General features: G+C 49.3%; 2 protein-coding genes across 8 annotated transcripts in view; one reads left to right on the top strand and one right to left on the bottom strand.

Moving 5' to 3' along the window:
• Positions 1-16,199, bottom strand: part of ABLIM3 (actin binding LIM protein family member 3) — a 105,276-nt gene extending 89,077 nt beyond the window's left edge. For 6 of the 7 annotated variants that reach the window (XM_029912946.1, XM_029912947.1, XM_029912948.1 and 3 more), the window contains exon 1: positions 15,551-15,918. In XM_029912946.1, coding sequence (XP_029768806.1) covers positions 15,551-15,563 — 13 coding nt within the window. In that variant the 5' untranslated portion in view covers positions 15,564-15,918. Of the gene's footprint in view, positions 1-15,550; positions 15,919-16,097 lie in introns of those variants that run through there. The other variant, XM_026658044.2, reaches the window with a different exon arrangement.
• Positions 16,200-36,846: 20,647 nt separating this feature from the next.
• SH3TC2 (SH3 domain and tetratricopeptide repeats 2) lies at positions 36,847-60,502 on the top strand. The gene is made up of 18 exons (XM_026658054.1): positions 36,847-36,914; positions 38,131-38,250; positions 39,759-39,863; positions 40,682-40,827; positions 41,892-41,997; positions 42,627-42,770; positions 42,906-43,107; positions 43,896-43,969; positions 44,923-45,118; positions 47,939-48,075; positions 49,580-49,621; positions 49,724-51,433; positions 51,564-51,744; positions 54,196-54,346; positions 56,529-56,651; positions 57,440-57,590; positions 58,305-58,501; positions 58,723-60,502. Exons 1-18 carry the CDS (start codon positions 36,860-36,862, stop codon positions 58,912-58,914), a joined length of 4,032 nt encoding a protein of 1,343 aa, XP_026513839.1. The 5' UTR covers positions 36,847-36,859; the 3' UTR covers positions 58,915-60,502.
• Positions 60,503-70,741: the final 10,239 nt, after the last annotated feature.

The raw sequence follows: 70,741 nt of genomic DNA, 5'->3' as shown, positions 1-70,741 counted from the left end.
TTGCAAAGGCAGCAGCATCATACAGGGTAAGGCAGAAAAACTCGTATTGTGGGGAGCACGGGTAGGGCTCTCCCTTCACCTTGTTGCCTTAGCAAAGCACTGCTATCTCTCTACCCAGTGGCACTGTTTCCTACCCATGGGCAACGTGAGCTAACCATATGAAAACAGATCCAAGAGAAGCGCTTTCCTGAGTAAGAGAGCAGAAGAAATCAGGAGAAATAGGTGAAACAAGGAAATGAGGGAAGAAAAAGAGGAAGGGCTGTGTTGCAGGCCTGAAATATGCCCAGTACAACTTACCCTTAATAGTGGATATTGGTTCAATGTTCCTCTTGGCCATAGCTTTATTAATGATCAAGGCCTTGAGCAAAGGCTGGAGCTGTTAACCTGACTTCTCCCTCCAAATTGCAGCCCAAAGAGCCAACAGGAGCTGGATCACAACCCTCAAAAGCAGCAGCCCCCTTAACTGCAACTGAAAAGCTAATCAAATTTGCAGGAAACTAGAGGACTTAGCAATCTAGTGGAAAGGCTAGATGCAGGTAGTAACGGACTCTACTCCCTTTACAAGGGTATGGAGGATAACGGAAAGGGAGCATGCTCTTTGGCAAAGAGCTCAATAGAAAAGACCTCAGGCACACTCCAAGCTAGCTTTGGTTTGTTCTCAGACCCCAGCCCAAGCTTTCAGCTCTCAGAGCATTCTGGGAAATGGCATGCAAATGAACACCATCCTTTTAGAAGAGAGGCTAATGCATGTGTTATTCCTGACACCCGTGTTTTACTGCAGTCGGTTGGGTAACATTAGCTCTTTTCCAGTTCAGCCTCCGTGTCTCCCAATTATTTGGGTAACTGATGTGGAAAGAAATACAAAGCGAGCCAAAGACAGCGCGGGAACAACGACCTGCACTTGATGGGCTGGCAAGGTTGACAGAAGAATCCTGTTAGCAATGACCTCACTTCTGTTCCCAGCATTGGGAAGAGGCTGAAAGTGCTTCCCAACAACCTGTACAAAACGCGGCTCAGCCCGCCTGGCTTCTGGCAGGCAGCTCTGCAAAGTTTTAATTGATGGGGGGCACAAGCAGGGACCTGGGAAGGATGAGGTTGGAAAACACACCAATACAGACCCTTACCACTACAACATGCAAGAGATTGTGCTATATAGCAGCCTTGCCAAATTCTTCTCACCTAGTAGGAGCACAATTTTTTAAATGGGCAAATGAAATATCTTCCCGTTTTTCATTATCAACCATGGCACAAGGCTGGCAAGTAGATTTTGTGCCAGGGCTGGTAAGTTCCCATGGTAATTTTGCAGGCCTGCTGTTGTCTATGTATTTCTTCTAATGGTTCATAAAATATACAGTAGCCAGCTGAGTAGCCGGCATCAAAATCACCCGATTGGGTGGTGCTATCAATGTGTGTTAACAGTCATTAGCTCTGGCACCTGCACCTGCTGCAATGCGGGCTGACAAAGAGCTCTTGGCAGAAATTACCCAAGATCCCTGCCCCTCCTCCCCATAAACTCGCATGGTAATTCACACATGTCCCTGCTGCACTGCATGGAAGTGTAAAATATCACACAGATTAAAAAAAAAAAAAAAAAAACTTGACAAGTGTTTCAATGGTAACTTCATCATATTTCAAATATAGAGAGGGGTGCCTGTGGCTTGAAATAGATTGTGTCACTGCCACACCACGTGTGATACCGTGTTACAGGTGCCACCGTGCCCTGACAGCCACAATGTTCAGATCTGGATTCCAGCTTACACAGAGTCTGGAGGGGTTGTGACTGGGGAGGTTTGGTTTGGGCCCAGGTTTTAGACGTTTGTTAATTTCAAAGAGAAGGGGGAATAAACCAAACCAAACGAAAATGCAGAACACACAGCACAGGCTTGGACTTTCCTAGCTGCCTACAGGATCTGGAGATTCTCCAAGTCACCTAAGGGATTTGAATGCCCAATTCCCAAAAATCTCAGCCTAAGTCATCTCAGCCGTAGCAGCTGTTTGGAGACAGATGCACTTTGTAATCTTCCACCAGTGAGGGTGAGATTGCCTAAACCACAGATCATCAGGGCAAAGTGGCAAAACTGGCTCTGGAACTTTTCTCTTGGGTACCAGGAAGGAATGTTCTATTTAAAAATACAAAAGAAAATGGAAATTACCAGGCAAATGGATGGGGAGCCCTTCTCTGATGGGCTGCAGGACTTGGCTGCTTTGCCACGTTCCTCTGAACATCGACGTGTGGAGGAGCGCACGGAGCAGCCGACAAAACCCCCAGAACAGCTGAGTCCTGCAGCTCTGCCAGTGCAAACTGGCAGACAGTGGAAACCCAACAGCCCCTAAACTGCAAAGAATTACTGCACAAGACCCAGATTCTATATGGATGTTTTTGCTTTTAGCCCTTATTCCGCCTGTAAAAGCCGCCGAGTTCCATGTGGGAACGGCCACGTCTGTGGAGGGGTTGCTTCCCCCTGCACCTGTGTGCTGAGAACTTGCCTCATTAGCTCTCTGGTAAGTATGTGGAGCCAGAGAGGGGTCTCCGTTCTGGGATTTGTGGGTGAGAAATGAAAACAGTTTCTCTCACACTCGCCTAATGATTTCCCCTGCAGCTCAGGGAGCGACAGTCACAGAGGGCACCAGGGGAAGCGAGACCAAGCAAGGTTCAGTCAGATATTTTTAAAGTGACAACTTGTCTTGCAGGAGCAGCGAGAGTGCTTTTAACAGAAGCCGTCTGGGCTGGTGGTGAGCCGACGCCTCTCCTGAGCAATGTCAGCTAGCACATATCAGAGCTGGACTTTTGATAGGGTTCCCAGTCACAGCTCAGCAGCACTATGTGACAGCATTCCCCCAGTGTAATCACTCACATGCCTTTCCCTGAAGTCTTTCCATTACCTCCCAGCCCAGTTTCCTCTTCTTTCCTTATTAGGGATCCACCCCACCCACCCATCTCTTTCTCTTGCCACTGTTGGCTATTTGAAAAATGCCATAAAAGCTTTTGACTGGTAACATCCTCCGGGGAGCTGGGGTTTGGTATATATAGCCCAGCACAAGCAGACCTCACTATCAGGGCCGGCTTAAGGCCGATTCCCCCAATTCCCCCGAATCGGGCCCCGCGCCCTAAGGAAGAGCGCCTAACTGAGGCGCCTTTTTAATTTTTTTACTTACCTGGCGGCGGTCCGGGTCTTCGGCGGCGGGTCCGTCAGTGCCGCGGAAGACCCGAAGCGAGTGAAGGACCCGCCACCGAAGTGCCGCCGAAGACCCGGACCGCCACCGGGTATTAGAATCGGGCCCCGCACTTCCTAAAGCCGGCCCTGCTCACTATATACCTAATCGTATAGACAGGTGACCAGCCTGTGATAGCGAGAGAGAGGTGGGACTCAGCATTCCCAGATAAGCCCTCTGCTTGACATGCAAGCCATTCCCCTAACCCACTCCAGCAAAGATGCTAACATACATCTTACCTGGTCCTTACAGGGATTCACAGTAGCTGCTTATCTGTGGCCAGATGTGTTCACACCCCCTCGTGCCAGACTGAAGAGCTGACCAGTCCTAAGCTGCAATCGCCCTCTCACCATTCCTCCCCAGGACACATGGTGGGTCTTGGCAATGTATGCAAGTCACATGCAATAGGCTAGGGTGTGATGTTTGGTAGCAGTGTCCCCATAAACAAGGGCTGGTTGATGAGACCAGTGGAAACAGTCCATAAATCCTCATCCTGCTAATCTACAGAGCCAAGGAAGGAACAAAGGAAGCTGGCCGCACTTAGCTTTGGGTCTAGTTTCCACCATTCTGCACCTAAGCGAAGGGAAGAGCTCTGTCTGTCGTAGTCCCAGTAAATCCTTTGGGGTGTAACACACAAGTGCGCCCATCCTGCAGAGACATTCTATCCGGCGTCAGTGAGAAGCTATGTTGCATTTGTTATGCCTACACATCCATAACCTATTCAATGGTCTGTATTGCCACAGGTCACAACTCAAGGGGTGAACAAGGAGGTGGTCATATTACATTGAACAAACTCCTATCTCCTCCATGAACAGAGCAAAGACCTCCAGAAGCTCCTGCCAATAAAATGGAGATGCCCTGTTTTTTAAACTGGACCACTAGTCTAGGGACATCATCTGTGGGAGGACCAGAACTGTAGGAAGGTCTGAGTTCAAGGATGCTGGCTGCTGTATTAAGACTGAGTGAAGATGGCACAATGCACACAATGAGAGAGAAGAAAGTAAGAGTCAGATTACTTGGGATGAAGCATGGATTCTGAATGTCATTGAGAGGAATGAGTATTTTGAATAGCCTGTTGCTAAAGCTGACCAAAACAAGCTGGAGATAGGAAGAGACAGACCATGAAGGCATCTCCCCAGCTTCAGAGAAATCACCACTCTCTGTTTCTCACTCTTTCCTCAATCTATTATTCCAAAGTGAACTGGTCATCTTCCCAATAATAAAGCTACTCAATGACTGACCAGGAAAAGAGTCCAGCAAGACAACTGAAGTGCATGACAAAGCAACCTCTGTGCCTGGATTGCACGGGCCCCTCCCTATAATAGCTTTCTAGACCATCGATTGATTAAAGTTAGTGGAACATTGATAAATCTGTTACGGTGGCAGAAGGTTCCCTGTTGCAATCCATCTGTCTCCCTTTGCTAGCTATGTGTTTGCAAGCTGACCTAGCCACAGGAAGGATGCCTCAGCTGTTCCTGGTTGGGATTACACCATGCATAACCTGATAGGTGTCCTGCCGTGTGCTAATGTGATGACACAGTGTCACTGTCAGGACGTGCAGGAGTTCTTTTCCAGCCTATCACATTATCAAAAGTTGGGCATGTCTGGAAACGAGCTCAGTTCTAGAAGAGCCCCAACCAGATCACATCACTTTCAGAGGACACTTTTGTGACCTGAATATTTATAGCACGTAAGAGACTAAAAAGAACTCATCTCATTTTGCCCTACCTTCTTCATTCTCTAAGGACGCCAAAGCTGATAGCTAGTAATGAAATATGAAAGGACAACCCCACACTCCCTCCCACTCCCAAAGCGTGGAGATACTAGAAGGAGAGAAAGGGGAGCAGTCTGGAATTCTATGGGTGTTGTCATATTGGTAGAGAGGCCAAATAGAATCCATGAGAGAAACTAAGGAAGTCTGCGCTCTTTCCCACGAGGGGCTGCTTTGATACTAGGAGAGAGAAAATGTAGAGCAGACAACAGCTGCCATGAGGGAAGGGAAGAGATTACACCGTTACCTGGAGCACTGCCTGGCAGGGAGTTCCTGTGACAGAAGCAGTGTTGAGAGCACTTGGAGTCTGTTAATTTTTTTTTTTTTTTTTTTAAAACAGTGAGGGTGATCAGCTATTGGAACAAACTAGAAATAGAAGTGGTGGATTCCCATCTCCTGATGCCTTCAAATCAAGACAGGATGCTCTTTGCCAACTGCAATGCAGGGGTAACTTTCCTTAAATTCTATGGCCTGTGTTATGCAGGAAGTTAGGCTAAATGATCAAATGGTCTCATCTGTCCTTCAACTCTGTAAATCTAGGAGCTCAGTGATCCTCCCATGAAAGAACTGCAGTGTGAGGGTCCAAGCCCCAGACAAGAGATCTCCACTCCAACTAAACTACACAGCAGGTCTATCCCCCTGGACATGCTCTGAGTGCAGGAGGCTTTGGGATGACAAATGCTTCCTGGTCTGTATAGGAGGTTGCTGCTAGCTCTTCCAGCCATCTTCTCACTGCACCAGGCAGAAAGATCCAAGCCCCCAACAGCAGCGGGGAGCAGGCGCAGGATTCAGACATGGTCTTCTGCTTTTGGGGAAGGAGAGGATTAATTGGTCAGACTCACCTACGGGAGAGGGTGGGAATTGGCTACACAGAGCAGCCCAGCTCTAGAGAATACCAAACAACAGTATTTCACTAAAGCTCTGTCACATCACCCAGTGGCTCAACGGAGGCTCAGCAGCTGCTGGAGAACAGCTCAGTCTGGCAGCATAATTCTTCTGCAGGATCCCCACCTGATCACAGCGCCCTGGGGGAGACCAGTGTGTCACACGTTCCCTTCTAACAGGCTTTACCTGGGGGCTCCGACGGATCGGGACGTACTCCCAGGGTCTGGTAAGAACAGAGATGGGTGATTGGTTCTTCTTTTTGGCCAATAGTAAATTCGCTGAAAAAGGCATTTTGACATGTTTCAGCTGAAACTTCCCCCAACCCCCATACAAAAGTCTCCAAAACGTCAAAGGGAACCATTACAAAAAGGTCAAACCAGAATGATGTTTCCTCAAGGAAAGGGCGACTCGATTTGCCGTTTCATTTCACAGCGTTGTTTTGAGTCAACGTTCGAAACATTTCGTTCCAACTCAAAGCGACCAATTTTTTTTTGTTTCGTCAAGAAACTGCAACTGTATTTTTTTACCCCATTTCCCCCCCCCCCCCAGCACTCAGTTAAAAGGGAGTGTCCGAGCTCCATCAGTGAAATAGGCTGAATGACGGTGCCTGCATGTGACTCGCCATTTAGCATCTCTCTGTCTGAAAGCCCAGCAGCTACACCCTACCACGGGGCCTCTGCTTGAGCCATTTTCCCCACTCTCCCAGGCAGGGCTGCAGGAGCCAGGCTGCAGCCCATCTCAGCTCTCCCCACACTCACCTCATCATTCCTTGGGTAGATTCTGAATAGTGCATGGCAACGACAATCTGTTTATTACTTCATGGCCCACCGCAGAGACAAGGAAAAACTACTAGCACTTCAGAAAAATTCCATCATTAGCCATAGCGATGGCTACTTAGGCTTGGGGGATTATTATGGTGGGGAAGTACATTCTGTCATTTCGAATGGCGTAGAATAGGCTGGGGCACTGAGAACAGATGGTTGGATCATGATCCACCCACCTATCTGGAAGGCAGAGTTCCAGTCACACGGGGAAGGGAGAAATGAAATCTCTTCCTTAGCAAACTCGCCTTCTCCACCCTACTCTTTGCTCTAGATGGCTGACAAAGCCTGCATTGCAATGCTCCTCTCGCAATCAGAGTTGGACAAGAGCCTCCTGACTGACAGGTGACTGGCCGGAGACAAGTGTCATGCTCTCTTCCCATCCTCCTCTTGCCCTCCTGGTTAAAAGTGTCAGTATGGGAAAGTCCTTGACCAGGGCTTGAAACTCAATCCCACTCCTCCTCCCTCCAGCCTGCCCCCTTCCCTCTTCTCAGAATCCATACTTCACTGCGAACAGCTGCGTCCAGGAGATTCCAGCAATGAAAACTGACGTGTGCCAATAAGTGCCTCTGAACAAAGAGAAGAAGCCACCAACCCCAATTGGTTCCTAAACCTCTTTAAACATCCTCCCAGCCCTGAAGTCTGTCCTGAGACCTAGATCAAAATGGCCAAAAGGTTTCCTAGCCCTACATCATGTAGCCCAAGTGAAAGAGGAGTCAGAAGAACTGCAAACGCACATGGCGGGAATGCTGCACAGGGCACGGCTAACGTGCCTTTCATAGTCAGGGATTCTGCCGGCATGTTTATAATGGTGCAGTCTTTGGTACTGAGTCCAGAGGACCATACTCTTTGGAAAAGCTTGTCCTGGATCTTGTCTGGTGTAAGCTCTTCATGGCAGGGGGTGTGTGTGTGTGTAAGTTAGATACAAGGATTTTCTCCAATGATAATGGACCAAATTAAAGCTCTTTCCCAGGCAAGTCTCCCACTTGCCTAAGTAAGGAACAGGATGTACCCTAGTAATAATAAGGCTGGCCTGGCAACCCATTGCCCCTTAGCAGCACTTCATGGAGCCCCATTTCTTGTCCTGGGCTGAGATATTAGCAGGGAACCACAGAACTCTATAGGGTGATTCAAAAACCTTCACAGCATCTAATTCCCTATTGCTTCTTAGAGTCAGTACTGCAGAATCCTATTCATTTAATCCCTATTCTCTCTGGTGGGCCTTCTCCAGACGGGCCTGGATTCATTTCTGTAGGACTTTTCTATAAGGGCCCATATTCAGTTCTACTGTGGGACTTTTCCCTACGAGCCCATAGGACGCCCCGTCCCATTCTCTCCAACCAAAAGAATGGGCCTGGCAAAGTGGGAGAAGGGTAAAATAGGGATAACAGAAAAATGAGGGCAGCTTAGGGCTCAGAGGGGAGCCAGGGTGGCTGGAGGAGAGGGAAAGGACACACCAGACAAAGCAACAGCTACAGTTAGCGCTTGTTCATTTCCAATCACATGCCCCTGCCTCTTCTTGTCACTTCCCAACCCATGACAAATGGCAGGATGGTTGATATTGATGAAGCTTTTAAGTGAGCAAGACCAGACAGGGAAAATGCCAGTATGAACTATGCCCTGTCAAACACCCGAACCACCAGCAAGTGTAATGGCCCCCAGTGCCTGAGCTCCCAGAGAAATTTGATTAGTTCTGTACTGTTATTCTTCAGACAGCCCTTCTCCAGAGAGCAACGTGCAGCCAGTGGGGCTGTGTATCACAGCACTTACAAGCTTTCCAAAACTTCCAGAGATTTATGGTGCAACGGTGAATACAAAAGGCAGAGAGGGTGGAAGCAGACAGGCTGGCTTTTGTTCACCATGTTATCATCATTGTAAGAAGCAAAGATCACCTCCCTTGCTGCTGCATCCTCCGCGCTGGCCATGCCTTCAACTTGCCAGGGAGCAGCTTGCACGCTGCCTTGGTGGGATTGGATTAGCAGCAGCAACCAGAATTCCATCAGGACGCTGCCTCCCGCGGGGGTGGCAACGTCACACTCTGCACCTGTTCATGAAGCAACCCCCCCACATCTTGCCTTGTTTGCTGCCCTGCCAGCAGCACTCTTCCCCTCTCTCGTGAGGTGCTGATTTAGTTTAGTCTAAAAATATCTAATTAGATGTTCCAAGCACTTCATTAGGGGTCCGTCATGATAGGACTGCAGGCTCTAGCAGGAACTTGGTGGGCTTGTTTCCACTCCCTCGCCGGATCGGAGGGAGAAATGGCAGGCACCACGCTGCCTACCCATTGATAAGAGGACAATCTATCATTAGCCCAGCCTGCTGGCATCACAAATAGAATTATCTGGCTAAACTGATCTCAGCTCTATCATTAGCAAACTCGCTATTTATTTGGTGAGAGCCTGTCGGGCACTCAGAATAATTCAGTTGCTGCAATTGACTTTACCGCCTGCTTTTCATGGGCCTTTCTTCAAGGCTGGTTAAGATGGCTTATGTTTTCCCCACCCTCCGAGACGCATCCCGCCATGAAAGATGGCTTGGAAGGAAGCTTGAGAAGAGCGGTGAAACCTTACGGGATGGAAATTTGCACATGACCACGAGGGTAGACAGTAGCTGACTGGGATCAAAATCCCCTGGGCTGGCACCATGTGCAAAACATTAATAAAAGACACCTCTTTTGGAATGTGCACTAGCAGGAGTTAGAGGGCTACTTGTTGCCAGGGAGATTGTGAGAAAGGAGTCTAGGTTGCATATTAACTAATGGGAGATAGAGGTGGGTGGAGACTCCTGTGACACTACAGACTGTGTCGACATTTGAGCTGGGAGGTGCGATTCCCAGCTCACATGGATGTACCCGCGCTAGTTCTGCTCAAACTAGCACCCAAAGATAGTGTGGCCGGGTAGCACAGGCATCTGCCCAGCCTTCCCCCCCCCCCCCCCCGCCCCGATACACACTCGGGCAGCCCAAGATGCCACCTTGCGCTGCCGCACCCCCCTTGCTAGTTGTAGGCGCCAGCTGGAGCAGAGCTAGTGCAGGTACATCCGTGAGAGCTGGGAATCACTCCTCCCCACTCCAGTGTAGACTGCCCATAGTTTCAATACCCCCACGCCATGGAACTCACTGCTGGAATGTTCTCTGTATGTGTCTGGATGCTAGATACCAGATGTGTCGATCAAAGGTAGTTCTTTACTTCCAAGGCTCTATATAGATCTGCCTCCATCTCTGCTCTCCTTTCCCATTATTACTGTCACCTCTTGCTGCCTGCAGTCCACTCAAGCTGCTCTCCTTAATGCCCCCTTTTGCAGCTTTCCCCCATGCCACCCCTCTTTCTTGGAATTTCCTCTCTCCTGGTGCATCACTTGATCTCCTGCACATTCGTCCGCCAGGTCAATGGACTTTGAAAGACCTTCCCTTTCCCTATGGCACGTGAGGTTTCCTGAGGTGCTGCCTTGTGTGATGGAACTAAGTCCTGGTGGGTTTGGGGAAGAAGGGGCAGCAATGTGGTTCCTCTGGATTAGCTTGGCTCAGAGGCAGAACCTGGGTGTCAGTGAGGTCCCCGACTCTTAACTGCTCCTTCTCAGAGTGGCTGGCTGAGGCAAAAGGAGATTGAAGGATTTGCTCAAGGTCATGCTGTGAGTCAGTGGCTCAGCCAGCATAGACCCTCCTAGATCTTTGCTCTGACCCCTAAACCACACAGAGTCTGGTATTTGATGCAATCCAGGTTCAGAGCACAAGCTGGGTTCAATACGCACTAATGGATGTTAGCTTGGGTTTAATCTCCTCTAGGAGGATTTTCACTTGGGTCTTTGTTCAAAATAGAAACAGGCCACAATGGTGCTTTGTCATGAATTAACTGCTCAAGTCAGAGCTGCCACAAGTGGAACAAACACTCATACTAGGAAGCTGTGGCATGACATTGCAACATTTTCATCTCCATGTCATATGAGGCTACGTCCTCTCACCACCAGTGCCACCACTTCACCGGGCTGAAATACACTTGAGGCTCAGTAACCAGGGTACAGAGATGGTTGGGGACTGAGCTGTAGACACCTTCACCGCTGTTTAGTTGGGAACCCCAGAAAAGGCTGAAGGTGTGTTTCCCGCTGGTGCTACTGCATTCAACTGCAAGGGTCAAACCCTGGTTCCACTGAAGTCAGTAACAGAACTCTCAGTGATCTCCCTGGGACCAGGATCTGGTCTCTTGGCCCCAGAGAGCTGGCCTGAAAGACAAGCTGTAAGAATTTCAGCTCAAGTGTATTCTGCCTGGAATGGCCAAGGTGCTACTGGCTTTGGAAACCAAGCCCACAGCACAAACTTAAAGCACTGAAAGCGGTCTGAGATTTTCAAAGCTGCCTAAGGGATTTAGACACACAGCTGCCATTAATTTCACTGGGAAATGTGTGTCTAAATTCCCTGGAGAGCTGGGCAATATTAGACCTTGGGCCTTCAGTCAGCAGAAAGACGAGGCCTTTCCAGCATGGCTGCCCACAGGAATGGGTGGTTGTCTCCTGCTGACTTCCCTCCACCCACATAGTCCTGGGAGTAAGCATAGACTGTCTGTAAGCTAGGAACGCATTTATGGCCCGTAACCTGTCGAGATTTTAGAAGCTGCACCGAGTGAGCCCTTTTTGGCAACAGTTTGCATCAAGCGATCCAGCTTCAATAGAAGTGCTCAGAGGCATTGATGTTCCTATTTATAACCCTATGAAACCATTTGTAACCAATTAGTGGTGCTGGCTAGAGTAAGAGGTATAAATAGCTGAACAAATGTAAATATTAACACTGCAGTCTTTGATCCAGCCCTCTGAACTTTCAGTGTGTCCCCCGTGAACCCAGCCCACTTAGGAAAGAACAAAGACCCTTTCCACACGTTACAGCAGTCTCTGACTCCAGCGTCTCTCTCTGCCCTCCAGCGTCAGGTCACATTTGTAACGGAGCTCTGGGTCCTTCATATCAGGGCAGCTTTCCCATGCTGGGCTGTTTCCCCTTGGAGGTGGGACGGGGGAGGCAGAGTGGGGTGTACAGTGCCTCTAAAATCAGGTTCTATTTCAAGGCGAAACTCCTCCATCCCCACCCCCGTCACTGACTGGCATTTCGAGAAGGCTGTGTACAATTCCATGCGGTTAGTGTGGACACGTACCCGTGTGGCCAAGGTCAGATGTATGGACGGAGCATGGACTATCCTGCGCTGAACTCGCTGGAGACCCCCACAACGGCCATGCACAACAGGATGAGTTAGGGAGAGTGCAGCTGGCCTCAACTCTGAATTTCCTACCTCTTGTTGGTTTCAGGCAGGATCTTAATGTTTTTAGAATGCACGGTTTAGAAATGAGGGAGGGGGAGTCGTAGGAAATCATGGGCCACTTCCGAATGGGTGTAAATTGCCGTAGTTTCACTGAAGTCAATGGAGCTATGCTGATTTTCACCAGCTGAGGTTCTGGGCTGGCCCCATGTTTGGGCTGCATGGAGTGATCTATTATTATTTGTATTCTCTGTAGCACCCAGGAGCCCGTCATGGACCAGGCCACACCGTGCTAGGCGCTGTACAAACACAGAACAAAGACAGTCCCTCCCCAAACAGCTTCCAATCTAAGTACAAGACAATAGATAGATACCGACAGACAGGGGAGTACAAGGAAACGCGAGACAATATTGGTCAGCACGGTAGGCAGTGGTCTCAGCACACCAGCAGCGTGACCATTGTCAAGTTTTTTGTTGGCCTCATGGCAAAGGAGAGTTATGAGGACGGTTTTGAAAGAGGACAATGAGTTAGAGATATCGCAGTGTCCTGCCTCATCAGAGAGACCCCATTTGGCTCCTGATCCTGCTCTGACTCCCTAGGCTAGGGGTGTGCTGCACTGCCCCGTGCAAGACTTGGGTTCTATTACCATGCACTGCTCTGGGAGTGACCCAGCTCTGACGCCAAATCCTGGCTCTTCCCTTCAGGCCAACAGGCACTGGAAACACTTTGGGAGTACTTCTACATGGTCAGTCAGGAAGGAGAGGGGGGGTTGATGGGGCGGTGGGGGGCAGTCAGGGGCAGGGGTTCTGGAGGCAGTCAGGAATTAGAGGAGGGGTTGAATCGGGCAGTGGGGGGTTCCGAAGGCGGTCAGGGGACAGGGAGAAGGGGTGGTTGGATGGGGCAGGTGTCTCGGGGGGCGGGCAGTCAGGAATGAGAGGAGGGGTTGGATCGGGAAGCAGGGGGCAGTCAGGGGCAGGGGTCCCCAGGGGGGCAGTCAGGAAGGAAGGGGGGGTTGGATGGGGCGGCGGGGGGCAGTCAGGGGCAGGGATTCTGGAGGTGGGCAGGGGACAGGGAGAAGGGGTGGTTGGATGGAGCAGGAGTCCCGCCCCCCCATCAGGGACCAAGAAGCAGGAGGGATCGGATGGGGGCGGGGCCAGGCCATGCCTGGCTGTTTGGGGAGGAGGCGCCTCCGCTAACTGGCCCTCCGTACAATTTTGGAAACCCGATGCGGCCCTCAGGCCAAAAAGTTTGCCCGCCCCATCTTAAGGGCTAAGCTGAGAAGGGAGGGAAGACACCAGGGCCAGGTTCCTTTTCTCCCCTGCGGGATTGTGAAATTTGATGGAAGCTCAAGCAATGGTCAGTATCCACATGGCTGGGTTATGCAGTAGCCTAAGGAGTGGTATTGTTTGCTGTATTACTCCCCTCCCAGGCATGCAGTATTCAACACCCCCAGAGCTTAGACAGGAAGTATTTACCAAGGGGAATGTCCCTTCTTTTCTGCCCTCTCCTCACACCTCTTAAACTAACAGATTTAGTGGTACACAAGTTGTCTTCTTCCCCACACATCCCTGTCACTTCCAGCCCTGTACACACCCCGATAATGGACTCATGTGTACACAGGCTAGTTGTGAGGTTCATAGCAGACTGTAGGCTCTTTGGGGAAGAGATGGTCTCTTCCTTTGTGTGCAGCGCCTGGCACAGCACAGCAGGGGCCTGATCCTGGTGTGGGCCTCTCAGTGCTACCATAAGAAACAGCAGCACTGAGGCAATGGATGCACTAAGTAGATAGGCTTGTAGAACTCTTTTGTGCCCAGTTCAGGGGCTCATAATCCTTTGGTGAGGATAGAAAAGAATTACATTTCCAAACTTTCATTAACCATAATAATTATATCACATTAACAGCCAGATAATAACACAACCACATAAGCCCCTTTCATCCAATGATCACAAAGCAATTTACAAAGAGTGTCATTATCCCAGCTTCATCCTGCAAATGGGGAAACTGAGGCACAGCAAGGTGATGTGCCCAAGGTCACACAGAAGGTCAGTGGCAGAATCAGGAATACTCCCAGGCTCCTGACTCCTGGTCCCCTGCTCTAGTCACTTGATCATGCTGCCTCTCATATGGCACATTTCTCTCACCAGTCGCCAACAGGCTAATTCTGCTATTTGGGTTTGACTGGCCCCTCTGCACACGTGGGAGCTTAGTGGCGCAATTGGATCTTTAAGAAATGCTGGTTCCACAAACAGTGATTATCAGCACCCAAGCTGGTGGCTAAAAGCTGGAAGTAAATAATCAGGAGGAATTATTATGCATTTGTCAACAATCTTTTCAGGGCAAAAATCCTTTCCCAGTCTCTCCTGCCTGAATCCAGCCCCTTTGTGTTCTCAGCTGATCACCCTAATCCCCGAAATCCAGCAAGCAAAGAAGTACAATCCCCATCTCTCCAGACCATTTATTCACCAGCCCTGGAGTTTATCAACTAGCAAGAGACAGAGGGTGAGTACATCTACCCAGTGTCTGAGGAAGGATTTGATCCCTATTGTCTCCTCTGTGAGCATTCCAATCTCTCTCCCCCCCCATAACATGTAGGCAGCCCATGTTCCAGGTGAGGTGTGGCTCCCACAGAGGGCACCTGGAAAGTTTACTTGTCTATGACACAGTCCAACAAATCTGGGATCACCTGTTCTGTCGGCTGGAGCTTGCCAAGGAATTTTTCCTCGCACTTTGCCTTGGAGCTACTCCACCCCCCGGTATTGAGAAACCCAGGACTGGCAGGCCCAGGACTGTGATGGAGCATACAAGTCACTGAGCTGCCGTTCTCTGTCAGTGGGAGTTCAGTTCTTCACGCACATAACCTTTAGAACTAAAAATCAACCAGGGGGGAGACCAGCAGACCAACCCTCAGATGGTATTTTGCATTGATTGATTTGGGTACTGGCTGGCTTGGGTGCATTTATTAAGGGTATTGGCCAAAGTTCTGCTAACAAGCTAGATAATAACAACAACAATAAAAGAGAAGAGAAATAGATAACTTGCAAGCACCCATTAATCCCTCAAGACTCTGAAATCTGAACCATCCAGACTGGCAGTATGTGCCTGTAGTGATCTCATGCAGCACATTAGCTAGCTGTGCTCTGCTCATTTAGCAATTCATACGTAGCGTGTGTCTGTGTCTCACACACATACAATAGATACCCACTAACCTGGATAAGGGAGGGGACATCATTCCTGGATCGCTCTTCATTCTGATCAAACTCTGCCCACCTATCAGATCCAGGTCTATTTATACATAGGTGGTGGTACAAGCAAGTCTATTGCACATCAGTGTGTGTGTGTGACTGCACAGATCTTTCAAACCATGTTGCATGTAGACAATATATTCCATGCACTGCTGTCCAAAAAGTCTTTAAAGGAGGTGGACATGGGGCTTGAGCACATTAGTCATAACAAAGAAAGCCTAAGAAAATCACTCCTTGTCTTGCAGGCCATCAAAAAGGAAGACCCCCCCCCACTAGGATAGTCCACCCTGATGTGACATTTTCCTTCCTATTCCTCTCAGCCTGACCCCATGCAAAATAAGCCCCTGTTCCCATAGCAAAGGAAGAGCTGTACTTACTGCTAGTGCTCATGCTGCGGGTCCTGCTCTGTCCTTCTCATTCAACAAAGCTGCTCTGTCAATCCTTTCTCTTTTATAGGAGTGGGGTTTTTCCTTTTCTTCCTAGGAAAAATATTTCCCTGTGATTGCCATCTAATTCATGCCCAGGTGTCTCCTGCGTCCCACGCTATTTTCTCCCCAGGCTCCTGCCTTTGCTCTTAATTTTGAGCAGGCAGATCATCAAGTCAGGGGTGGGGATAAAAAGAAGCAGGGAGCCTGAGAATAAACCAGGGCAGGGTGTTCCTCCGTCTCTCGCTCTCCTCCCAGCAACAGATCCGCCGTGTGAAGCAGCACACAGAGGCAGCTGACTGACTCCTGCTCAGGGCTGACTTCTATGGAGGGGGCTGTCATGCAATGCAGACCAATTCCAGCTAAAGCGCTTCTTACAGCTCAGGGGGGTGTGGACCACAGAAAGGGGAGGGGGACCTGCACAGAGCTTGCTCGCCCCCCACCCCAGTTATCATATAGCTATTGAATCTATCCGAGGGGAACCCCACCTAGCGCTCACCTCCTCTCAGGCAAGTTTGTCAGCAGAAGCCTCTTTCAAGTGCAGCTGGAGGAGGGCAGGGCTGGGGTTGAGGCTGCAAATTGTGATGAAAAGGAAGAGAAGAGAGAGAGGAAATTAGCCACATTGGGCAGGGTTTGCTTGGCTTGATCTTGCTGGTGGCGAAGGGGCTGTTCGGGCTGCCCTCTGCTGGCTGAAATGCGCCGGTGCTTGTTGCATGCAATGCATCGACTTTGCAAAGTGAAGGAAGCAGGCAAGCAGGCAGGTGTATCCATTTGCAATTTTGCAAATCCCTCCCCCTCACTCATCCGATGGGTTCTCCAACTTCCACCTTTCCCTATCATCACGGTCCCACCATATTTACAGCCGGGGGGGCTGACTGGGAGACCCTTAAAGTTTCTTCTTCAGTAGGCTTGGCAGAATAGGATTTGTATTTGTTTATCATTTCCATGGAGAATATCAGTGTTTATTTTTAAGCATTTTTTCCCATTTTGATTGATTTAAATTGTCACCGTTGTGCAAACTGATGGGTTTTAGGCATTTTTTTATTTTGCTCGATTTAATTTTTTACAGTGTGGGAAATTATGGGGAGTCAGACATGGATTATTTAATAACAGGAGACGATTTCAAAACGTTCAAGCTTTATAATTGTTAAAACACAAATTGTCAACACCGCATGTCAAGCTATACAATGTAAGTGTCCTTAAATCAGACTCTATGTTTTTAAGCAGCATTTTTCTTACTTTGCCAATTTCAGTTATAATTGCTCGAAATATTTTTTCCTGGGTTTGTGTGTGTAGGGTGAAATCGATCTTTACCGACATTTACTGATAAAAATTGAATCCTACCAAGCCTAATCGTAAGTGGCCAGAGGAGTCACTATTGGCCATCTCCATCAGTATGTGAGCATACGACCTTTAGTGCCTGTATCTCCCACCTGTCATTCCGTAGGAAGGCGGCTTCTCCATTTTGGCACCTATAAAAACACCTGGTATTATCTCCCTTGCCCCATAGTAAGTGATCCATCCCAGAAATGCTGCTTAGTGAACTGAGGCTATAGAAAATACTATTTTATGCTAAAAGAAACCCCTCTCTTGTGTTAAGATTCTCACTAAGAGTTTTCTGGTGTCCTGGTCCCTCTGGCTTCAGTGGAAGGTTTGCTGGATTAAGGACCTCGGGATTTGACCTTTGGTTGCAGGTCTTTTCCCGACACCATGTCCCACATTTGGAAATCAGGAGCTCTGCTGACATCAGTACGTCAGGGAATGATTTGGAAGAGGGCTCTAGGGGAACTGGAGGAATGTGTATATCACACCTGGCTGTCCAGATGGAAAGAATGCTCTTCCCTGGGAATCAGTGAGGAGCTGTCTTTGCAGGTATCAGATCAGGATTCCGGAAAGGACTTCAAAGTCATTCACTCTTTGTTTTGTTAGTAACTCTGTACCTACCGGAGTAAAGCATCACCCACCGGAGCTGCTGATGGGGTTCAGTCAGCAACAGTTTATGAACTGAGACTTGCTCGGTGGCAGTCCCACCTGAGGAGACTCTGAGTAGCTCAGACAGGGTTCAAAGCAGCAAGCAATGATCTCATCTCTAATGAAAGGGATTTCTTTATGCAGCATGACAAGCTTTGCATCTCTCCCAGCTCCTTTGGCTGCACTGCCTGCCACGCAGGCAGGGCCATTTTTCTGTTTGATTTGAGGAAGCAGATGTTTCTGGTGATGTGTAGCAGGTTGTGTGAATTACACGTGCACCTTTGGTTGTACTGTAAACCAACTGATGAAATCCTCTATGTGTCTATTTCATTTGTGTATCATAGGAGCAGTCTGCTCATTTCCATAGAGGGAGGGGGGTTCAGGACACTCGAACTGAGGTTGGAAATTGATGTAGGAGAGAGGGGATTAATTTAAAACAAGAAAGCAATCTAGTTAGTAAACCAGGAGTCTATCACCACTCTGCTCACTTTGCCTGTATGTTGTATACCTGTCCCCCTGTCCCTTGTCAGTCTTTGAACTTGTAGTAATGCCTATAGTTAACATTTCCTTTATAAGAGTCTGTTTTCAGTTGCTTATAACTTTGCCAAACGAGGTTGAAATTTTCAATGTCAGGTGTCTGGCTTGGGCTGATTTTTGGAGGCGATGGGAGGGAGGAGTTTCAGCAAAAATGGCTCACCTGTTTATGAGAATGATGTTAGGGGAAAATACATTGCTTGAAACTTGGCAAGCGAGTCACCCTTGGGCCAGAGAAGTGTGTATTGCTGTCCTTATGAAAATCCACCATGATATGTCTGAGGCTAGGTCTACACTACCCGCCTGAATCGGCGGGTAGAAATCGATCTCTCGGGGATCGAATTATCGCGTCTCGTCGGGACGTGACAATCGATCCCCGAATCGAAGCTCTTACTCCACCAGCGGAGGTGGGAGTAAGCGCCGTCGACTGGGAGCCGCGGAGGTCGATTTTGCCGCCGTCCTCACAGCGGGGTAAGTCGGCTCCAATACGTCGAATTCAGCTACGCTATTCGCGTAGCTGAATTTGCGTATCTTAAATCGACCCCCCCCGTAGTGAAGACCTGCCCTTAATGACATGCCTCTGAAAATCACTATTTGCACATGCATATTTAGAGGTTTGTTAGAGGCTGGCAACTAAATTCTCCAAATGTTCCATTTGTACTGAGCATGCTCCACCAGGGCAGAGGGGCTGAGTAGGACTTTTCCTGCAATTGCTTCTCCCACCAACTGGAGGCTGTTGTGTCAGGTAGGGGAGATTGTCTCTCTTGTGCTCTCAGTGGAACCAGGAAAAGGAGGATATAATCGAATCTATTATGGTGTTATAGGTTTAGCCAGTAGGTGGTACCCTATGTAACATACCTTGACCTTGCAACAGCCATTCCTGGCAATGCAATGATAGTGAGCATATCTGGTGTGTCTCTCTGGGAAGGCAGCTCGGTAGCCAGTCCATATTAAGTACAGAAGCCTGCCCTGCTAGTAGCAGTCCTGCAACCTGTACAAGGTGTACATGACAGAGGAAGCTGGCAGCCTGAATCAAATGTAGAAGGAGGGAGGGAGGGGCAAGGGTGGGTGGAATAGGAGCAGTCTGGATAGGAACGGGGCACAATAGTCCATAGCCACTCGAGAGCATTGCTTTCCACAAACTGGAATAGAGTCCAGGTTTCCTGAGTCCCAACTTTCCTCTGCTAACAGCAAATATTTGGGAAACCCATTAGCAAAAGGGGTGTCTTATCTCCCTCTAGTGACCGGTCCATATAGAGGATAACTGCTACCACTGACTCCCTTTGCTCAAGTGGTAGATGTCTGTGCTCTGGAGCTAAAGGTCCTGCTGCTGCTGACCGAAGAGGAGCACCAATATAATTCCACATAATGGAATTGCTGTTTTTTCAGTTTGCTTTTTTTTTTAAATACTGAGTTTTTTATCTGTAATTTCCTATATTAAAGGAACCTTACGGTTGCTAAGCCAAGCACTGAAATATTAGGAAATGCCAGGAATTAGATTGCCTGTGCCACCTTGTGCCTAAGCGTTATGGTACAATGTTTAATTACACGATCAAACACATTTTTTCCTCCACAAGACTCCTGCCGCACTCAGTGCACAGCATGGATGGTGCTAAGAGATGAATCGGGGTTGTGTAGTCAATGAAGCTGGCTGTCCTGGCTTCATTTGGGGCAGAAGTTGGGAAGTGTGTAGTGAACGAGGCAGAGGACCGCAGGAAAGGACAGGGCGGTCTTGTGGTTTAGGCTGTTGAATGCGCCCCGGAGAACTGAATTCTACCCCTGCCTCTGCCACAGAGTTCCGGTGTGACGCTGGTCAAATCTTTTAAACCCAACTTTTCACAAGTGGCCACTGCTTGTGTTCCTCATTTTTTTTGGTGCCTGACTTGAGACCCTGTGGTCTGATTTACAGAAGTCCTGAGCAATCAGCTGTAAGTGAAATAAATGTGAGCTGTGCTCTGGACATGCAATGTGCTATGAAAATACTACATACTCTGAGGCTCTAGCTGTCTCAGGTTGGACTCCCAAAACTACTAGACACTTAATAAATTTTGGCCTTAATCTTTCTGTGCCTCAGTTCCCTACCTGTGAAATGGGGATAATAGCACCCCCTCATCTTACAGGGTTGCTATGAAGATAAATCCATTCATGTCTGTAAAGCACCCAGATCCTACAGTGCTAATTGCTATAGGAAAGCCAGGGAGGAAATTAATAACCAAGTATTCAGTGCAGTATTTGATGGTATGCAGTAAACATGACATTGGGCCACACGTTGAATGATAGGGATAAAAAGAAATATTGAATAACTACCCATTCAGTGAGCACCATCCACCTGGTGCACTAAATGAGGCAGGGGCCCTTTGGAACAAATTGTATTTGGTCATGTAATTAAAGACTGTATCATACTGTAGATACACAAGAGGGCTGAATGAAGGCTGCACAGGTAGCTTTAATTCTGGCATTTCCTAACGTCTGAATGCTTGACTTGGCAACCTTAACGTCCCTTTTCACATAGCTTTGTTTTGTATATAGCTGTGGTGAGAGAAAGGGGGCAGCTGCCAGAGTGTTTTCCACAAGGGCCCCTCAGCTTTGGAACTGTCTCCCTCACCCCTTCCATACTAGCCCACGTCTATTGCCTTTCAGGATACACTGCAAGGCCTGGGCCGTTTGCGTTCCCTAGTGGTGTGGGAGTGGGAAGGCTTTTGGTGGGAGATACATGTTTTGCTGCTGCGTTGTCATAGGTTGTTGGGAAGGGGCAAGGGTGCCAGGAGTTGTCGGGGACAGGAACTCCTTAATAGAAGTGTGTGCAAGTCTAAACACCATCAATCTGAGGCCCTTGGTGACATCTGTGCAGCCCCATTGCCTTCAGTGCAGGAGTGAACTAAATTGCTAAGGAGAAAAGTCCTGACCTGTTAGAATTTAATGCAGAAACTCTGGTTGTAAGTCAGTTGGAAAACGAGTGATGTCCTGATGTTGCTCTCTAGTGTATGTCCAGAGTCACTGCCTGTGAAGTATTCAAGATGTAACTGAGATCAGAAACTGGCCCTTGGAGTCCATAGATAAGCTGGCAATCAGGACAAAGGGGGGTAAATGTCTGAGATGCTCTGGTTTAGTGGAGAGGCCAGGAGCATAGGCAGCTAGGGTAGAAGTGGACAGAACATTCAGTACTTCAGCCAGCATAAATCCCTACTTCCAACTGCAGCACCCACAAGTCATTTGCCAGTGGTTGGGCTCTGTTCCAGTCTACGCAGCCACATAACAGCCCTTCCCGGCATTTCCCAGTGCCGAGAGGAGGAGACACAGAGAGACAGGGGCAGATGTTCCCCGGGCTGAGTGCATTACAATGATAATCAAATGATAGGTTCTTTTCAAGCAAACTCACATTTTCAGACATTAATTTTAGCACTGTCCAACTGTTTAGGGGGAAAACAACGACTCAAACTGTCTGGAATGGTTGTGGGCTGGCCCTGCTCCAAGCAACGCTGGAGTGCAGTTTTGCTCAGCTCTTTATGAGCATCCTGCAACACAGATGATACATATGTGGCTAAAGGGACAGTGCTTCTGAAGCGATTTGCCTCCATGCATGGAATTCAAATCACAGAAGGAGCTAGAGGGCTTTTGAAATTGACTAGCTGCCTTACCACCCAATAAACATGCCAACATCCCAGCATAAACATTCCCATGAAAGGATGGAAGTGTTCCCTAAAGAGGAAATCAGAAGAGTGGGCACCAGGACAGCCGGGGAGACCTGCCTTGCCATGTGAGAATTTCTGTCCCTCCACTTCTCCCTATCTAAGCTGTGGATAATAATACAGACCCACCCAACAGGGGAATTGGGAGGCTTAATTAGATGGGTGACTTTAATACGGTTGCCTGGGGGGAAACTGAGAGCACAAAGCCGCAAATAATTCACCTCTCAGTGTCTAGTTTTCATCAACCTTTCTGGTAGAGTTAATAGCCTTGCCCTGGACCAATCCCTAGGGTTGCCCACTGCATGATCAGCATTTCAGAAGGGCCAGGCTGAGAGCTCAGATAAGTCCCTGAGAAAGGAATAAACCCGTTACAGGGACAAATAGCCACTTGTGCTGAATAGGGAGAATGGTACAGACAATTAACCATGCTAAAGACTAGGGGCTAAGTCACTCCTGGGGTAACTGCACTGAACCCAATGGAGTGGCACCGCGGATTCACAGGAGGCCCTACAGTTGTTGAACCAAGACATTTCTGGAGTCCTGCTCCAAACGCTCTGACAGCACAGGCTTCTGGGAGCAGTGTCGCTCCCAGGAGCAGCAGAATGCTGGGACCTGCTTTGAGGCTAGGACTCCCTAGTAGTTCCATAGGGCTTGATACTATAGGTCAGACACTCTGGGCTTGAGTTTTCACTACTTGTGTGTGTGCAACTTACACATGCATGTACCTGTAGGTTCATGACACCTACACCTACACCACACCACAGTCTAAGTGGACAATTTACTGTGCAAAAAGATGTGCATGTGCAAAGTTACCCACAGTGCCTTGTGAAAGCCAGGCTCTGAAGCAGAACAGTTGTGGGGTCGGATTGATCGTCTGATGTAAAGCAGCATCAGGGAACTGAAGTCAGTGGGGCTCTGCTGATTTATAGCAGCTGAGGTTCTGCCCGCTGAAGTATCTGACCTGCTTTCAAGAGTCCTGCTGTGTACCAGGCCATTAAGGTCACAGAAGTTGACTTTGGTTTTTCGTTTTCCCTTTCAACTTTCCCTGCAGCAATGAGGATTGATTGAAAGAGCAAGCACCCTCCCACCACCCATGAGGTCAGGATCCCAATACGTGATCAATGGATGGTCCTACCAACCATGAGAGTTTCTTGTAAAACAACCTCAGAGCTTCCTCCCTTCATGGAGGCTTGTTGGCTCTTCTCCCTCAACTTTCCCAGACCCCCCTAGGGGATAACACAGTAAGAGCAATTTAGCCTGGGCAAACATTTCTTCTGTCTTGTTGCTGGAATGGCTTTATCACAGGTCGGTGTTTTTCCTTCTGTTCCTCACATTGTTTCACTGGGAAACTCAAACTCAAAGTGGTTCCTGCAATTCTGGGGGTGAAAATCAGTTCTGAATGTGAGGAACAACAAGCACTAGCCAAGTGTGGGACTGGCAGGCACTGCATGCGCTTTCCTCCCCTCCCACCAGCTCTGCCAACCTCAGTAGTGGCCTGCCCATCCCCCCTGCTATTCTAGTCCTTCCTTTTCCTCCTCATCTCTTATACTCCCAGTCAGTGCACCTCAGTCCTGATCTGCAGCCTCCGCGCCTCCTGTTGATCTAGTTCAGGTACTCCCACAGATCTGTCAATAACCCTCAATCATGACTCACAATATCCTCTCTTATTCCCAATTTAGGCACCTTGTGACACTGTTTGATAGTTCTGGGATATGGGCATAATCATATGTAGGCAGCAAGACTAAACTCATTTACTCTTTTGTTTTAAGGCAAGAGTTGAACTCAGGCCTCCCGAGCTGAATGGCCAGTGCAGGAGAATTAAGATCATTGCATTTCAGTTGCTGGACAGAATTATGTAGTCAGCAAAATCAAATTTCCTTCTAGAATTCCAGTAACTTGACCTGAGCGATTCATGTACAAAGAATACTTTATTCAGCTAATGTTGCCTCTTTTTCTGCCAGAGGAATGACCACAAATGTATGGTGATTTTGTCAAAATGATTGGTTAGTCAAAATCATTCAATGATTTGTTTTCATAAATTTCCTTTTCCAGGTGGTTTGATATTCTAAATTTGAAATCTGAGCTGTGTCTCTTAGATGTGATTGGTCGTATAAGTCATGTGGTATTGTTTATGCTCTCTGATTGACTGAGCATAACTCTTAACATCACATTTTTTGGTGTTAATGCGCACAGAGAAATCAAACTTAATATTTCATTCTTGTTATTATTTGAGCATGAGATTTAAAATTCACTTAACACTATTAAACTTCAACTACATTAAGTTGCAATTTTTTTTGGAAAATTTTAGTCCAAAGATGGACAAAATTGGAAATTTTTGTAAAAACAGGTTTTTGTCAAAAATGTCCATTTTTTGGATTAGACTGAAAAATGAGATGTTTTGTTTGTTTTGATTTTAAGTTTAGCATTTTTCTCCCCTGCCACTCCTTCCACCTATAGTGCAATAGCAAAAAATTTTTAAAAAGGGGTAAAAAGGGGAGGCAGGCATGGGGGAAAGGTAAATGGAGGGGGGAAGGGAGAAAAAAAGAAAGAAAAAGTAGGCATTTTGAAAATGAACATTTTTGATAATTTCATAAAAAATTTCCTATAAAAATTGTTCCTGTTTGAAACCCACAGGATGAAAATGAATGATATTTCTGGCAATATTTCTTCCAAATTTTTGACAAAATTTGAACAAATCTTTGCAGAAAAATCTGGTGCAGTGTTTGCCTATTGTGTTACCAGCCTGCAGTGCCTTTAAAGCAGAGACATAAAAACAACAGACCCTGGGGAAAGGAGTTGGACTTTTACTGGTCACTCTTACATCATGGCACGGAAAATGATTTTTGGGAGTTACCAGCAAACGCTTTCTAGTACGTGTTTGCAGCAGGCATCACCTAGTTGAACTGGGACATCCACTAAGGACAAATGTTCTCTGAGTCTAGGCCAGTGCCTCTCAACTTTTCCAGACTACTGTCTCCCTTTCAGGAGTCTGATTTGTCTTGCACACCCCAAGTTTCACCTCACTTAAACTACTTGCTTACAAAATCAGACCTAAACTTACAAAAGTGTCACAGTACACTGTTACTGAACAATGGTTTACTTTCTCATTTTTGCCATATAATTATAAAATAAATCAATTGGAATATAAATATTGTACTTAGATTTCAGTGTATAGTCTATAGAGCAGTATAAACAAATCATTGTTTATATGAAATGTTAGTTTGTACTGAGTTTGCTAGTGTTTTATGTAGCCTGTTGTAAAACTAGGTAAATATCTAGCTGAGTTGATGTATCCCATGGAAGACCCATACACATACCCCTGGTTGAGAACCACTGCTCTAGGGGCTAATCAGAGACCAAAATCATTTCACTTGGGCCACGGCCAGGTGCCCGGAGATAAAAGCTGAGGATGCTATTTCACTATGTCACAAGACTTTCCCTGAATTTGACTCTTTTTTTTTTGTTTTGTTTTCATTTTTTCTTACAGCTGCAAGGATCTGAACGTCCTGACCCTAATCTCACAGTATTTCCCCCTCTGACACGTATATCACGAAGTACAAAGCTGTTTACTGGGAGGGCTGTGGCTGGCTGGTTAACTGGTTAACTGGACTTAGTGTATTATTACAACTCTTGTTTGGACTTGGAATGATCACAGTGAGGGAACGGGTCTTCATTATTAAAGCAAAGGAATGTGAGCTGGGGCTCCTGGGTTCTGGTCCTGACTCTCACTGATTGGCTGTGTGATCTTGGGCAAGTCCCTCTGCCTCTCAGTGGCTGTTCCCCTAGATCTAGCTGAATTCCTGTGTGTGAAGCACGGCAAGATCCTTGGTAGGAAGGCAATAGAGAAGGGCAGTGGATTAGATTGCTATCTGGAATCTCACTATGAGCAGAAATTTGAAATAGGGTTGCCAACCCTCCAGGATTGTCCTGGAGTCTCCAGGAATTAAAGATTAAAAAATTGTCATCTGACGAAATGTCCAGGAATACATCCAACTCTAGTTGGCAACCCTAGTTTGAAAGTATGTGGTCCCCTCTCCATTCCAGAAACGCCAATCTCTCCCTGTGGGTAGCTGTGTGTCTCTGCGGTAGCTGCACACTGTCAGCTCATAGTCAGAGCCCTGGCTCATCCTTGGGGCAGGCCTTGTTCTGTATTGTGCTGCACTCTGCTTTTCCCTCTTGTGGTCCAGGCCAGCCCCCAGCCCAGCTCTAACATGCTAATTTCTATGGTCTCTGGGGATGCCGCGTAAGAGGCATGTAGCCAAGTGCTATCCTGACTTGGTCTCTGCTGAGACCTGAGATGTTTCTGGCACAGTAGCTGCTGCCACCTACTGGCTGTAACAGTTAACGCCTCATAGAACAGAATACCATTTGCACTTGGCATTTTTCATCTTCGGAACAGCTTTACAAATACTAACAAATGAAGCTTCACACACCCTTGGGTGGCCGGGGACTATTGTTATCTGTGTTCTGCAGACGGGGAAGCTGTGGGAGGGGGCAAAGTGAGTTGCACAAGGCCAGAGTGGAAGTCACAGCCCAGAACTCAGGAGCTCCTGGCGCCTAGCCTGATGTTCAGACAAGTCAATCACCTGGAAGGCTGCCTGCCTAGCTAGTGCTGCTCTCCAGGTTCAGGTCTCCGTGTGTGAAATTACATCTAACAGCTTACTGGACTACCAGCAAGAACCTTCACAGTGTCCCTCACAGTGTTCCCTGCCTCTAAGGGCTGTTTGATGGGCTATGGCCACGTGACTTGTGCTGGGTCCCAGTCCAGTTTATAGGGAACAAAGAGCCATCTCAAGGAATCCATCCCCTCAATTGCCCCTGTGTTGGCAGCCTCAGCAGGACTCCTCCCCTCTCAGCTGTGGAGGCAGTCCATCCACGTCAGGGTTCAGACACATCAGCACTACCTGCCTCTGCCCAAGCTGTACCTTCTTTGGGGATCTAAACAGGGGGCTTCAGGCTCTAGCACTGTCAATCTGGGAATGCCAGACAATGCTAAATTCACCTGGATAATTTAAGGGGAAATTTAAAGGATCTCTAGCAAAGACCCTTTGCTTAGTTACCCGAATCAATGAGAAGTTATGCAAAAAAGGGCTGTGCTCCAAAACTCATTAATGTCCTTTATTGTGCATAGCAGAACTGGAAACTGCAATCAAAGGTTCTTCTGAGGTTGTTTATTAGTTTTGCAGATAACAGTGGCCAAGTGCCGGCTGTGGGGCTGTGATACTGCAGAGTACAGGCTCCTCTGACATTCCAGAGGCAGAGGAGGTAGGGGAACTGGCTTTTTTTTTTTTTTTTGTCTGACAGACTGTAACAATGGTGTTTTTGATTGCCTGCCAGTGGATCTGGGCAGTGGGGCTGAGCTGAAGGTTTAGCAGACTAGTTTAATGAGGTTTGTCCATGTCCCTTATCAGAGTTCCTGTCAAGGTTTCTGCCGGGAGCTGCCTCCTGCCAGGTGCAACAAGCAGCAAGAAGATTCCAGTTACCCTTCGGCCTGGTTCATTGTAGTCAGCTGGCCAGCCCCTCCCCCACATGTAGCAGGAGCTCCTCCTCACTACTGTGCATGCTTGGCTGTTGTGGTCTAGGATGTTCCCCTACCTCTCTGTTTGGGGCACGCTGTGCTTCCAGGCAGCGATCAACATGGTGCACAGAAGCCTTTGGCTGGGATTGGAGAACAAGGAAACAAAATCCGGATGGGGCCATAACATTTGGGATGCACAGCTTGTCTGCTAGGAATCCATCCAGGCTAGGGAATACAGAGATCTAAATGCAGGGTGTGGCCGGTGAGTGAACTCTGACACTGAGTGTCATCAGGCCCCTCCCCCGCATTGTGACCACTTGGACCCATCTCCCCTGCCATTCACCCTCACCCAGCCCCAACTCCCATCTGTGACCCATCTCCCCAGCCATTCAGCATCACTCAGATCACACCTCTAGTCTCTCATCATGCAGCCCTATGGTTAGCGCAGCAGTTACTCACATGGGAAAGTGATGTTGGCAAAGTACCTGGGTATTTTGGCTGCCTTTAAAGTGGGGAGTGTTTTGTCGTTTTTGAAAAAAGCGTCACTGAATCTCTCTGCTTCCTTTTGTTCTTCATTTGAACCCCCCATCCTACTTTCCATCTTTTCTTTTTAAACAAGGAGAGCCAGCAGATGTTCCCAGCCTGCTCTCGGCAAACCATCAGGCCCACAGAGTAGTTTGGGAATCTGTGTCCCACAGGAAACCAGCTGGTAGTTGCCACTTTCTTAGGTCTGTAGCCCAAATGTGCTCCAAGGGGTGACTTTTTGAGCCTTTACCTCAGGTGGCTTCTTATTTCCATTTTACAGTGAATCTAACACTCATGAAAGGTTCTGTATCGCCAGGTCTGGAAACCACAGTCGCCTCTCTGCAGAGTATCATGGGCAACATGGACAAAAGCATCTTCTGCAGCCTCCACCTTGGTCTTGAAAGTTCACCTTTAAGGGAGAGAAGGCAGATCACTCTTCCTGATCCATTCACTCTTTGACCTTTTTGCATAGACTGACAGCTGGGGGCTTTTTGTGGTGATGGCTTTTGTGACAAGAATGCCTGCCTACCAGGGCCTGAACTGAGCCTCCCAACTCATTTCACACCATCTGAAGTAGACCGGTAAGAATGAATGGAGGTGATGGGGAGACTCTGGACCTCTCACTTGTTCTGTCCTTGGGGGTGCAGAGGTGTCACATGAGGAGTCTCTGCTCTATTGCAGAAGAGTCAGTGGCAACCAGCATAGTGTCTGGGACTAACCTCTGCATGGACCCCAAGGCTGGGTAGAAATCTCTGAAGAGCGCAGTGTACACTTGCATGCTCTCACCCAGTTCCTGTGTGTCACTATCAGGGGTGAAAGTAGAAACAGGGACTTACTGGTACGGGGCTGGATTGGGGCCAGTTCTGGCCCCCGGAAGGGGTGGGGCCTCAGGCGGAAGGGGCGGGGATGGGGGGGTCAGAGCCAGCCCCGGCCACCCTGTACCGGTAAGTGCCCTCCCCCTCCCCCGCCGGGGTAGCAGCGGCAGCCGGGGGCTCCGACAGCAGTTTAAAGGGCCCAGGGCTCGGCCGCTGCTACCGCCCCCGGCCCTTTAAACCGCTGCCAGAGCCCCCGGCTGCCGCTGCTACCCCAGGGCTCTGGGGGCTATTTAAAGGGCCCAGGACCCCCCTGCTTCTACTATCCTGGCCCTTTAAATAGCCCCCGGAGCCCTGGGGTAGCGGCGGCAGGGCTCTGGCAGCCATTTAAAGGGCCCAGGGCAGTAGAGGCAGCGGGAGCCCCGGCCCTTTAAATAACTCCCAGAGCCCCACTGCCACTACCCCAGCGCTCCAGCAGCTGGGCTCTGGCCGCTGCTGAGAGCCCCAGGCCCTTTAAATTGCCGCCTGGGGAAGCTGGGCCACCCCGGTACAGTGCACCGGCTCTTGCCAGTACGCCTACCGGGGCGTACCGGCTTACTTTCATCACTGGTCACTATGTTCTCTGTGCGGCTTGGATTTGGTTCTCATTCAGGAACCTTAGGGAAGTCTTTGAAATTTGCCTCTTTCTGCCACAGAGTTGCTAGCAGCCCCTTCACACTCTTTATTATAACAGTGTCTGGGGACAGTCAGGGGAGAAGCATGTAGAGAGGCAGAAGGTAGCGTGTTGTACTGAGGAGGATGGTACGAGGACTTTGTGAGCCAGCTTCTTGGCTCTGGTTAGCTGTGCTTAGGGCTGAAGGAAACCATACATCACCTGGAGCTGGTGTCTGTTTTCCTCTGCACTAGCAGCAGTAAAGTCTCCTAGGGACCATTCATCTGAGAACTGCTGGAGCGCAAGATGTTCTTGCAAGCCACAGGGGTAGAGGAAAGGGGCGGGGCAGTGCTGGAATAGAGCAGGCTACACCTATTTTATGCCACCTGGGGATTCCCCTACATCAGCTTTCATGAGCAAAGCCAAGCTGCTAGAATAGGGGCTGAGGATTGGTCCCCTATATATCCAGAAGCCCTATATATCCAAGAGAGGGCACATGATAAATGATAGTGACTTATAGCATAGGGAAGATGTCCATGTTATTTCCCCTCCATGGTTAGCCACATGGAATTATGGGCCTGATTCGGAACTGAGTTATCCTGGGGTATAAAACAACCAAGTGAGTAATGACGCTTAGGAACTATAGTGATCCTCACCTCAGAAGTACCCTGGATAGCTAACCAACCTCTGTGAAAACACGCTGTTATCACTCTTACTTCACTCTTCCTCCCACCTTGTTGGGCATTTCACTCACCTCTTGTGCCTTGTCTGTAAACTCTCGGAGCAGGGACTGTCTTTTGATGTGGTTCTGGTACAATACCCAGCACAATGGAGCACTCTGAGGGTGACTAGATGTCCCGATTTTATAGGGACAGTCCTGATTTTTGGGTCTTTTTCTTATATAGGCTCCTATTACCCCCTACCCTCTGTCCTGATTTTTCACACTTGCTGTCTGGTTACCCTAAGCCTTCACCACTGTGAGCCTCTGGGCTCTACCACAGTCCAAAGAATAAATGACACATTTGCTTAGAAACAACGTGTAGAACTAATCCTCACAACCACGTTATCACGGGGCAATGGGAAACGCTCTCACTTCCTTCTTCCTACTGCTTATCTGTGGCCTTCACTTTTGTCCCTGATTAGTCCGGAAACTCTTCTGGGCAGTGACTGTGTCTTTGTGTTTGAATCACCAGGGACATTCACAGTGTTAAATACAAGCGACCACAATAATATGAATTAATTAATAACCAAATGCATGTTTTCCCACGGAGCAACAGAGATCTAAGCCGCAGCCTACACCACTCTCAGTCAGTTCCTAAGCCACCAATGCTGTCAGCCACTCTCCTGCATGGCTTTGTCTCCTGACCAGGGGCGGCTCTACCTTTATTGCCGCCCCAAGCACGGCAGGCAGGCTGCCTTTGGCGGCATGCCTGCAGGAGGTCCAAGGTCCCGCAGATTCGGTGGCATGCCTGTGGGAGGTCCGCCGGTCCCGCGGCTTCGGGGTACCCGCCGCCGAATTGCCGCCGAATCCATGAGACCGGCGGACCTCCCGCAGGCATGCCGCCGAAGGCTGCCTGACTGCCGCCCTCGCAGGGACCGGCAGGGCGCCCCCCGTGGCTTGCTGCCCCAGGCACGCGTTTGGAGCGCTGGTGCTTGGAGCCGCTGCTGCTCCTGACTAATCAATTTAAACACAGCTGCAGCTACACCATTTGTTGCAACAATGTATCTTTCTGTGTGCTCTAAGCAGCTTCTGGCCAATAGAAACACAGCAGACCCACGTGGCCTAATTTTCAAAGGGCTGAGCATCTCTAGCTCCGACTGAAAACAATGAGAGCTGCACGGGGGGAGGCTACGTTCAGCATGTGGGAAAATTAGACACATGGAGTGCAGCTTAGTCCAGTTGCATAACTTTGAGTTGCTGGACTAATTGAGTAGCACTGTACAACAAGCAGCTTCAGCTGACTGCAGTTCATGCATATGAAAGGAGGTTAAGAAGCACGCATAAGGAAGAAGTGGATCAGTGAAATGTTCTTGATGCTGAGCTACGTCTGAGGTACGAATGAAAAGAGGAGTCCGTAAAGGCAGGGCCAGCTGGCTCCATTTCAAGGCGTGGCCAAGGCACAGCTGCAGCTATGCGGCTGTAGCACCATGATGTAGATGCTCCTTACCTTGACAGAAGGGGTTTTTCCATCGGCGCAGGTAATCCGCCTGCCTGAGCGGTAGTGACTATGTCAACGGAAAAATTCTTTCATCAACCCAGCTGCAGCTACACCGGAGGTTAGGTTGGCTTAACTACATCTCTCAAGGGTGTGAATTTTTCAACCCCCCCGAGCCACGTAGCTAGGTCAATCTAAATGTTAAGTGTAGACCAGGGCTCAGTGATCTCCAGATACAGCATTGCTACCTACTGTTTCAGTAAGGCCCACCGACGGGGGTGGGTTGGGTGGGGAGAAAGGAGGCTGGGCCCGGGTGATTTAGAAGGAACCAGGGGCCCCTGGCCCTTTTAAATCATCTGGGTGGGCCGCAGGGCTCCTAGGCCAGCTCAGGATGGTACCAGCAGCAGTGAAGGCAGCCGGGCAGGCATGTGGAAGCCCTGGCCATGCCAGAAGAACCCATCCTGCCTAGCCCAGTAGCGTAGCCAGCTTTTAAGAGGAGGGGGAGCAAACCTAAAAAAGGCACCCCCCTTGGCTCCTCCTCTGGCCACGCCCCCCTTGGCTCCTCCTCCGGCTGCACCGCTGACCGCCCCTCCCCCCACTCCTCCGGCCACCATGCCGTGCCCCCCCCCGCTCCTCCAGCCACGCGCCCGCCGCCCCCCCATAGCTGCCGGCCGCACTAGTCCTTCCGCCGGAGGAGCTCAGTGCCTTGCTAACACTGACAGACTCCCCACACCCCCATTTTGTCCAGGGTCACATCGCAATAGGGCAACCACCCTTGTGGGATGGAAATAAGAGAAAACTGCAGGAAACATAAGGGACAACCCGTTTTTTTGAAGGGATGTTTTAGAGAAACTCCATTCCCCTTTCCACTGCATGTATTTTTCTCTCCTGTACATTTCTATTGTCTGCAAGTATGTGATGCAATTGTGAGCTTCAATGTAACGTTTAAAATGGTCAAGGGACGACCCTTAAAATAAGGGATGGGTGGTCACCCTAAGGGACAAATCAATGAACTATGGGACGGGTGGTCACCCTAAGGGACAAATCAATGAACTATGGGATGGGTGGTCACCCTACACAGCAAGTCAATGGCAGAACCAGGAACCGCAGTCAGATCACCTGACCGTAGTGCTGTGCATAAAACCTCTAGACTATGAGAAACCCCCAGTGTGCTATCCCAGCATAAGAGTCCTCTCCCCTACCCTCTTGGCAGCTTTCAGACTGGGGCCCGAGTCTCTCCTCATCCCTTTCCAGTCCAAGCCATCTTGCCTGGGGTTGTCTCTGTTTCCCCACCCTTGTTGCCGCCTGCTCTAGGGCCTGATGACAGAGCAGAGCTTTTCCACTCAGAGTTGATGTTTAACCAGCATTAAAACATCTCAATTTCAAGGGCACAGAGGGGAGTCGGAGGCAGGAGAGCAGGGCAGGTAGCCAGGCCGGAATAGCTTGTTTAGTCAAAACAACAGCTCAAGAACAAGACGGACAGGCTGCTGGTCCAGCCTGGACTGATGTTAATCTGGCTCAAAACAACCCCAACCTGTTTTCCCAGCCCCTTGTGGATTTACTTGCTGGAAACCCAGCTCCGAGGTAGCTTTGGTGCTTCCCTTCTGTGAGCCAGGAATCCGAAAGCACTGAGCTGTTTACAGCACAGCTCCTGGGTAACTCATTGACCTCAGCATTCAGCAGCAGTGCTGGGAAACAGAGGTCCCCTGGATGATAAGCTGCTCTCACAAGAAATTCTTTTCCTTGTGCGAGGGAGTGGCTGTGCTGTGCCTGCTTGCCTGGCTCATAAACACACACACAGCAGTGCTGCTATCTTCAGGCACAAGGGTGCCCACGCAGTCCCTCTGGGGTACTTCCTGAAGGGTTTGACCTGCACAGACACCTAGGGAGAATGCTGGGGAGCAGTGCGACCTTGTGCCGATGAAGAATCAGGTCAGTACAGCCGCTCGCTGTGCTGGGCAGTTGCGTTTGCCTTCTGTGGCAATCTGCCTGTCCCGCTGCAATGCCTTTTGCCTACCTGTGAGATTTCTCAGCTGAGTAAACATAGCTGGGAGGCAGGGTTTGCAGGCATTTCAAACAGCCTTGTGAATGGTACACAGCCACATGCAGCCCGGCGGAGGCGCTGGGGAAATGGAGCTGGGATTTTTAGTCCCAACTGAGTTAGGAGCTCAGATACCTTGGTGATGGGCACGGCCTAAGAGCCGGAGCAGAACAGACTAGTTTGGTTTCCAAGGGGACTCAGAGTTCACAGGTCTAATGAGCAGGGAAACGCAGAACAGAGCTGGGAGCCTTTCAGGTTTTACTGAAGTGAATGTAGTGTTGGTGAAAGGTGCTATTGTGACAGCCTTGGAGACCGAAGCCTGCTGTGTTATTACCACAGTACAGGCAAAGCCTGGGCAATAGGCAATCGCAGGGCAAGGTCCCCACCCCATGGCTTAGTGCGCCCCACTGACGCTGACCTGGAGGATAGCCCTAAGGGAGGGCTGGGAAGTGAGTCTCTGTGGTTCACTCAGAACATGGCTTCCTTCCAGAGACTGCCAAGCAGGGGGCAGCTAGTGCCAGTTGTGCTGGAGGGTTCGGGTAGGGACCCCTCTCCCATGAGGAGTTGGGAGTGGAGACCGCTCACGCCTTTCACAGGGCTGGCTGTTCACCTAAACCAGGTGAGGCTCCTCCTCAAACCAGTGGCGCCCAAAGCCAGGGGCTGCGTGTGAAACTATTTGCTTAGTCACTAGGATGAGGCTTTTTAACTGAGCTCGGGGCCAGATTTCCAAGTGCTCGGGGGGGGAGGGGCTGGACAGGTAGGAAATGAGGGAAGTGCTTTGCTGGGTGCCAGGTTCTTTGGAAAATTTGTTCCCAGCACAGCAGCACCTGTCTGGGAGGGATTACCCCTCTCCCCCCACCCCCAACCCCCTGCTTTCGCAGGGACAGTTGAAATCCACACCTGAATCTGAGTTTCACCACTGGCTCCTGGATCTTTATACTGGGAGGCCAAATACCCCCTAACTTAGGGGTTTTCAAAATCTGGAGCTAAACTTTGTGAGTTGAGCCCATTTCCAGTGTCTCTTATGTTACAGCCAGGAACATGCTCCTTTGGTCTGGAGGGACCAATGGGGCAATACTAGGGAATCCAGCATGGTTGCTTTCCAGCCCACTTTCTGTCTGCTCCCCTCAGCTGCACAGCTTTGCAGAGAGACTAGGAAAACAGGGCTTGTTTGTCCTGTACAAACAAGGCCAGGAAGAGGAAGTTGCAGCATGTCTGGAGGGTTGCAAAGAAGGCGAGTCACAACAAGATGTTGGTGAGAGTATGGGGCCCGGGGCAGGGATGGCTAAACTGAAGCTAGGCAGTGGTGGAGGATAGGAGTAGAACTGGGCAGAGAAAGAGAATTGCATGTGGCAGAGGATTTTGATAGTTCAAAATTTGGGTTTTGTTCTAAATAGGAATGAAAACATTGAAATTCTCCCCAAAAGGGCCTGGAACCCTGGCTCCCCTCGAGGCCACAGACCTTGGAAGCCCTGGGGTCCCTGGCTTTGAATAGATCTTGATAGTGGCCTGCCCTGGTGCCCTGGAGTCTCTGACTCTCAGACAGATTGCCTGGTGGGCTGTCCCTGAAAGCCTGGAGTCCCCAGCAGCTCTCCAGGTGGGCTGCCATGGAGCTGGGTGGGTGAGCTGGCAGGATGCTTGGGGTCCCATCCGAACTTTGTCAAAATCAAACTGTCTCCGCAAAGACGATTCAGTTTTGCTGAATCCGCAAATTCTGATGGCTACAATGTTTCACTGGAATTGGTTGGACCAGCTCTAGTTAGGAGTACTCGGCGCTGGGGGCTAACTGGGCTAAATGCACTGATACCCAAGGCGGCAGTACCAATTTGGCCAAGGAGCAATTCCCTGTAGGATACAGACACTGCCATGCATGCTTAAATGGACTAGGCTGAGCCACACTGCCTCCTTCTGTCCCAGTCATTAGTATTATTTATATTATTGTCGTCCCTAGGAGGCGCAGTCATGGCCCGGGAGGACTACACAGTGCTAGGTGCTGTCCATCACTCTGTCATGCTGCTGCTTCTTGGGGAGAAGTACAAGCCACTGTCTGGCCTGGCTTAGTAGTGTTCTAAGTTGAGGAAACACTTTCTAAATCAGCACTTGTCCCTTTAATTCTCTCTTTGGCCCATTGTTCCCTTTGGCCGTGCCCTGCAACACAGCAGGAAGGGTGTGATATACACAGTAACTTTGGGTAGGCACAGCACTGCTAATTTAGACTAGTCATGTCCTCAGCCGATGATGCTACAAATGAAAACCAAAGCAAGTTATCCTGGGTAGGTTTATGACCATTCAGTTCCTGGTTTAACCCCCCTATCCGTACCAAGAGCACTGTCCATGCCATCTTTTCATCCCCTGGGCACTTTTGGAGGTTGTCCCATAGGCTGAGGCTAAATTGCACCCTGGCTATAGAGATTCTGCTGGCATCTGCCACCCTGAATGTGCCTACCTATTGGGGGGAACGCCATGGAGCTTGCAGTGACACCTGGCACTCTGAGTCTGGGGGTGGGAAAGGACCTTTCAGGCCAATGTGTTGCTCTTCAGTGACCTGAGCCATGAGTTTAAGACCTCTCCCTGTGCAATTAGGCTGTATTTGCATTTATAGTGCATCTCAAAGATAGGCCTGTGACAAGAATTAAGGACTGGGCAATAAGAGTTTAATGCCTGGCTCTGCCATGAACTCTGTGTGACCTTGGGCGAGTCATTTTCCTCTTTGGGCCTCAGTTTCCCCATCTGTGGAATGGGGAGAATAATACTTTCCTAATCCACACGGCGGTTGTGAGGCTTAATTCATCAAAGGTTGCAAAGTGATCCCCGGATGGAGGATGCTAGAGAAGCCACAGCAATATTATTACTGCAGGTGAGAGGTGCTTGTGAAAGAGTCAGATGCAGGGTTGGCTTTTGCAGGCAGGGATGGAGGGGAATTCAGTGTCAGTGCAGAGAGGGTGTATGTCTAAGATGAGGCAGGACAGCAGAAGAGGGGGGTCCAGATGGCTTCCAGGAGAACCCCAACCAAAGCCTACATGTGGATTTCCTCCACCACTCGCTGAAGCCTGGAATGCCAGGAATGTACTGCATGGCATTCAAGATATGATCTGAAAAGACAGAGAGAGAAACGAACCCACTGGAATCACAGAGCTGACAGTGGGCAGCCGCAGCTGCACCGGCCTGGGAGACGGGCCCAGCCCCACCCCCCGCCTCGCAGATGCCCAGCAGCCATCAAAAGATGCATTGTGCATTGAGAGTCTGAGTCCCAGTGCCAGTGGGGCCGGAGCGCCATTGCAGGGCTGGGTAGCACCGGACTCACCCCAAGGCCGTGAGAAGGGACGACCTGCCGGCCTCGGGCCTGGGTGGGATGGTGGACACATGGGCTGCTGCTTTGGTGCCCCTTTGCAAAGGGATCTTTCATTATGGTGCACAGGTAAGCTGTCTGTAAGGATATCAGCCCCCTGCATTCTCCTAGATACTGTACAATGCTGAGCTGTGAGTCTTTTAGCCTTATATCTCACAGCTCTGCCAGACTTGCCGGGAAAGGTCCTCGTGTTCAGGTCTGGCTCTGTCAGACTGTTCACCCATGCACAGGGATAGCTGCTGTTCTCGCTCTTTCCCTCCCTTTCCCTTACCACTGGCTTGCCGGTGCCTTCTGCCTTTGACATGCAGTGAGAGCATTCTGCAGAAACCAGCTGTGCCATCAGGGAGGGGAAGGAAGGAGTCATTCAGTTTGCTTGTGCGGAACTTTCTTCCAGGTTTCCCTGAGAAACCTTCAGCAATCCTCTGCCTCCACTTCTGCCTCCTGACTGACGGCTCCTCGGGGCAATAGTAGGGCTTGCAGACAGCATCATCTCATGGTGTTTGCCTTTTTAGGTCTGAATGCACGTGGCAGGCCCCTTTGTCTTGGTGCTGTCAGGCCTGGTGACCTGATCTGGCAGAGCTAACATGCTGGAGAATGTACTGTAGGGAGGAGTCCTGAGGTGGCATGAAGACTGGCTGGATGATCTAATAGGGATGGTTTCCCCCCGGGCTGTAACTTCTCTGAATCGCTGGGTTCTCTCTCTCCTGGAAAGAGAGGAGGGCCAGATCCTGATGTCAGCTACTCTGGCGTAAATCTGGAGTGAGTCCACAGCAGCAGAATCCCTGTGAATTTGCACTGCGGTAGCTGAGTTACAAACCTGGCCCATTGTTCTCTTGCACCCGTTGCTGGAGGAGGCGTTCAGCCCGGGGTTGGGATTCGCTCAGGAGACCTGCTGTTAGACGTTACAAAATATCATCTCAGCTGAGGGGGGTGAATGAGTCACTGTCGGGAATTGCCACGAAACCCGACAACCAGTTTCAATTCATGTAACCAAAGCGCTCCTAGTTCCTTTTCCGAGGCAGCAGGAATAAAAATAAACACTGGTGAGGCAAGCCTGTCCCCCAGTCGTCCACGCTTCGCTGCTGAGCCCGTCTGAGACAAATGTCCCCAGCGATGTCCCGCCAGGGCTGTTTGGGAAACCCGCGGCAGCAGCAGTGTGAGTAGATGCAACACTCTGGAAGCACTGCCCTTCATTTTTGTTGATGTACCATTCCAGCTGGGTCCCATGGCCAAGAGTACCCTACTCTGTGTCTGATCTGCTCTGTCTGCACCATGTGTTCTTCAGGTGAAGAGCCGGATTCCTGTTCTCCCACCCCAGCCGGACTTCTGCCCACTTGGTCCAGTCTGCAGAACTACACAGCTGAGCCTCAAGAAAAATGTTTCCCGGAGGAGACCATGGCATCAGGTACCTGAAAACTGGAAAAGGGGAACATCCCACTGGGTCACAGTGAGATGGACACTGCAATATTGGTGCCAAACAGCCTCCTGCAGGGCTACTGGCCACACTGGGTCGGAGATAAGGCTGTCCTTGTTATAACAGCAATAAGAGCATTAAGTGTGGAGAAAGGAAAGAAAAAGTGACATGGGGGAGGGACTTGTGAAATGAACACTAGTCAAGCCCTAGTCTTTGAGGCAGTGTGGTCTAGCAGATAGGGCATTACACAGGAGTCAGGAGACTTAGAGTCTATTTCAGGCTCTGCCACTGACTTATTTCCTGGCATTGGGCAAGTCACTTCACCCGTGCCTCAGTTTCCCCATCTGGGGAATAGGGATATTGCTACTTACACTCCTTTGTAAAGTGCGTTGAGTTCCTCAGATGTAAAGTGAAATATAGACATTTAGATAGGGGCTTCTGCCTGTAAGCAAAGCTCACTAAATGAGCAGCCTGGGGCTGTCTTTTCTACTGCTAACTATAAATATGGTTTATAATTCCATGTGCAAATGGCAGTTTATTTTACAAACTGGCAAAGCTGACTAAATAAAAAGAACATTAGAGAACAGTTATGGTCAGAAAAGTGACTTACAAAAGCAGCTGCATTGTTACAGTCTCTCATCTCTTGGTGCACAGACATCTTACAAGTCATATCGGCTTACTGACAAAAACTGGGTTTTAATCCTGTTATCCCTGCAGAGCCAATGCAGCTGTGGAAGAGCAAGCTGGATTTTAATGCACTTCAGGCATCATTAATGTAATTGCCGGCTAAAGTTCCAATTCCAGAATCTTTATGGCCATGGTTGATGATGTGTGAAGCAGAAAGAATGAGGCTTGATTTTCAGATGCTGGCCTGAGCCAGCAGTTAGGAAAATCTCATTTTGACTGGCAAGATGATGAGAAAGGAATTATGCAAATTACTGAGCCTCCTGCATTGAAGAAAAGTAATAACTGCGGGATCCCCCAAGATGTGGCTTTTACAGGCTCATGTTACTGCCCAGATCAGGGTCTGACTTGAAAGCAAGAAGGGAAAAGCACCACAGCTCAGTACTACTCCTGTACTGGGCAAAACCAGACAGTCATTAAGGGATGTTCCATGGTGAGGGTCGTTAAGAACACAATAATCCCACTAATCTTTCTGTCTCTCTCTTTCATTCGTGAGTCAGGGTGATACACCTCTACCCCGATATAACGCGACCTGATATAACACGAATTCTGATATAACGCGGTAAAGCAGTGCTCCAGGGGGGCGGGGCTGCGTATTCCGGTGGATCAAAGCAAGTTCGATATAATGCGGTTTCACCTATAACGCGGTAAAAGTTTTTGGCTCCTGAGGACAGCGTTATATCGAGGTAGAGGTGTATAAGAGACAGTGTGTAACCCACTACATTTGTTTTAAGAGCGTTTTGTAAGGTAGAATTTACTGTATCTCCTGTGTGAAAACTGGCAACCGCCCTTCTGTCTCCGTGATGTCTTGTTAGGTAACCCCAGGCAGCTGGGTCCAGGCGATCAGCCTGCACAGGTAGCAGAGAGCCCGCTGGAGACCGAGTCCGTGTCATTGGCTGTAGGGGAAGGATTTCCAACTGGTAAGATATTGTCTTGTCCATGGTCAGTGTTTCTAATGATAGTATGTAGCAAAGACTGACCCACTGACCAAATGGATCTTCCCAGCCCACCAGTTTTTACTCTTTAATATTAGCATCCAGAGAAACTACTTGGGGTGAGCTCTGGTCTGACCTGTGTTATTTAAGCAATGTAGCTAATTGAGGGTCAGAGGCATGGGTGGGGCATGGGGGAGCAAACTCTGTGCCAGGCGGCTTTAATGCCAGGTGTCATAGCAGGACACAGCTAGGCTGGTCAGATGTCGCCATGTCCCGTACCTTAATACCTTCCTCCTTCTTTACAGTGCCTAATCACCCTTACAGGCTGTAGGTAATCCCCATTAGGGTTAAGGGAAGTTCATAAAAGTGAAAGAATGAGAGCAGCAGATGGAGCAAAGCCAGTGCAGGCAGGCATTGTGCAAGCTTCTCCCACACAGCTCAGCCAGCAAGCCTCACTGTAGGGTCTGCAGCTCTGCAACTGCACCTTTTGCTATTCCACACAGCTAAGCCAATGCATCTCAGTCCTGAGCTGCAGTGCTCTGATGTTCCAGTCCTGGAGCCTGTCCTCTGCAGAGTCAGCCAGTCAGACTGTAACACACAGTCATGTGATGGTTTTGCATGTGGATGACAGTCCATGAGGATGAGCCTTCCAAACTCATCTGGCTTGTCCTCTAACCCAACCCCACTAGACTAATGTTCGGTCTAAGGGTGAGGTCAGTGCCCAACATGGCCAGGTGGGATGCTGGTGCTTGGGTTATTGGCTTTTATTCTTCTTTATGTAACAGTTGCTCTTCTTTAATCAGCCGTGTTTCATTTTAAAGAGATTGCGCTCGTGTTCTCTGTTGAGAGTCGCGCTTCTCAGTGTGTCAACTCCCAGCTGCAGGAGGCAGCAAGGAAGAAGCTGTGGGCCCTGGAAAATGATGACAAGGATGTCTGTGATATTTTCAAGGTGAGAGTCCCAGGTGTGTGCATGCAAGAGCAAGACACGGTGGAAGGCGAACTGCTCACATGCACCTTGACTGGATGGGAACCACATGGTGATAGGAGAGTGGTGGGTGCTAGAGGCAGCCAAAGAGTTGTGAGGTTTTCAAAGGTGTCTGAGGGAATTGGGGGCCAAAACCCCACTGAACGTTAGCCTATGCAGATAGATGGATGGTAACCACTTTAGAGATAGCGCAATTCCCTTTCATTTTGTGTCAGCCAAGGTTCACGGAAGATGTCGGGATGTTGTAAGACTAAATTTAAAAAGATGCTATGTATTAATGTTCATTGGCCTGGTCTATCCTTCTGCCTCAGTTCTTCAAGTCTCATAGTAGTACCACCATGCTCTTTGCTGATATCTCTTTGGTGGTCTCAGCTGCTCAGAGGCTGGAGGTCTGGAAGAAGAAATGAGTACAACTGCTGGTGACAAGGGAAAGTCTCTTTACCTCAAGAGGCAGATCTACAGCTCTCAGAATCAGAGGGTCCCTTGGATCAAGTCACAGGAGGGAAGGATTTCTTACACCCCTTAAATCCAGCTGAGCAGTAGTTTGGGAGGTACCTCTGTCTTGATTAAACACTGCCCTCCCACCCCCATTGAACAATACAGATATCTGCATTTCATAAGCAGAAGTGTACTGGTGTGTGCAATAAGGTTAGGAAAGGATTTTGTGGGGAGAGAGCTAATTCCCTCCCACTCAGTCTGCTGCATCAAAGACCATCAGCGATGATAAGGAGGGAAAAACTGAAGAGATTTAGTCCTTCCTTTTGGAAGGACCCAACTGGCACAGCCTCCAGTAGGCAGCAAAGCCCTGCCTGTAACCCTGGCCACGAACGCAGAGTCCCAGAGCTCCAGGTTGGAGCACATCAGAATCCTGGTTCTGAATCACAGTTCTAGGCCCTTCTGTTATTAGCAAACATGAAATGTACCATGGTCACCCCTTTTGTCCTTCCCTCATAGCATGGCTGCCAGGGCAGAAGTTCCAGCTGAACCCCAGGGCCTTCTCACATCCTTGTCCTATCTTCTCTCTGTAGGAGCTGTCAGCTAGGCTGGTCTGTATCCGGGCCCAGAAGGATCAGTTCCTCCTCACCTTCAAGACCATAGAAGAAATCTGGAAGTTTTCCACATATTTGGCTTTAGGTAGGTATTTAGGTATTTAGGCTTTGGCACTCATCACACCAAGCTAGGGAGAGGGGTAGTCAGTAAGTGCGGAGGTTGAATCAGATCCTCAACTGCCCCATGCCACAGAAAGCCTGTGAGTAGGCATTAAGCCATGCCAGGGATGCCATTGGCTAACAGGGTGGAAAGCTTAATGAACAAGAATGGTGTAGGAGAAATATGTAGCATGGTACCCAGCTAGGGCGACCAGATGTCCCGATAAAATCGGGACCGTCCCGATTTTTAGCTGTTTCTCCTGCGTCCCGACCGATCTCTGGTCAGGACGCAATTTGTCCCGATATTTTGCTCTGCCTGCATTTTTTTTTTTTTCCCCCTTCCTCCCCCCCGGTGTCCCGATATTTTCTTCCTCTCATCTGGTCACCCTAAGTGCAAGAGACCCTGAGTCCATATCTGCTAACCCCTTCATTGCATACAATGGAACTGGGAATCACTGATAAGGATGGACAATATCATCACCAAAGCGGCTGTTGCTGCACTGATTGCAAACAGCTGCTCTGATGGATGGCAGAAACAGGACTTTGTCCTTTTACAGACTAGGAGTATATGGAAAAGGAGTGTGTTTAGACTGTGTTCTTTCTTCGGTTTATAAGGGTATGTGGCTTGCTGTTTGGAGCATCTTCTCTTTGACCATGGGTACTGGCTGAACTGTTCTTTGGTGGAGGATACTGAGATCAGAATTACTGTAGATGAAGATCACTTGGCCACCATGTACCTGGGTCTGCTACTCCAGGAAGGTGAGAAGCAACTGCCCATCTGGGGACCAGCATCCCAGCAGGATTGTGGTTTAGAGGGTGCAGAGCCATTCTGGGTTCCAGATCGTGTGGGTATATAAGGAACACTGCTAATTGCTTCCCTACTTCTGTTTGCAGGTCACTTCTTTTCCAGAGCAGTGCTCAATGTGCTTCCACCCATGGAGGGGGGAGAGGAAAGCTTAAAGCTCCGCGAGAACGAGCTAGTCCACGTGAAGGACATTGGGAAAGAATCGAAATGGGAAGGGATGTCCTTATCGACAGGTCAGCGAGGCCTGGTGGCTGTGGCAGCCATAGAGCCACTGTCCCACCCATTTTACCAGTAAGTACACTGGCCGTGATGTTCTACCCAAGGGGCCGTGCTGCCCACCCAATGTTTGTTCCTGATCATGGCACATTCAGGGTCCCTTTTGCCAGGGCAGCACCAAATCCAGGGTACGCGAGTACTCTTATCGCTGAGAGTGATGGGCAGCCCTTTGTGCCTGAACAGTAGTGGTCTAGAATTTCAGCATATTTGTAAGATCAAGGGTTTAATTCTGGTCTCACTCTGCTTTTATACTGATGTTGGTCCTTTGACTTCAGTGGACTTACTCTTGATTTATGCTGGTGTAACTGGGAGGAAAAGCACAGCCCAAGGTTTACGTAAAGTTGGCTGAAGTTGAAGGCTGCCCCAGTGGCTGGCTGTTGAGGAATTACTGTTAATATTATGGTCCCTCATGACAGATACCTGGCTAAGCCGTCGTGACATGGGCATCACTCTCAGCAACCATTGTACTTGTTCAATGAAACTCCCCTCCACAGCCTGTGAAATTCATCATGCTTTTAAGTGGGTGGCATTTTATGTGCTACACAAGGGTCACTCAGATGCCTGTACCTGCGCTTCTTACATACTACCCCCTAGCAATATGGCATGCCCAGCAGGGTTAGTGGATTGGCAGCACTGGACATGTGCCATGTGAGCTCCTGCTACCTAAGGGTCCCAGAGCACTTTTGGTACCCATCTGACCTTCTCCTTGACAATGTGGCTGGTGGCCTGAGAACACTAACATTTATCAAGTGAACCATTCTCAGAGAGAACTGATGTGTTTACCCAGGGTTTCCTCTGTTTAGGTGGTTTCTGAAGAACAATCCAATGAACTGCAGCATCTCCAAGGAGATCAGCGGGTCAACCTCTCAGCCAATTGGTGTGTACACCTTTTTAATAACGCAATCTTTCCAACATGAGGCCACCATGGCCCTTACAACGCTGGGTTCAGCTATGGAAGGGCCTCTCCCACAGATGCACAAGGCACATCTCTCTTGCTCCAAGAGTGACACTTGAGTTACAAGAAGCAACAGAGGAGAGAAAAACAGCATCTTCAGGTTCTCCAGTAGTCTGCATGGGACCTTGAGACAGTATGTGCTTTGAAAGGCTGACCTTAACAGCCTAGGGCAGAAAGAGCTGCCAACAGCCTGCAGCATCCTCTTATATTCTTTCCCCCCTTTTCCACATTTCTTTTATTCTCTTTTCTCTCTAGTGCCTCTGTTTCCTTTGGTCCTGTAGGGCCTGAATTTTAAACAATTAGAAACACAGAAGTGCACACGCCAGAGCACACTAAACTTATGCCTGCAATCCCTGCAACACCATACAGCAACTGAGTGAGTGAGTTTGCACACAGTCAGTTCTGGGCATTTGCCTCCTCTTCGTTATGGTAACTGCATATACAAATTAGACACATAACTGGGTGCAAGTACATGCCTACCTGCAAGTCAGACCATGAAACATTCACACACATCTCTGGCAAACTCTGTTCTATGCAGAGTCAGTTCTGCTGTGAGCAGTATGATGCAGAGCACCATGCATTTAATTTCCCCCACCAATCTTCATTATTGGGGTTATTTGCAAGGATTTTGGTCTTTGTCCATCAGGCGTCTGATCTGCTTTTATTGCTTAATCCTCCCTCTCCCTGATATCACAAGCACCTTCGCAGAAACCACAAAGAGGAGCAAATCAATCAGGGACAACGGGATCCTGTTTTCATCCACTGCATAAGCATGATCTCTTATTGGCCACCCCACTTCCAACGAGGGAAGGTCCAAATATGCTTAGCAATTGGGCCAACCCACTGAAATCAGATTGTTTCCCTTTGTTTCTCAGGCAAGGGGCGGTGCACGGCCACAGAGGATCACAGAGGGAGAGGATGGGATGAACTGAGTTTCTCCAAGGGAGACAGCATAGAGGTTGTTGGTTTTCTTATACCAGGACTGCAGTGGTTTGTGGGGAAATCCACAAGCAGTGGGACCATTGGCTTTGTCCAGAGCAAACACATAGCGGCAGAGACTTGTGAACCTCTGTAAGTATGTTGCTACATTCCAGACAAACTCCTGGGAAAGGAGGGAGGGAAGGGCTGACTTAGAGCCATTCCAGGTATGTGCAGAAATCCCGGTTTTCTTGCAGGGGCCACGTCTAGATTCCATCCCAGGTGTGCTCAGAAACCAGGTTCTCCCTCCAAACAATAAACAGACTGAAGGAGTCTCTACTTAGAACAGACTTAGCTCAGACCTCCTCACAGTCCTGGGTGTCACGGGACTGTCCTGCTTTGAGCCCCCTCAAGCCCCTGGTCCCAGTTGAAGGGAACATTTCCCACATTCAGGACCACCCTGGGTGGGGGGGGAGGGAAGGGACCCAGTAACCCTGTTTGAGAGGACTCCAAACCGAGTGGTGTTGCAGCCTGGTGCACGGGGTTACAGCGCCACCCAGCTGCCCTTCCACCTCCAGAGGGGCAGACAGGCCAAACCTGAGTGGTGCTGCATTCCACATTAGCCACTTGAAATGTGGCAAGGTATGTCAGCTGTCACTTTTCCCTTGTCTCAGGTAGTTCTCAGACTGGCTGTTCGTGCCTGCTAAGAACAGGTACTATTCTAGGCTCCGGTTTGTTTTATAGTTACACTTGTGTGCTGCTCCTCCTCCCCATTTTAGTGTCACACAACAATTGGCTCCTTTCCACGCTTTATCAGTTGTAAATGTTTAATGGCCAGGTAGCGTTGTCAAAGAGGCTGCAGGTTCCTCTTATGGCGATACACAATGAGCCCCGAAGGAGGCAGAAGAGAGCGCTCAAGAGAGTTCTTTTCTCCAGGAGAATGCAGCCACTTTGTCACAGCTCCATGCTGAGTGACAGTAAACACCCGCTCCAACACCATCAAAAGGAAAAGGCAAGAGCCACCAGATGAGGCAGGCAGCAACCCCCTTACCCCGTACAGCCCTTGGCAGTGGGCTCTGTCGGACGTAGGCTCCAACTAGAGATACCGCTACAGGGGCTGCAGGTTCATAGAATTAGCATTTGGGTCTGTTTTTCACAGGCTTTCCGATGCCTCAGGCAGCCATTTCTGGGGGTGGGATAACTCAAGATCTTGTCTCCTTGTGGCTTTCTTTGCCTAGTTGGTGGAAGTCCTGTGAGGAAGCCAGACCGCATGTTTTTTGCTACTCCAGAAGTGGCTCCCGGAGGCAAATAATAAAAGCCCTATTAAAAACACACATAAAAGTGCTAAATGGAGTGCCTCATACCATGGGTGTAGATTGGGGAGAGGGCAGGGGGAGGTGTTGCCCCCCCCCAAACTGCAAGCCTCGGGCAGAGAATTTGTCCTCCACATGCGGCCCCATTGGCCTGACTGGGTATGACGCCTGTGCCTCATACCCCTAGTTGCCCCGTACATGAGAGAGGGAGATTGCACAAACATAGCCTTGGGCTTCTGCAGCTGTGTTCAGTCGTGCAGCCAAGGGGGTGCCATTGTTGTCCTGTCTGAGATCCCAGGTACCTTTGCGGGTGGCTAGCCCCTCCCGCCACACCTCCACTACCGTTTCTAGCACGCTAGCTCAGTCAAAGCAAGTGCACGGACCTCTACCTGAGCTGGAAATTACACCTCCAGTGTAGGTGTACGCTCCAGGCCTGCTGATCGCTTATATTCTGCAGAGGTTCTCGTCTCACTTAGGGCAGATTTTCCTTCCTCTGTAAAGGGCCACACTCCTGTTCAAAATCAGATCCTTCCCTTTGCCTCTGTTCTCACTCCTGGCTGGTGAAAGCATTCTTACAGTGGAGCTTCCTTTCCTCTATAAGGCTTTTTGCCCCTCACCCTGGGTATGTGTTGGGGGTTGGGAGGAGTCTGCCTATGCACCCCAGCACAGCACTCCTGGATGTGGGCAGGGCAGAGGGAGCCCATCTCCTTCCGTGAGCCCAGTTCTGCTGCGTAGCCAGACTGGCATCCCCTACCTCCACTCCAGCTGCTTGGCCTTCACCTGGGACGTGGTGCAATAAGGTGGTAGGGTTACCATATGTCATAAATAAAAAAAGAGGACCCTCCACGGGCCCTGGCCCCGCCCATTTCCCCACCCCCAGCCCCGCCCCAACTCCGCCCCTTCTCCACCCTAACTCCGCCCCCTCCTCCCTTCCACTCCCAGCCAGGGGGAAAGGGCTGCCCCAGTGCTACCGGCTTCAGGGTTTGCCGGGCAGCCCTCAGACCCTGCGCCCCCAGCCGGCGCTTCCCCAGCGCAGCTGGAGCCCAGGAGGGGAAGCGCCCAGCCGGGGGCGCAGGGTCTGGAGGCACGGGGGCTGCCCGAAGCCGGTAGCGCTCGGGCAGCCCGGCTCTTAAACAGAGCCAAAGAGTCGGGGAGGAGCAGAGCTGCCATTTTCCCGGACATGTTCGGCTTTTTGGCAATTCCCCCCGGACGGGGGTTTGACTGCCGAAAAGCCGGACATGTCCGGGAAAAAGAGGACGTATGGTAACCCTATAAAGGTGGGGTTATTCAGAGCCTGGCCTCCTCTCCTGGATGCAGCTCAGGACCAGGGCTCCCTGCCACCAGTTCGTGGTGGAGCACTGCTGGAGGTGGGCTTGGCAGCCCTGCCTCAGCTCCAGGACAAGCTCCACTGGCAGGATTTGCCTAAGGATGGGAGGCAAGCAAGGCCGAGAGCCCTGTTGTGTTCCCATGGCAGCGCTCTGATGGGGGAGGGGAGCTGGGCTCCTGTATCCATCCATGACAGAGCTCTGATGGTGGTGGAGGGGTTGGGAGCCCTTTCTCTGCCCCGTGGTAGAGCTGTGGCGGGGGTGGGGGGATTAGAAGCGGGTGGCATGGGAGACCTGCACTGGCTAATTCCCACTGCTTTGTGCCCCAAACACAGGGGAAAGTGTTCAGTGTTTCTAAGTGAAGAAGAGAAATCCTCCCTTCTCCTCCTCCCGGGCAATGGCAGCGAGCAGCACTACGCCGGCCTCCTCGAGGACCTGGCCCACACAGACATCACCTCTGTGTACAGGCTTGGTGAGTGCCCCCAGATGCCTCCTTGGTGCTGCAATCCTGTCTCTCCTTACACGGGGGCCAATCTGTCAGTCTCTAGCAAGCTCCCTGTCTTATACCCACATTCAGACTTTCAAGGGGGAAATGAGGTGCTAAGTGCGTGCAGGAGGGGCCATGTCTTGGTCAAATCCTAGGAGTTATAGGGAGGTCTCCATCCAGACCTACCTGCTTCAGGACCTATGAGAGCTGGGCCTTGCTAACACAACCTGTAACTTGGGAGAGTGCTTCCCTCATCTGATTCCAGGACTGGTTCAGGCAGGGTCATCCTAGCCCTAAACTGTAACTCACCAGTAGAGGTTGCTGCACTTAACTGGTCCCGGCCTTGGGTAACCTGCGTGTAGGTGCTAATGCTGCACCGTAGCCCATAGTAAATGACCTTTTCATGGTTTGAGGCAGCTCCTTTGGGAGATGGGCCCAGCCTGCCGGGATTGAACGAATTAGTGAAGCCCTTTCAAAAGGACTAAATGTTGAGAGGCAAAAAGAATTCAAAGGATTTTCTTGTCAAGTGGGAAACACAATGTGTGTGAGCAGAGACGCCCCCACTTCTGTTCTCTAGCCCAGCATTTCTGGGCTTGCGGTGGGATTCTGAGATGGTTAAATGGCTAAAGTGAACAGAAGCGACATCTTGCTAGAGCAGGGAGCTGGGAGCCAGGATTCCCAGGTTCTATTCCCAATGCTTGTTGGGTGATCTTTTGGCAAGATACCTAACCTTGCAGCCTCAGTTCCTCCATCTAAAAAATGGGGATAAGAATATTTAGCTACCTCTACCACGGTTTGGGAGGTTTAATCCATTAATGTCTGTAAAGCACTTCAGATGGGAGGCAAGAGAGCTGCAGCATTATAAACTCTCTTGCCTTCTAGCTTTGTGCTTTAAAGGACACTTTTCTGCACACACAAGGCAATTACCCTTAAATGCATCACCTGCCATGTCCAGAGTATGCGAAAAGGAGTGTGAAAGCATGTGTGTCCCCTAATAGCAAGCCTCTAGGGGTGAGGGTGTTGCACACATAATGAGAGTGAAGACAGGCTTGATCCCCAGAAAGTACATTAGCCCCCGCCCCCTCCACTAGCAATTTGCTCCCTGGAGTGCCTCAGTATCAGGGAGAGATGGCATTGATAAGATCTTGAGCCACAAAAGATGAGACCCTCTCGTTTCCTGTGTGGGTGTGATGTTGCCAATACCCAATCAAAAAAACCCTGCTACGGTCCAGCATTTGGGAACTGTTCTCCATGTTCTTGCTTTGATCCCGGCCCTTCAGGATGTGGGGCAGGGAATTGAAATTCTAGCCGAATATGGAGTATGAATATAGAAATAAATCCACTCCATTGAGTCAGAACACCATAGTTTAGCCAAGATTCAGCATCCTGGAGAGAGGGCAGCGGAACCCTGCCAGGACAGGTTTTGCAGTTACAGCACTTGCCTCTGGCTGCTAGCACTGACCATGTTTTATTTCTGTTGGCCATGTAGCTGGTTTCGAACCCACAGCCACGTTCCCAGGAGGGCCATCTGGTGAGTACATGTGAATGGGGAGATGTACTCTGTTCCGCGGGATTTGGAGGAGGAATCTCCATGTGGGGAAACATTTCTCTGTGGTCTATATGTCCCTTTCAGAGGCTGCTCTCCAGGGGTGTAAGGATGTCCAGCTGTTCAAGACCTTTGGGGAAGCTGCTGCAAACGGCCTGTCCACACCTAGTGACTCAGAGCAGTCTAGCCCGGAGGGCGAAGCACCCCCCACTGCCCTGGAAGAATTTCTTCTGCGGGAGCCAGATGACCTCGATGACCCCAAGTTCTTTATTGACCTGAACGCTGGGCACATGGAGGACTCTGAAGTCTTTGACCCCATACTGACCTTCCTTAACCAAGGGTGCTATGTGGCCCCTTTCCAAAGCTTCTATGACCTCTCCTTTTCCTTCCTCCGCTCCACTTTTTATGGCTTCTCCGATGAGGACAAACTGGTCTTGTACCTTGAGACCTCCAGAAACTGTGCCAAGAGGACTCACCTAGGCTGGGCTCATACCAGGCTCTGTTTCCTTCTGGGCAGAATGTGCATCAAGAGGGTAAAGTTCTCCCAGGCCCGGGTTTATTTTGAAGAAGCCATGAGTGTCATGGACAAGGGGTTTGATGACCTGCCCCTACTGGCTTCACTGCATGTGAACCTTGCCGCCATCTACCTGAAGCAGAAGATGAGGCACAAGTTCTCCTCCATGCTGGGGAAAGCGGTGGCCCTGCTGGCCTGCTTGCCTGGACACTGTTTCAGCTCCGAGAACGAGTTGGAGGTTGTGAAGTACGTCCTGAGGGAAGCCATCGTCGTGGGCAATGCCCCCTTGGAGGCCCGGGCCTGCTTTCTTGTTGTCAAGCTTTTCCTGCAGTTGGGCAAATATGACGAGGTCCTGCCCTTTGTGGAGCGCCTTCAGTTCCTCTCTACCTGCTTCTCCAGCCAGGACTCCAGTGCCACATGCTTGGACACCACCCCTATCCTGAGCTACCTCTATGACAAGAAGTACTTGCCGTACATCACGTTGGCTTCCACCAGGCTGTTTGTTCCCAGTGGCATAAAGGGGGCACCGACACCCATATGGAGAACTGGCTTAGTCCTCCAAAATATCTCCAAGCTCTTGGGAAGCCAGCTGGGCAGGAGCAGCATCCCAGCAATTGCTTGCCTATATCTCAGGCATGCACTGAACTTCTCCCATGAGAGTGGAGATGTGTCCATGCAGAAGATCTTGTGTTCTGTCTTGTCCAAAATGTACCTCCAGCATGGCATGTTAGATGGAGCACTTTATTACTCGGCCAGAGCTGTAGCCCTTGGCAGGCTGATGAGTGAGGAAGAGGCCTTCGAATCTTCCCTCTGCTTGGGGTGGATGTATGTTCTGGCCAGCCAGCCGGCTAAGTCTAGGGAGATCATGTTGCGGCTCCTGCATTCTCTGCGCGAGACAGACAGTGTTACTCAGGATGGGGCAGTTCACAACCTCCTGGCCATCGCCCTCAAAGAAGAAGGACAGGTGAAGAAGGCAGCAGAAAATTACCTATGGGCCTTAAACAAAGCCAAGGAGACTGGCAACAGGCGGAACCAGGCTATTGCCCTGGCCAACCTTGGACACCTGACTCTCTCGTGCAGGGCGACCCAGCTGGCAGAGAGCTACTTCCTCCAGTCTGTTCGACTGTACATTGAACTCCAGGGTGGGGAAGATGCAGAGATAGAGCTGGTGCAGGTCCTGCTGTGGCTGGCACAGGCCATGGTGAGCAGGCACAGGATAGAAGACAGCAAACTCTGTTATGAGCTGGCACTGGTGTTTGCCCTGAAGTCACACAATGTGAAGAGTGAGTATATTAATTAGGGTTTTGTTGGGGGAGGAGGAGAGTATACAGAGAAGGTACATGCCTTTCTGCTGCATCTTCTTAGATCTCTAATGTACCCCATTTAATCGTACCCCCTCCCCATACCATACAGGTCAGCTTCATATCACTGAGTCCCTCTGCCATTTCTACAGCAAAGTATCCCCAAATCTTGGGGCCTGCATTACCTACCATGAGCACTGGGTATCCCTGGCACAGCAGCTTCGGGACAGAGAGATAGAAGGGAAAGTCCTGCAGACCCTCAGCCGGCTCTACCAGACTCTAGACATACCCAAGTAAGTCAGTCCCATGGCCATACCCATTGCAGAGGTTGCTGGTTGGGAGTCTCTGCTTAAGACCAACAGCTTCCACTCAGATGTACAGGGCAGGGTCTCCAGTGGGCCATGAAGAAGGAGCAATTATATGTGTGTCATAGCATTTACTGTGCCTCTCACTCTATCAGCAAAAGTAATGGAAAAGGCAACATTTGCCAGCTTTTACTACACCATCTCTGCCGATATCTCATATTGTAAGTAAAGGGGGAAATGGTTTAATTACAGATACAACCATATGGTAACTTGGCAAATGTTGAAATTTTAATGGTGACCATTATGCAATAGGATTTAAAACAGGTAGTGGTTCCTGATATTTGAAGCACATGGAAATGCACACAGTGCCTTATCTCTTGCATATTGCCTGAGGTTGTAAGAGCTGGCAGCCTTGCTCTGACCTGGCACACAGGATACAGAGTGAAAATTTTAATAAGCATCTCCTCAAGAGGCTGTGATAGGAGCATCTTATGCAATAAAGAGAGCTTAGTACAAACAGGTGAGTTATAACCAACTGAACTGGCTCTGGGTCAGATCCACCCCTTCTGTAACTCTGCTGACTCCATTGGACTCATGCTAGAGTGGAATTTGGCTCAGTGTCAACCGAAAGGGGTTCCCTAACCAGGGCTCGAGTTGTGCTGGACACTCCAGAACGCTGTTGGGCACTGTTTTTTTCTTTTTCTTTTGGTGCTCCAGTACTTCCATTACTGAGTGATAGTACCAGAAGTATTGGGAGTATGTTCCAGCACTTCTTTTTTTTAGGACTTAGTCGCTGTCCCTAACCACAGTAGGAATTCAGCCTCTGACACTCTAAATACCGTTCAGCAAAAATCTGATGGGTCTTGCATGGTGCCACAGAGATCAATAGGCTCAGAGCTCTATCAAATCAACGGAGGGTCCAAATTCTAGGGGGAAACACCTCCTAGGGGAAATACCTGGCTTCCAGTGCCCCTCGATGCACAGACAGATTAATAGATTCCTAGGCCAGAAGAGCCTATTGTGATCAGCTAGTCTGACCTCCTGTATAACACAGGCTAGAGAACTTCCCCCAAATCGTTCCTGATGAACAACAGCATATTTCTTAGGAGAAACATCCAATGTTGATTTAAAAAATTGCCATTGATGGAGAACCCATCACAACCCTTGGTAAGTTGTTCCAATGGTTAATGACCCTAGCGGTTAAAAATTTACACCTTATTTCCAGTAAGAATCTGTCAAAATTGCGCTGAAACTTGGTCTGCTAGATCAAAGAGCCCATTATCAAATACCTGTTCCTTGGGTGACTCTGCAGGGGTTCTATTTCTTGAGGCATAGATTTGAAGGCTGTCAAGGACCATTAGATCAGGGCCCGTCTGACCTCCTGTGTATCACAGACCAGAGAATTTCACCGTTACCCCTCGATTGAGCTCAATAACTTGGTGTTGATTAAAACAGAGTTTCCAGAAAGACACCCAGTCTTCGTTTGGAGACATCAAGCGATGGAGAATCCACCACTTCCCTTGGTAGTTTGTTCCAATGGTGAATTACCCTCCCTGTTCAAAATTAGCACCTTATTTCTAATTTGAATTTGTCTGATTTCAGCTTCCAGACATTGGTTCTTGTTGTTTAATCCACTAGATTAAAGAGCCCTTTAATACCCACTGTTTTCTCCCCAGGAAGGTATTATACTCTGTAATCAAGTCACCTCTTTATCTCTTGAACAGATGAGGCCAGAGGGGACAGAGAGGTGTGTAGAGTTTGACAGACAACTGTAGTATTTCGCTTTTTAAAGGCAAACGTGTATCACTGAGTTAGCACCAATCTCTGTGGAACATTTAATTGGCCAGGCATGTGGTCATGCAGTAATTTGGATATTAACTTGCCCATGCGAGGTCACAGTGAGCTGAGGGGGAAGGAATGGAGGAAGCAGACACCTGTCCTGTGAACCGTTCCCTCCCTGAACTAAAAGGACAGCTGGAGTCTCGGAGCCCCAAGGACAACAAACAAAGAGGCAGAGCTGCCATACTGTGCTGGTACGCCTGCATGCCACTGCCCCCTGCTGGATGAAAAATGACACGCTCAAGTGCTTGTCAGTTTGCCCCCTAGTGGCCTGGAAAGAGGAGCTAGGCCCTGGTATGGTGCTAGTGGAAGTTCCCCTTTAGCTGGAGTGAATGGGAGAGAGATGTGTTTGGGGAACCAAATGTTGCTGACTGCAGGGCTGATGTGTGTAAGTGCTCATGGCTCGTGTAGTTGGACTATGCCACTGTGTGCAGCAGTGATTTGCTCTGCACAGGAGTAACTTTTGGGATTAGTGCAAGGGGGCCGAAAGGAAGGTGGTCCACATGGGGCTGTGACAAAGGGGGAAAGAATGCAGGATGTTTTGCCGAGCTGCGGTTTTACGGTTTCTCTGTAATGACTGATCACTTGTTAACCCTACAGGTCCCTGAGACGGTCTCTGGACTGCACCAAACAGAGCTTAAGGATCTTCATTGACCTGGGGGAGACAGCCAAAGCGGCTCAGGCCTGGCTGCAGGCTGGGAGGCTCTATTATCTCCTGCAAGAGGATGAGCTGGTGGAAATGTACTTCCAGGTAGGGTGTGGGTGGCTGGAAGAGTTTGCCATGGCAGCTCTTTGCTATTAATCTATAGGCATGGCTACCGATCATCCAGCCACCCATTTCCTAGGAGTGTCTTCGGCAAGAAGATCACAACCATGCAGAGGGTCCCCTCACTGTAGGGTGACCAGATGTCCCTATTTTATAGGGACAGTCCCGATATTGGGGGCATTTTCTTCTATAGCAGGGGTAGGCAACCTATGGCACGCGTGCCGAAGGCGGCACGTGAGCTGATTTTCAGTGGCACTCACACTGCCCCTGTCCTGGCCACCGGTCCGGGGGGCTCTGCATTTTCATTTAATTTTAAATGAAGCTTCTTAAACATTTTAAAAACCTTATTTACTTTACATACAACAATAGTTTAGTTATATATTATAGACTTATAGAAAGAGACCTTCTAAAAACGTTAAAATGTATTCCTGGCACGCGAAACCTTAAATTAGAGTGAATAAATGAAGACTCGGCACGCCACTTCTGAAAGGTTGCCGACCCCTGGTCTATAGGAACCTATTACCACCCACCCCCTGTCCCGATTTTTCACACTTGCTGTCTGGTCACCCTACCTCACTGTTAACTGGCAAACCACCAACTGAAGGAGAAGTGAGCACACTGGTGTGTATGGAATAGCAGTTGTTGCATGCACAGCCTCTCCCTCCAACCACTGGGGTTTGGTGACCTCCTGAGTGAAAGGCATTGGATTCAGCATATGAGAATAGAAACTGGGATTTTCAGAGGGATTGTCGGGTTAGGTGCCCAAATCCCATTGAAAGCCGTATAGACTAAAGAGCAATATCCGAAGGGAAGTGGTGGAAGCCCCATTGTTTAGGATTAAGAACAGGCAGGACAAAGCGTTAGACCATGTAGAATAGGGAATAACCCTATCTTGCCAACGGGGTGGACTGGACAGCATGATCTAGTAGTTTCTGTCCATCTCTAATTTCTATGATTCTAGCATTTGAATAGTAAAGGGGAAAAACAGCCCATAATCTCCGGTGGAAACATTGATTGTGGGAAGCAATCTCCTTTAAAGAGGGTGCTCCTCCCATCAGCCCCAGACTAAGCAGAGCAGAGGGTTGCTAATGGTGTGATCTGCTGCTAGGATGTGCAGTAAAGCAACAGCCTGGATGCACAGCATCAGAAACCCTTTAAACTGGTGGGACTGGCTGGCACGGGGCTTAGTGCTAGTAACAGAGGAGAGAGACATTCACCTTTATGTCACCAGCATGAATCTAGGCAGTAGTGACTGGAAGTTGTCAGTATCAGATGGCTGCTCATTGACCTGTGTGTAATGAATGGGTGGCCTCAGCCTACTTCCTGATGGTCAAGTGTTCACAGCAGGCAGATCAATGGCACCATCATCAATGGTAATAATTCATACCCTGGCTGGTGGTTTCAGCAGGGAGGCCACGGGTTTAATGAGCAGTGGAGAGTGACCTCTCATTAAGGAAGGGGAAGTATAGGCTGAATATCAGGCAGCAATTCCCAACTGTGCAGCTCTCCCAGTCTGAGGGAAGCTTATTTATAATATTAAACATACAATAAGGAACAATCCTGCACTGGCTGGGAGATGGCCTAAATAGGACCTTGTAGCCAAATTCATCATTGAAGCAAGTGGGTGCTGCCCCACTGATGTCAATGTAGCCCAGACACCTCCACACGCTCTCTCCAGCCATACATTTGGCTCAGCTGGTCTTTCCCCTCTAGATTTTGATTCCCTCAGCACCCTTCAAGGTAGTTCCACCAAGTCATGGCTGAAGCCCAGCGGCAGGGCAGCATCTGGGGAAAGCTTGCCCAGTCACTGACTGCTCTGTTCCTCTTCCGAGGAATAATACTCGGATGTCTTTGGTTTCCAGGGATGTCAGTCTGGCACATCACCGCTGCATGGCAATTTATGTTCCGGTTCTAATGTCAAAACTGCACGCATGTCACTGACATATGCTAGCTGTGCATGCATAGCAGTAACTGTGCATCCAAATGCAAATGACCGGTTGGTCTCCTAATTGCATGCGTAGCTGCTGCAACTGAAAATGCAAATTATGCATATACTCAGCTCTGAAGACTTCTTATTGTTATAGTGAAAAAATCATGCAGAGTGTGAATGTGGTGCTCTCACAGGCTCTCTCTTTCAGGCTCTCACCCTGAGTCCTTCTCCTTCCAGGCAGCCATACAGACTGCACTGAAACCAGGGGAGTTGTTCTTGGCTATGGACCTGTATGAAGAGGCTGGGGATATCTTTTTCAATGGCAACCGAAACAGGCACCAAGCAGTGGACTATTACAGGGTACCTGCCCCACAAAGCATTGGCATCAGTGTGACCCTGCTGTGCAAACGGCCACAGCGAGATCTCCAACGGAGCGGCATGTTTGGTGAAGTCATTCAGAAAGGGCAACAGAGAAGCTGAAAGGGGAAGATGTTGGTGGGGAGGTGGGATGTGTCCGAGCATGAGAGAGCAAAGACGGGACAATGCATCAGGTAACCCGGCTCTGAAGCCCAGACACCTCTGCCTCAGTAAGAGCTCAGCTGCGAGACGGGACAGGGTTTCCTAGGAAGCCTGAGCTGCTGCTTCCCTGGAAGCTCACAGGATATACCGAGAAACCGTGGTTGTCTTTACACAGAATTACAATGTACCCAGGAGAACTGAGTTCTGAGGCTTGCCGGGCACCGGCTGGTGGAAAGTGCGTGGGCTGTAGGGATGCTTCATGGCAGGGCAAACAGCCAAGGACAGAACGTGCCAAGTATGTTGGGCTGAGGGCAGAAGCCATTTATGGTTATTACACAGCTCCTGCTACTATAGCATGTGCAAGGGCTTTCCCCTGAGAGGTAGGCAAGTGTTATTAACTCCTGTGCGTAAGGGCTGAGGCAGAGAGACTTAGCAACTTGCCCAGGTCACACCGGGTCTCTGTGGCAGAGCAGGGAAATGAACCTGGCTTTCTATAGTCCCAGGCTCATGCCCTGACCCCTGCACCATCCTTCCTCTCTAGCTGGCACCTTGGGGCTACTCTGTGCAGTGCAGGGTTTGAACTGGAACTGCCCAAGATGTCTGTGGGCTATTGTCCCCTCTCTCCCCAGGGAGGTGCTGTGCCTTTGGCCAGGAAACTGAAGGCCACCAGGACAGAGCTGCGGCTGTTGAATAAGCTGGCAGAGCTGCACATTGGGCTGCAGGGCTACGAGAAGGCCCTAGAATTTGCCACGCTGGCAGCCAGGCTCAGCAGCAGCATAGGTGAGTGGTTCGGTCCCCAGGCATCAGACGGAGTTGCCTGTCCCCATGTCTTTTCCAGAGTGAGTGGGTGGGGGGGAAGAGAGAAAAGTCTGTCTGAATGTATTGGCCAGGAAGGTAAGCTCCTAGTTTAATGAAGGCTCTGGATGGTCTTTTACTGTCTCGGGTAAAGTCTTCTTTAAGCACATGGCTGGGGCCCCGGCTGATAGTCTCATGGAATGCCCGGCTCTCCCGCACTATCGTGGGGGAGACGGTTGTTTTCCCAGAGCCTGAGATATTCAGGGTGGTTGTAATGTGATGATACCTCACTGCCCTGGTTCTTCTTTCCCCAATGGGACTCCTCACCACCCTGCATGGAAGTAGCTTACCTGGGCAAGAATTGCTTCTGCCAATGCCAATATACAGCTCTTAGCTGCAGCCTGTGTTGAAAGAGCCCGTGCATACCCAGAGAATTATATATTGAATTATATACACAGAGGCAGTAATCCCCTGTTAACCTGTGCCGATGGTGACAATGATCCTGTTGATGGCCATGTCTCCACTGGACCATCTTCATGTCCATTCTCACCCAGCCCCTCATTCACAGATGTCCACGCTTCCCCTGACTGTGAAGCATACCCATTCCAGAATTCCTCAGGGTCTGTGGGCTCCATGCTCAGTTGTCCAGGAATGGGAATGATTTATAGCTGGCTGCAGTATCATTATATCTTTTTCCAGGAGATCAGTTGCAAGAGCTGGTTGCATTTCACCGCCTGGCTACGGTGTACTATTTCCTGCAGATGTATGAGATGGCAGAGGACTGCTATCTGAAGACACTTGCCCTGTGCTCTCCAGTGCTGCAATGTGCGGAAGAGGCCATGTACTATTCCAAGGTTTACTGCCGCCTTGGCAACCTGACCCTGCACAAACTGAAGGTGAGAAGCGTCTTTCCATGGTGTGCAGTGCTGAATATAATGGTCTTGCTGGAGTAGCTGCTAGAGTATCCCTATGCCTATCCTGGAATTCAGCTGCTAGAACGGGGGGGTCCCACGTCAGTGTAGTCAGAGATCCAGGGACTGGGCCCTGGCCCAGTTCCAGCACTGGGCACTTCAGTTCAAACCAGTCCCTCATGTTTTCCCTTGTCCCGTGTGGTTAGGATGAACACGATGCCGCTGCCTATTTCCTGTTGGCCCTGGCTGCTGCCACTGAGCTGGGAGACCAGAAGCTCCAGGGCACCATTCATGCCAAGCTGGCTCTCATAGACAATGCTCCCCTGTGGCACAAGGGCCCGGACTGGTGTGCTACATATCGGGCCAGGTGGCTGAGCGAAGGAGGACATGTTGTCTGAGAAGCCACCTCATGGGACCCACATGCTCCAACACAGGAAACAGCCAAACCAAGTTATCTTCTTACCTCATTGCTGAAGGGTGGCCATGTGCCTTCAGAGCAACAGCAAACAGCACGCATATAGTCCTGCGCCCCGGCCTGTTCCCGAACCAGGTTATCCTCGCACGTCAAACATTCAGACGGAAAGACCAGCTGTTTGGGACGAGACACCTTGCGCTGAGCTTACTCGCAGGCTTTGCTCTTGGGTCACCTGGAAACCGGACGAAATCATCATCCCAGCCTGGTCAGTTAGCATTAACAGCAAAGCACATAAGTAGGAGACACCACCACCACCGTACCGTTTATACCCGCTTCCAAACCAGACTCACTGCCTGGGTAGAGCACATGCAGTATACGTGGGTATAAGTGGCAACTCAGTTATCAGCCTGAGCTAGGATGGAACCAAAGTCCAGTGTTTGGGAATGCACATGATGGAGGTTATGGAAGTGGCCACTAGATGGCACTCCAAGAACGCAGCTGATCTGAAGGGACGAGTGCTGAAACTGATCCCAATGGTGGGAAAATGTTGTGTATGGTCATCAGTCTGATGCTCATTCATCTCAGAGAATACGCCCTTCCCACCTGCAGCCCTACAGACTTGGGCTGAGCAAATGGCCCCTGGGGCCATCGGTGGGAACTTTAGCTATAATTCCAGGGGTATTTTAACGTGTCCGATAGCAATTGTATTATTTATTTCTGTATTTTCTGTTCGGTCTGTCTCCTGTGAGGGGACAGATGAGCTACATAGATGTCACAAGCACACAGGGTCCATTATAAGGCATCCCTCCTACAAAGCGCCACCAACTCCTTCTAGTGAGAGGAAGGCAAGATGTATGTTCCGACAGCTAGTCCAGCCCCTATCTGGGGACAGTAAATAGGAGGCATTTTCCCATGCAGGAGGGAGGAACTGTCCTCCCGAAAGCCACAGGCAAAGGGTAGGACAGGATTCTGGCTTTGCAGCATGAATGGGAAGAGGGAGGAGCCCATGCGTCGGCCTTCTCCCTGCACAGGTGAGGAGATTGCTAAGCTGCAGCCCTTGCTGTCACTTTGTGCAAAGCTGCAACATGCATCCCCAGTCATACCACAGCAGGTGCACAGGGATGATGAGCCAGGGCCATCCCCTCAGCCACATTGGCCTTGCCTCCTAGGGGCTGTGCTGCACCGATATGTAAGATGGGAACCCAGACTATCTCCCAAGAGACTACACTAGGTCTGTCTTAATATTGGTGCCTTCTGGGAAGAGGGGGTGGAAGAGGCTCTTCTCTCTGCCCAGCTCTTTCTCCCTGTCCTCAGCCCCTGTGCACAGGGACAGTCAGATTTTGGCCTGGATGTTGCAGAAAAGTAACCAACGTCGCATTGCACAAGGAGCAGCAGCAGTAACTGTTGCCTGCAGTAACAGTTAGCCTCTCTGTATTTTGTTAGGTCAGTAGGACAGGGCACACTGTGACGCTTTGAGCTGCACTGGGTGCTGGAGATGTAGAAAGACACTTTAGAGAGTGGCAACGGAACAAGCAGGTAGGCAAGTGCCAAGTACGCACAGTGCTACTGAACACCTAGCACCTGGCAATACAGTAACTCTTCGCTTAACGTTGTAGTTATGTTCCTGAAAAATGCGACTTTAAGCGAAACAATGTTAAGCGAATCCAATTTCCCCATAAGAATTAATGTAAAGGGGGGAGGAGGGGGTTAGGTTCCAGGGAAATTTTTTTCACCAGACAAAAGACTATATATTTTTTTTATATATATGTATATATATGTGTGTGTGGTATATATATATATATATACACACACACATACAGTATAAGTTTTAAACAAACAATTTAATACTATACACAGCAATGATAATTGTGAAGCTTGGTTGAGGTGGTGAAGTCAGAGGGTGGAAGAGGGTGGGATATTTCCCAGGGAATGCCTTACTGCTAAATGATGAACTAGCACTCGGCTGAGCCCTCAAGGGTTAACCCATTGTTGTTAATGTAGCCTCACACTCTACAAGGCAGCACAAATGGAGGGAGGGGAGACAGCATGGCAGACAGAGACACACACCCTGTGTGTGAGAGAGAGATGCACATTGCCCCTTTAAGTATGCTGACCCCACTCTAAGTATATTGCCTTTTTAAGTAGATCAGCAAGTTGAGACAGCAGCTGCTGTCAGCAAGCTCCCTCCATCCTGAGCCCAGTCATGTGTTCCCCTCTCCCTCCCCCCCCCCCGCTCTATGGAGATGGGGTAAGCAGGGTGCAGGAGCAGGGGGAGGGGGACACCCTGACATTAGCCCCCCTCTTTCCCGCCCCCTTCCCCCCCTGCACAGCAAGCAGGAGGCTCCCGGGAGCAGCTCCAAGGCAGAGGGCAGGAGCAGCACATGGCAGTGGGGGGGAGGGACAGCTGAACTGCCGGCAACTGATAGCCTGCTGAGTGGCTGCTGCACAGGAAACTTAGGGGAGCGGGGAGCTGATGGGGGGCTGCAGGTCCACCCTGGTTCCAAGACCCCACCGGCTAGCTCCAACGGGCTGCTCTTTCTGCAAGCAGTGGACAAAGCAGGCAGCTGCCAAACAACGTTATAAGGGAGCATTGCACAACTTTAAACGAGCATGTTCTCTAATTGATCAGCAACCTAACAACGAAACAACCTTAACTGGGACGACTTTAAGTGAGGAGTTACTGTAGATGACTTGGCTGTCTTCTTACCATGTCTTACCACTAGAGGGCAATAAATCACAGTTCTTCCAGCTTGACACTTCTGAGTCCTGATTGAAAACAAACAAGGAAGATTTTCATTTTTAATTGATGTGGATTTAGGAACTGGTGTGTGTGTGTGGGGGGGTGTTTAGGGGGTTTAAGATGCTGAGGCCCAGTGCTTCAGGAATACCTGTGGAGGGCTCCATGTTTGGACAACTAGAGGCTTATACGTCCAGCCCTGTCTTCATCAAGGGACACGGTCGAGAGCATTTTCATACCTAAACAAATGACATTTATTGCCCTAATGCTTTTTGCAAACACTGACTTCATTCCTCGCTCTGAGCTGTATGGAGCATCTGTCGACATGGCAATGGATTGTTTGCTGCTTGTTTACCTGAGTGTAACCAGTCAACAACGCCATCAGCCTGTCAACCCTGCCCTGGGGATAGCTTGGGGACAGTAAATCCTAATCCCATCCAAAGTACTGCAGGCTCTTAGAAGAGCCATTAGCAGACCTCTCTCCTCCTCTCGCTACTTTTTAGTCTCTAGTCTCAAATTTCAGTGGAGTTTGCCCAGCCTGAGCCAGCAACCTCCTGAGATATTTGAGGTTGAGTTCCAGCCTCTTTTGCTGTCCAAAATATAGGGATTAAAGACGTCTCTCTTTTTCATTCATGAGCTCAGACCAGCTGAGTGGGGCATGGACCTTGCCTTAGTTTGTTGGCTCTGAGGGACACAGAGTATGAATACGGTAAGGGTAAGGGAATGCTTTGCCCTGGGATGGGAGGCCAAGCACTAGTATTGCTTCAGTCTGGCAATGCCTAAAAGTGACCTTAGGTGCACTACAAAGGTTCATGAGACTAGTGAGGGAGGAAAATGTTTTTTTATTCTGTTCATGGTAAGGAAATTCAAGCAGTCGACATCACTTGGATGACAGAGGATGATCCAGAGCTTTCCCATGATGTTACACAGAAAATATAGGACTTGAGGATCTGTACAATGGTATCTGGATTTTAGCTTTGGTTCCTCGTTGAGTTCTTCATAGATCTTCTAGCTGAAAGTGGAGGGAAATGCAGGGCTCAAGATGATCCAGTATTCCAGCCTTGGGGCTGGCTGGAAGTTAGAGCATCCTGAGGAATGCAATTAAAGAGTCTGGTTCTCATTTACACTACCAGAGTGGTGTGAAGGGATGTCAGTGTAAGTGTAGTGTAGCTTGCAAGCACTTTAAACCCCATTGGTATTTCCAGAGAGTTGTAAAGGGGGCCTTCTCTTCCAGGACACTCTCTGTCATGCCTCTCAGCCGGCTAAAGGACACAGAGTGCAACAAAGACCCAAAATGAGGGACATAGAAAAATCATGTATGCAGGAACGTCAAATACTGTCAGATTCCTTTCTTTAGAGACAATAACTCTTCCTACAGCCTCAGCGTCAGGGTTTTGCATTTCTGATTTTAACTACTTTCAACAATGGAAGTGAGAGAGCCTCAGGTGTGGGTACAATGGTGGGGCTAAGATGAGTGATGTCCCTCAAAAGGAGGGACCCGAGAGAGCTCTGCCCATGGTAGATTTCAGCCGGAGTTCACAATGGCTACTTTCAGATCATGCGTCATCTAGTCTGAGGCACTTTCACTTATCAGCTCATGCTTGTCTTTATTTGCATCTTTTATTATTACTGATTAATATTTGTATGGTGGTAGTGCCCAGACGCTGCCGTTGGGCCCTGTATTGCTAAGTGCTGCCACAGACACAGGCAGACATCGTTCCAGCTCCAGAGATTACAGTCTCACTATCTTAGTTTGCATTTATTCTTGTAGAAATTAAATAAACCTCATAATTGGAGCAAAGTAAATTCCCCTTTAAAAAAAAATTCCTTTCAGTGTTAATTATCTAAGGTCTTATTTCTAACATAGGTGAGAAAATTGGCCAGGTCAGCAGCTGGTGTGAATCAATGTAGCTCCACTGAAGTCAATGGAGACATGCCAATTTGCTCTACCTGACAATCTGGCCCATGATTTGTAACCTGACATGGCCCCTTTAAATCACAGCGAATGATTCTGTGCTGCCTGGGAAAAATAAATAACAGAAAGAATCTCTTCTTGGGAATGTCCCATGTAGCACCAGTTCCCTTCCCCACTACCCTGTCAAATCTGGGCTGCTTTCCTAGCGGGATGTGAGGTCATGATAGCCAGGGATAATTCAACTGAATAATAATGCTTGGAAATAAAAATATCAGAGGGGTAGCCGTGTTAGTCTGTATCCACAAAAACAATGAGTCCGGTGGCACCTTAAAGAGTAACAGATTTATTTGGGAGTGTGAAGACATGGTGTTCCTCCAGCCATTAACACTGTATCATCGACAAAGAGCAAGCGAATAGATGCTTTGTGACTTCGCAGCATTGGAAGGTGGAGGTGGTCCATGTTCCAGCTCAGAGGAGACTCTGTTACATCCCTGGAAGAGGCAGACACTGCGAGGAAGAGGACAGGAAATCCCACTTGAATGGGACAAGTGAGATGCCCGATGCCACACAGCGAGTTGGCGGAAGAGTGAGGAGCAGAATCCAGATCTATTGTCCTCCCAGGAGTCCTCAAAGTTCTCCCTCCTAATGGGAGGTTGTGGCGGGGTGACAACTCACCGGCACGGCACCTCCTGCTGGTTGTCCAGGGAATTAGTTCTTTTTCAGCTTCTGGAGCACCCTCTGCCGGCTGATGCCTTGCTTGCCATTGGCCCCCGTGTCCCTCCTGGACTCCGGTGCCCTTGTATACCAGGGTTCTGCCCCCAGCAGTAACCCCTCCATCTCTGGGTCTCCCCTCCCAGGGGAGCCCCCAACCCCTACCCCGATCTTGCCTCAGTGGCTACTGCCAGTCATCATCTAGCCCCAGCTCCCTGGGGCAGACTGCAGTCTATAAACCACTCATCATTGGCAAGGGGGGTTGGACCAGCTGCCTCTGCCTATTCCTGGGCCGTCCTTCTGCAGCCCTAGTACCCTTGTGGGCCCTTAACTCGGCCTGCAGCCTGGGGCTTAGCTAGGCTGGAGCTCCCCAGCTCCCTCTGCCCTTCTCCAGCACTGCTCCACCTTAGGTACCCTTCTCAGCTTCCCAGGCAGCCAGGTCCTTCTCTCTCAGAGAGCTAGAGAGAGTGTCTGTCCTTCTGGCCCACCACCCTCTTATAAGGGCCAGCTGGGCCCTGATTGCACTAGCTACAGCTGTGGCTGCTTTCCCAATCAGCCTAGCTTTTCTCCACTGCAGCCCTCTCTAGGGCTGCTTTAACCCCCTCAGGGCAGGAGCGGGGTGACCACCCCGCTACAGAGGTGCTTGGGAATAATTGTCCTTTGGAATGTGCACTGGGTCTGTTCCCATGCTGCGGCGTCTGTGTGTTTGTTACCCTTACTGTCCGTGGAGGAACTGGGCAAGGGAGGGGAACCAAGGAATGGAGAAGCAAGACGTGCTGCAAACCAAGACTCAGGTGCATTGGCAGAGCTGGTGTCTGTGTGCACAGGCCTGGAATAGCAGAAGCAGCTGCAGGTCAGGATTGTGGTGCATAGGCAGAGCTGTGATGAGGAAGCCCCATCCCTTAGGACATGGACAAAAGGCAAGACCATAGGGAAAATCCTACCTTGGCAAGGGGGACAGACTGAGAGGTCTAATAGGTCTTTCTCCAACATTAGTGTCTATGATTTAAAGCATCTATCCACTCTGCACCTGGTGTTAGCCACCACTATCCACCCGTCTTTCTCATGAACACTAAATTCACCCCAAAGGGTTAAAGAAGCAGAGTAAAAGAAAGTTTGGATCAAATCTCTTCTCACAATAGGTAGCCATCGAATTATGCTGCTCCAGTCTGGGACCCTCGCCCTGGGCAGCACATGGCTCTGTCTGATTCTGTACACTGGACCCAGTGGGGACTTGGTCTCTGGTCATGGAGATTGTTCAATTCACCTTTCAGCAAAGGAGGCTAAAAATGGCACAAGAGGGGAAATGGTGTGTATGGGAATGTGCTTGCCTGTGACAACTAAAAACAACAGTCCCAGTCACTGTGCCCGCCAAAGAGTGTGGTAGAAATCTCCCTGCTATGGGAATTACTAGAGATGAGCATGGGCTCTAGCACATGCATTTCCAGCAGTTGGGTCTGAGTCTGCTCTCACTCACGCAGAGTTTGCACCAGTCTAACGCCTCTGACTTTAGCAGTCACTCCTGATTTACACCAGCGTGAGAGCACAAGCTGGCACTCCGTGTTCATATTCTGTTCATGCCTCAGGGGCCCTTTTATGGGCCTGTAAGAAAAAGGAGATCGGATTTCAGTTCCTGGACAGTGGAAATACCATGAAAAGAACAGCTCTTGTGTTTCGGAGCCCCATAAATGGCTTCCCAAGTCACAAAAAAACAACAAAACCAAGCCAAGAAAACCCTCTGAAAAATGTATCTCGAGATAAAGACAGAAATATCAAGCTAGCTGGTTTCATTTGGTTTAACATGGCTACCCGTTTCCTGAGGAAGATGGATGCCCAACAATAATAACAATTACAAGATTTTGTACAATACTAAGGTGTCAAACTACAGCCCTCCGAACCTCAGAGGAAAATACCTTAGTTACCCAGCAAGTTGAGATAGCCACCCAAAAGGTGTCAAGTGTTGTTAAAGTCTATATCATCATACATAGAAATGTAAGGGAGTACAACAGAATGTTAAATATTTAAGTAGGTTATGGCAGTCATGTTTAATTTTGCTATCTCAAATAAATGTGACGGAAGGGATGTTGTGATGGTAGCTTCCCAGTAGGGGATAGAATGCTTCTGGATAGGATACTGTCTGGGAATGTAGAGAACTCCACTTTCAGGAAGTGCGTGATAAGAGAGGATATGTGGAAGATACGGTTGCCACCTGCCTAGGTGTTCCCAGGATTGTCCCTTTTTTGAATAGCTGTCCTGGGAGCTCCGTGAAGGTACACAGTACCTCAGTACACAGTGCCAGTTTTCCAGTCTGATGGATCATCCTGGATGTCCCAGCTTTTTGTACCTCAAAATTGGCAACCCTAGTAGAGGAAGGCCTAAAACCTGAATGTTGCACGGTCTTGGCTTTTTTGTCTTATCCTTTAATATTAAACAGAAGGATCAAGTTGGTACAAACTAACTGTCGTGATTTTATTAGGAAAATGAAAATATAACTCTGAAATGTTGCAATATAAATTGTGCTGCCTGGTGCCACGAGGTCTGCGCACTAAATGAAAAAGGAAGGAAAGAAAGAGAGAGCGCAAGTGTTGAGTTCTGTTCTATCCTCTGTCTTTGACTCATGGCATGACTGGGCACACTCAAACCTTGGCTACACTGGCGCTGTACAGCGCTGCAACTTGCTGCGTTCAGGGGTGTGAAAAAACACCCCCCTGAGTGCAGCAAGTACAGCGCTGTAAAGCGCCAGTGTAATCAGAGCCTGCAGCGCTGCACGCTCGCTCGTAGTGCTGCAGGCTACTCCCCTCGGAGAGGTACATACAGCGATGCGAGAGCTCCCTCGCAGCGCTGGCGGCGCAACTACACTCGCGCTTCACAGCGCTGCCATGGCAGCGCTGGGAAGTCCCGAGTGTCGCCAAGGCCGCAGTTTGCTCATCTGTAAAATGGAGCTTATCCCACTTTGGGAAGCTGCCTGGAGATCGCCAAATGAGACATGCTGTAGAACAGCAAAGCTTTAGTGTCAAATCACTAATTTCCAAAGGAATGCCCTGGCCCGCTAACACCCTGCACCAACATTTCTTAATTGTTTTATAACTAGATTGTTACACAAGTTACTTACATAATGCAAATATCCAGGATTGTCCAACAAAACCCCCCAACTACATAAAACCAGACAAAAACCCCTTTCATGTAATAAGGGATCATAAGACTCAGGGTGTATCTTCACAGCAAACAAATGTGTTCTGCATTTGGGTTTGTTAACGGCTTAAAATAGCAATGAAAACACGGCAACTCGGCTTTAACTCAGGTTATCAGCTCAACTTCAAGCCTATAAGGGAGTGGGGATAAACTCAAGCTGAGTTAACTGGAGTTAAAAGCCGACTTGCCGTGTCTTCCCTGCTGTTTTAGCCCAAATTAGATATTATTTGCAGCATAGATGTCTCCCAAGGGTGAGATATTCAGAACTGTTCAATGGCCCCTAACTGTATGCCCATTGAAGTTAATGGGGAGCTTTAGAAAATCCCACTCGCAGTGTAAGGGACCTTTTTTCCCTCATATAAACGTGCTGACATTTGGAGCTACACTGTGGCTGGAAGCTTCAGCCTGCACTGCTTAGGGGTACAGAAGGGCTGTGCTGCTGTGAAAGCCCATTTGAGGAGTTCTAGCTGCCCCAACCAGAATTTGGTTTGGGTAGGGTGAGCTAGGTAGGAAGTACACACTGCAGGGGACACTCACCATGCAAATATGCTCTTATTCGGCCCCATGACCATGGTGTCAGAGCACCTGACTTGTGTTTAATTATAGAAATAACTACAGCTGGTTGTAAAATGAAAACAATATGCCAGGGGTTAATAGGAAGGCGCTTAGTGCTCTTGTTATGGAAGAATTTGTTCTTCCTCTTTCGAAGGCTCTCTGGTGATCAGGGGCCAGTTTCTTTGTTTTCGTTCTGATTCCTGGATTGTGTCACGACAGCCTTCATGGCGTTTGAGCTTTGAGGCTTTTCTTTTATCCGGTTTAACATCATTAAGCAGTGTGACAGGAATCGTTGGCACTTGGGCTGTTTCCTATGCTAGTGGCAGACGCTCACGTGAGGCGAAATGGCTGCTGCCAGTTTTCCTGTGCATGCTTCCCTCTCAGTGACGGTCAGGAGCCATCCGGACCTCACGGTGTCGTGCATGAGCTGGGAAAGCTACCAGGCAGGCAGATTGCTCAGGACTTCATCTGTGTCCTGCATCTCAGTCTCAGCCCACCATGGCACCATGATCCGTCCCATCCTCCCTGGAGCCAAGGCAGTATGAGGAAGAATTAAGAGGGTAGCAGGATGGAAGGCAGATAGCAAAAAGCAGCCTGCAATTAAAATACTTCCCATCCAGTCATCATTTGATAGCACAATGTCGCTGCCACCTTTCTGCAGGTTTCCATCCCAATGGCATACACTACCTGCCAATCGTCTCTATTTGGAGGGGACTGTATTTTAAACCAAATATTTACCCTGTTCCCCACTCTGTCCTCTTCTAGTCCAAATAGATTTCAGAAAGAGAGTGTCTATTTGTCGTCTCCAGTTGTTTCCCTGTCTGGCTCTCAAATGCTGGCAGGGCTGTCTATGCCCCAGGGCTCCCTTGTGGGTGTGACACACCGTGGGCTCTATGAAAGGTAACCTAGAAACCATACACTCCCTACTTTCGTCTGCCAGACATAAATAGCACACCCGAAACCTAACCTTTTAGCCTGGGGGATGTGGTTAGTTGCCGGTGGCCATTTGTGGAGGGTGAATGGGCAACCCATTATATTATGATATAGATTGTTGTGTGCTGTAGCTTTGTAGTTCAAATTTGAAAAGGTGCCTACAGCATGGGCAATGTGCTTGCTATCAATCCGGTCTCAAATCTGGGAATACTTGGCGGTACAGTGTAACCAAACTGCCGTCTTGTGCTCCAGAATCTCAGTTCTCATTTTAAAAATGTTTTTATCCCCTATAGTTGGGAAGAAACCCTTTGAAACATGGCATGAGTGTAAATGATGTAGCAACATCTGATTGAGTCTGCAGAGAGTCTGGAACAAAAGCTAAGAGAAGTGTGACTTGCCCCATTCATCTCAGTGAGGTGTTAACTCAGAAGCTTTGCAAGGATAATTTAAATGTCAGCATTGTTACCTATTTCATTAATGATGAAAGCATAGAAGAAAAGAGAAGGACAATTGTATCATGAAGAGCTGCACAATCTATTCTGAGTGGCATCTAATTTTGGCATCTAAGTGGGCAGAGTTCCCGAGAGCACCACTACTTTTTTGCAATTTGACCCGTACTTTACATCTCATTCAACGAATCTAATCAAATAAATGTTTTAAGCATCATGTCTCAGTGGTAGCTGGTTATCTTATCCTGTATCTTATCTTTGCTTCAGCTTCCCTATCAGCTCTTAGATGTTATCGAGCTGTTGGCTCCGTTCTCTGCTCTGTCAGCACTGCCAGCTTTCATTGCCCATTAGTGCAAAAGTGTTTGAGGGGATGATGAATTTTCTCCCACATCATTCCTTGTGCAAGGAAGGGTCTCTGTCTAAAATTCCATAAAGCCGCTACCTTTTCTTCCTTGAAGTCCCTTTTTAAAACTCAAATCAGGTGCACTGGTAGAGCTATTCACTATCCCCAGCTCTGTCATTTCCATGTTCCCCATCCTTCATCCCACTGAATTGCTTTTGTCCACGTGTTGTATCATTGTATGCTTGGATTGTAAACTCTTCGAGGCAGGGGCTGTCTTTTTAATTTCACATGTGCACAGCACCTAACACACTGAGGTCCCAATCCCTTCCTGTAGGGGTGCTCCACAGTTCAAATAAATAACAATAACTCTCCAGTCACTCTGCCATACTGCATACCAGAGCCCTACCATTCAAAAGGTTGGTACTGCATTCTTAATGTGTTGAGTCATCCAGGCATTTCTCCCCCACTATTTTAATGCACACTAACAGGTTGTAGTCAAGAGGCCCACTGCACTGTATACAATGCAGTGTGTGGGAAGGGCGGGTTTAATTTAAGCAAGTTATGTTATGTTTAGTGCCTCTTGGCTCTTGCTGGGGTTCCTACCATCCATCTCTTATAGGCTGCCGACCATGCATATTTATGATCTCAATTATAGTTGAAACAAAACCCGTGCTGCTGGGAAAATAAGTTAATTTTAATTTAAATTGCCCACTTTATATACTCCATGCACCTCTGTGTGGCTGAACAGCTGGTGTTTACCAGTCTCCTCATTAGCTTCCCATCCCAACTAAGGGAGATGCTGATCGAAGGCTATCATGCCCCTCCCTTAGATAGCGCTCACTGGGATTCTTCCCCAGAGCCAGTCTGCCCTTCAAATCTACCCAAAAGTACAGCCAACCAAGAAAGAAACCAAAGCACAATGTTAATGAAAATGGAGGAATAAAGGAACACTCAAAGGCTGTCTCCAGCTGTGAA

This window comes from Terrapene carolina, unplaced genomic scaffold, assembly GCF_002925995.2.
Source record: "Terrapene carolina triunguis isolate 2854851 unplaced genomic scaffold, T_m_triunguis-2.0 Scaffold395, whole genome shotgun sequence".
In the NCBI taxonomy this organism is placed as follows: domain Eukaryota; kingdom Metazoa; phylum Chordata; order Testudines; family Emydidae; genus Terrapene; species Terrapene triunguis.
Note: the sequence above shows the minus strand (reverse complement) of the source record. Positions and strands in the feature narration are given on the sequence as shown.

Bases quoted from the DNA above. Each gene is read 5' to 3' on its own strand.
- SH3TC2 (XM_026658054.1), top strand. From the start codon at position 36,860: ATGGGCTGCTGCTTTGGTGCCCCTTTGCAAAGGGATCTTTCATTATGG. The intron at 43,970-44,922 runs GTGTGTACACCT...TTTGTTTCTCAG, and splicing joins GTCAACCTCTCAGCCAATTG to GCAAGGGGCGGTGCACGGCC. The intron at 45,119-47,938 runs GTAAGTATGTTG...CCCCAAACACAG, and splicing joins GCAGAGACTTGTGAACCTCT to GGGAAAGTGTTCAGTGTTTC.